The 72,089-nt window shown below is 29.6% G+C and overlaps 4 protein-coding genes across 5 annotated transcripts; all 4 read left to right on the plus strand.

The window, feature by feature from the left end:
• The first annotated feature begins 10,308 nt into the window (after window positions 1-10,308).
• On the plus strand, window positions 10,309-14,186 carry LOC114400702 (protein STRICTOSIDINE SYNTHASE-LIKE 10-like). The gene is made up of 3 exons (XM_028363293.1): window positions 10,309-10,760; window positions 12,760-13,023; window positions 13,463-14,186. Exons 1-3 carry the CDS (start codon window positions 10,477-10,479, stop codon window positions 14,028-14,030), a joined length of 1,116 nt encoding a protein of 371 aa, XP_028219094.1. The 5' UTR covers window positions 10,309-10,476; the 3' UTR covers window positions 14,031-14,186.
• Window positions 14,187-26,939: 12,753 nt separating this feature from the next.
• On the plus strand, window positions 26,940-32,749 carry LOC114397961 (haloacid dehalogenase-like hydrolase domain-containing protein 3). Its single transcript, XM_028360050.1, has 6 exons — window positions 26,940-27,374; window positions 27,495-27,601; window positions 29,277-29,385; window positions 29,500-29,661; window positions 30,512-30,685; window positions 32,547-32,749. Exons 1-6 carry the CDS (start codon window positions 27,141-27,143, stop codon window positions 32,574-32,576), a joined length of 816 nt encoding a protein of 271 aa, XP_028215851.1. The 5' UTR covers window positions 26,940-27,140; the 3' UTR covers window positions 32,577-32,749.
• Window positions 32,750-39,085: 6,336 nt separating this feature from the next.
• Window positions 39,086-41,935, plus strand: LOC114399740 (transcription factor ORG3-like). Of its 2 annotated transcripts, XR_003663810.1 has the most exons (4): window positions 39,086-39,409; window positions 40,104-40,463; window positions 40,988-41,539; window positions 41,725-41,935. XR_003663810.1 is itself a non-coding variant. In XM_028361957.1 (3 exons), the coding sequence occupies exons 1-3, from the start codon at window positions 39,128-39,130 to the stop codon at window positions 41,066-41,068; spliced, it is 723 nt and encodes a 240-aa protein (XP_028217758.1). In that variant the 5' UTR covers window positions 39,086-39,127; the 3' UTR covers window positions 41,069-41,935. The 2 variants fall into 2 exon arrangements, 1 of the variants encoding a protein (XP_028217758.1); XM_028361957.1 differs by having other exon boundaries at window positions 40,988-41,935.
• Window positions 41,936-45,506: 3,571 nt separating this feature from the next.
• On the plus strand, window positions 45,507-47,879 carry LOC114398055 (transcription factor ORG2-like). The gene is made up of 4 exons (XM_028360176.1): window positions 45,507-45,872; window positions 46,461-46,660; window positions 46,857-47,019; window positions 47,411-47,879. The coding sequence occupies exons 1-4, from the start codon at window positions 45,591-45,593 to the stop codon at window positions 47,489-47,491; spliced, it is 726 nt and encodes a 241-aa protein (XP_028215977.1). The 5' UTR covers window positions 45,507-45,590; the 3' UTR covers window positions 47,492-47,879.
• Window positions 47,880-72,089: the final 24,210 nt, after the last annotated feature.

Raw genomic sequence — 72,089 nt, forward strand, 5'->3', positions numbered from 1 at the left:
GCATTTACATAATGAGCTCAATACTTGGAGGGTTATGAAGCATTCGACCATCATAATTCCTCAATATCACACTTAAGCATTTACATCAATAAACTCAATGCTTGACGAGCTATGGATTGTCGGATTGAGAATAGTCTCAAATAACTTACTTGTACTTTCAATGGCTAGTGATCCACAAGTTTTGATGATTGTATTATCAAATACACATCAAATATCATTAAGAAGTGACAATAATGTCATATGACGCGTACTGCGTCTCTAAAAGGACACATAACAATACAATCATATCTCGTATCGATCCAACAAGACTTCAGAACTCCATAAGAAAATAATTATCATTATTATTAAAATTTGCTCATCACATCATATAGTTTAAGTTTTTTGCAGTTATTTCAGACAAATCCTTAAGAGTGTGTTTGGATGAGAAAATTTAAAATTCTAAAGAATTTTAAATTTTGAGAATTTCAAATACTTCAATTTAAATTCCTTCATTTCTAAAATTTTGTGTTTGGATAAAAAATTAAATTTCTTCATTTTAAAAATTTTCTGTTTGGATTACTTCAAAATTTCAAATCATTACTTAGATTAATTAATTGTTTCCTTCATAGTTTCACTGGTCAACGACCTCGCTAAGATGAAAAATACAAATAATACGTGGATTATATAGTTATACTATTATACAGCAGATCCATTTCTCTTCACTTTCCCGAAAAAGAAGGGAAAAAAAAAAGCAAAGAAAATCCTGTTTCTAGCTAAACCCCGTCCGTACATGGTCTGGTCACGCGGATCAGGTTGATTGAGATGCACACCGCAAGCAGTAGCAACAGCAGCGGCGGCGGCGTGCTAGCATCGCGAACGAGTTCGCGGTCGGTGACAGACGGTGAACAGGTCACACAAGTTCGTGATAAAGGGATACTCGCTGGCGAAGGGGATCGGAGTCGGAAAACACATCGCGAGCGAGACGTTCACGGTAGGAGGATACTAGTGGGCGATATACTTCTACCCCGACGGCAAGAACCCAGAGGACAACTCCGCCTACGTCTATGTCTGCATGAGTGGCTGAGACAGCGTGCCCGTGGATGGGGAATTTTAATTCCTCTATTTTTTGTGAGAATTTGAAATTCTCCCTATTTAGTCTATTCAAAATTCTTTAAAAAATAATGACATTTTAATTACTTCTAAAATATCTTGCACAAACAGATTATTTTATAAAAAGGCATTTTAATATTTCAGTTAAAATACTTTACCCACTTTAATTACTCCATTCAAACACACACTAAAGTAATGGATCCGTGAAATTAAAGCCGTTTTGCTAACTCTGAAGTCAAGGAGAAAGGCCAATTAGACTATAGAAGGAAGCAATTTGCAGTGATGAGTTGAGTGACTTGTGGTCGTAGACATTAGACATGGATTAATTGGTCCCTTCCCTTGCAATATCTCTCTCTCATTCCTAAAAGGAAAGGAGAGGAAAGCATTTTTCTTTCTTTCTTTGTTTCAGAAAATGGGGTTGTCAAAGTCGTGATTGTTGTCGGGCATTTTGGGTCAGTTCAGTCAGATCATGCTTTTCTTTTAGAAAAGAAGCACAGTAAGTAGAAGCCATGATAACCAGGACCATTGGGACTGCCCTTTATCTCTCAACTAACCAAACATTCCAGACCCCTATGTCCACTATTGTTGTTTCGCCAAGCATGATACCAATATAGTAGTATAGTAGTAGTGCAAATTTAATTTCTCATCAAATATGGTTTCTATATATTTGGTAAAACAAATATAGATTTAAACAAATTTAAAGCAAATTTGTGTTTTATTGATGATCAAATATAAGGTATTTAAAACTTTTCATTTTAAAAATACTACAAATTAGTTTAATAACAATATATTATTTTAAACTTTTGAACATTAATAAAAAAATTCAAAATTCATTTTATATGATAAATTTTATACCATTTTTCATGTGCAAAAAATATAAAAAAATAATTAAAAGAAATAATATTTCTAAAGTTCTATAAAAGTAACATTGATAAAATATTATATAACCTTAATGAATTTTATAAATTCATGCAAAGTTATTATGAATTTTGCATAATAGTTTGAGTCAAGAAATTTGTTAGTGATCAACTTTTAACCTGAGCAAAGACAATAGTCATTAAAAATAATGAGATACTAGAAATACTTGTTAACTTAATTCTGGAATTTGGTCGATTATAATAAAATTGACTTGGTGGTAAAGAAAAAAGGGGAAAATTCAAATATTTCTTATAAATAAAAAACTAATAATTAACAAATGGTATTTATTGAAAAAAAAACGATTATAAATAAACTAGACAATATTTTTGTGTTATCATGGTCACCTAATTGAGGTAAAAAGTTAGTCTATGATCTTCTTTTCATTTTCTTTGACCACAACTATGTTGTGGCGATATCAGGAAGAGACAAGTTGAAGTGCTCCAAATTAAACACCAACTGTATAGGACCTTTGCTTAATTAGAAACCTTTCCAAAGAGACGCTTAAATTGAAAAATATAAATGGTTGATTATTAACTCCAATACATTTCCTTCCCAATTGGCATGACTGAGATTAGAGAAACCTTACTAGTTTTCTCTCAACTCACTCTTCAAAAGGGTTGGTTATTTACTCTAATACTTTACTTCTACAGTTGGCTTTGAGAATAGAGAAATCTTACTAGTTTTCTCTCTGCTCACACTACATTTGTGTTTCACTATAAGCATTTGTTTAATTATAACTCCCCCCACCCCCCAAAAAATTTGAAGACTTAAATTGGGAAGGGAAAAATGTTGACTACTCACTCCAATACTTCACATTTCCCAATTGACACAGTTCAAGGTTTTTTTAAAAAAAATCAGAACAATATTCAAGCAGTAACATAGAACAAAATTCAAGCATAAAATTTCAACATCAATTTTTTTTTCAAAATTATTTGAAAAATAATAATAATATTATTATGTTAAAAAAGAGAGTGCATATAAGAAAGTATATAAAAATTGTATAACAAAAGTATAAAAGGAAATGCTTTAAACTATATTTAATAGTAAAACTTTTCCAAATTTGACAGTCACAAGTAACTATAGAAAAAAATCTCTTTTAAAAGCTTGATACTTTCCTCTAAAAAAAACCTTGACACTTGTCAATAGTCTCCTTTGAATGATGTATATATATATATATATATATATATATATATATATATATATATATATATATATATAATACAAATATAGATTTTTTCGATGTTATTGTATTCTCCTGATCGAGTTTTTAAGTTGCTCGATCACCAATCAAGCATAATCGAATCAATCACTTGTAGTTTCATGGTCATGTCATAGGGTCACAAGCCCTAAACCTAACATAATTATTGAAGATGTTGATCTAGTGATCTTGAAATAACCATCGAATCAAATTATAGAGAATGATCTTAAAAATATTAGCTCACAATCTAGCCTAAGTTAATGGTGGATATAACCTAATTTGTGGTTTCGAAAAGAGACAGATTACACATAAACTTGAATGTTTCTAACTAGTTCTCCTAAACCTAGAAACAGCTTATACTAGAACAATTATAAATATAGATATGATTTACAATTTAACACGCATACAAGGCTTACAAATTGAAGTTACTTAATTTGGCAGGTTGCATCCTTCGGGCCTAGATAAATTATAAAATTCAATACCGGACACAATTAAGCTAGCCATTTCTTTTTTTTGCTTGCCATGCGGAAGTTAGCAACAAATTCTCATGAACTTGCGGTTCATGTACCGTATCTACTTTAACTTTACAATTATGGATTTTCGGAGTACTTTAAGGATGCATGTGTGTGATTCATTTGTTTAAATATACATATAGATGTAAAACAAATACTCATAACAATAATTAGCCTAAAGAAACCCTGTCCTTAAGGAGACTTGTTGGGGCAACGTGGCTGTTTGGGTTGTCCCTCTGGAATGTCATAGGGGCATAGTTTTAGTCCTCAAACATTTTTTATTTCATTGGTTTTGGTTTTGGAATCGCATGCATTCAACAATGGGACTCAAAGCATGTCAATTTTTGCCATAAACGATTTTAATTTTGTGAAGAAAAAAAAATTCCTAACAAAGTAAATAAGTAATGAACAGGTATGTAAAAAAAATGCAGATTGGCGATTCTTCTGTCTCCCTTGAAAATGAAGAGAACTGAAATTAAACCGAGTACCTATCCAACTCCTGAATTGGGTAGAATAACGTGACCATAGATTGAAAACTGGAAAGTGGTCCTCAAAAGAAAAGATCATTAAATATCATTGAGATATGTATTTAAATAAATTAACATTAAGTAAAGATTTTAGTTGAAATGTGTATTGGAATTTTTTTTTGGTACACTAAATGTGTATAGGAATGAATTAATTTAATAATTTTAGTGTATTAAAGAGGGAATAAACTTACAAGATATATAATGCATGAGGTTCTTTACAATCTCCGCACACTCTAAAAAAAGAAAAGTGAAAAAGTGTCAATCGTCAAAAATATCTCGAAATATGTTAGGACAAAGGAAAATGAGTTGATATTTTTGTTTGGAATAAATATTTTTCTTCATTAAGAATTATATTTTTAAATAAAAAAATTATAAGATAATCTTTCAATGATAGTTATTTACAATTAATTTTATAAGATTTACTATTTTATATATTAATTTCTTTTGTTTCAAATCATAATGCAACGAATTTTGGGCCTCTTTGTTTATCTTTTTTTTTTATTTATCAAATAAGCAGTTTTTACTTTTTTAAATGTTTTTGTCTAAACTCTTTTTTAAAAACAAAATTATATGCTTCTTAAAAAATTACTTTTTTAATAATTAATTTTTATAATAACTTTTTTAAGTTTAAAAAACGGGTCCTTAATGTGTATTTGGTTTTTACCTGCAGCCAAATAATGGTTGGTCCACAACTTCACCAAGCACACAACTTATTTAAAAGAATGTTTGCTTATTTTTACCTGCTTTATGAGAGAATTTTTTTAAAAAATAGGTAACTATTGTTCTAAAAAATATATTATAGACATGCGCTAATTTTTTTTTTAATTAAAATTATCTTTTCATACTTTTACAACAACAACGACAACACGTTTTCCTTGGGGTTAAATCTCAAAAAATGATACCATTGACTCACATACATCATTTTAAACACAACAAAATATAAAATAAAGAAGATCATGCGAAGAAAGTAGCAATCTTTTTAAATTTTAAGTTTATATTATATAGTCTATATAATTTTCAATTATCTATACTACCAAACAATAGAAAACATTCTATATAAAAAAAAACAATAGAAAACAAGTTCTCTTCTAATTCCCCCCCTTCTTTCTCTAATTTCAAATAAGATAAGACATAATTTTTTTTCTTTTTTCGTCTTTAATTTTTTTTCCTTACTGATTTCATTCCTCAATTTTGAATAAACTGGTCCGGCTTTGTAATAATATAAACAATAAATTTCAAAGAAAATAATAATTTTTGGAAGAAAAATTTAAAAATTAATAAAAATAAATAATTATTTGTCCAAAAACACTTGATGGGTTGTAGCCTGAAGAATGATGGGCTTTAAATGGATCATAGTAATGGCCCCTTGTTACTAAATTTCACATTCAGCATTAGTTTGAGGGGCTACACTATTCGCACCTCACACGACTACGCAAAGTAATCCATTTATCCTCACTCCTTCTCCTCCACCTTTTAACACACACCCCCTCCCCCCAATCTTTTTGAACTCATCGCATTCAACCTCATTTCTCCCCCTACCTCTTTTTCCCCTTCCGTAAAAAACAATGCACAAGACTTATTTCATTGGATGCTACTCCATTCTAAAAATGGAACATTTAATACTAATAAGGTTATCAAATTCAAAAGTTTACGTAGACTCGTAAGAGCTCAATAGACTCGACTTATGGACTCAACTCGTAGACTTGTAAGAGTCTACTTCATATAAAAATAATAATAAAATATCTATAAATAACATACCAATTAAACATTTCAACAATATAATAAAATAAAATAGTAAGTCATAAATTTTACAATACTTAAATAACCAAGTCTAGGAATGCATCACTACTAGATAATAACTTGTAGATGTTATAGTAGTAGTAGATTATTCCCATCGAGGGTTTGATATTATTAGAGAATAAGAGTTTGATATTATTAAAGGTGAAATTTTTTTAATTCAGAAATAACACATTAAATGAAGATATGTTGAACACTAAAGAGACAGAAAATAATCCAAAATAACTTATATTTTGGTCTAATTTGTTTGACTTGATGACTCCTTAACTCGGTGTTAAACTCGAGAGTCTACCAAGTTTACTTAGAGTTTATCTAGTTTACGCAAAGTCTACTAAAAAAATAGTTTACACGTGAGTCAACTCACATAGGATAAATGGACCTGTAGACTCATAAAAGTTAACAAGTTAACTCAAGAGTTTTATGGTATAAACACATGCACAAACTTCATTTAGTATGTTTTGGAGAATTGTCGATCTTCATTAAATTGGACATTATTTCGTCATAAAAATGAAATCATCTCTGGCACATCGAAAGCCTCCTAACAATTTCTACTTGAACACCATCACTCTTCATTTCATCTCATTTTACTGTTAACTTTATTCGTATAATAACTCAACATTTTATACCATAATAACACTTTTTGTGTTTATTTTCTCTATAATATCATTTGTTTCATTTCTCATTTCTTTATATACTTTCTCTTAATTTGTATAAATTGTTTTTCGTGAATTCTTAATTGCATAATTTATTATATGAATTACTAACCCAAAGCCATGATGTCACATAAATCCCTGTCATCATTATACAACCAAACACACACCTTTATATAATTTTTCAGCTAGATATTTATCAAAAAAAGAAAAAACTTCAACTAAAAAAGGGCTCGATTGAAAAAAAAAAGTGTTACTATTGGTCCTTTCTAGCCAACCAAGAACAATTATCAAAATAGCCTTTAAGCATTTCACTCCATCTTTTCCCACCTTATTACTCTTTCTCTTTCCGTTTCTTCATTCCTTTTATCCTTTTCTCTCTCCCTTTCTTCATTCCTTTCCTCATCTCCTCTCTCCCCTTTCTTCACTCACGTTGTTGAAGGTAATTTTTTTTTCCATTTTTGTAAACACAACAAAATTATGATTGTTTTATTTTTCTTGTTTTGTGGTAATACAATAGAATTATGATTTTGTTGTACAACAAAATTTTGATTTTGTTGTACTACTAATTTGCACCCTGTGCAACACAATAGAATCACAATTTCGTTAAGTAACAAAACTTATTACATAACGAAATCGTGATTCTGTTGCATGGAAAATTATTCAACAACCATTTTTTTTTGGAAATAACCAGTTCTTTTGTGTTGATTATGTAGGTTAATGGATTGAAATACATATATACATATATACATGCATGCATACATACATACATATATATATATACACACACACACACTACAAGGTTACAATGCCACCTAGATGAAAAAATATGGATGATGAAAGTCAATGTTACTTTTACTAACCCTTCCTTTTATATGGAGTTGAACCTAATGATACTAGTATGAGGAAAGATAATGATGAAAATGTGGGTGCTGATGACACTGATATGCATTCGTAACCTAACTATCATGACTTTTCTAGTTATTTCATGACTGTTGATGTATGAAAGCCTTATGTTTTTGTTATTGAATAATTGTTTTGATTGTTTTAGGTTTTTAAAGAGTGTCATGATTTGTTAAATTGGGTTGATGTCTAGGAAATGAGCACATGTTTGTGACTGTGATTCAAAAGTTAGAAGTAAGTAAAAAAGACATGTTATATTGGGTTGTAAAAATGGGGAAAAGAAGTGCAAACAATATAAAGACAAGTTAGTGCGCAAGTGTACTAAAACTAAAAAATGTGGGTGTCATTTTAAATTATTTGGCTTAGAAGAAAGACGATTGAAATTAATAACCTCTTTGTATCTTAAACGTGGTCCAGTACATTAAGCGAAATGGATGATCATTCCTAAGATGGGTTATGTTATTGACAGTCAATATAATGTTGTATTGGTCCACTTATCTAGGCTACATAGTTGGATTTTCTTCCACTTAGGATTCGTACGCCAATTGCGTCCTATCTTATTGCAATTGGATTTGTTAATGAAAATCACTTTGTGTATGAATACATTATCCACTAAAGATATAATTTACTTTCATAAGCTATTATTGATTTATTCACTAACTTTGAATTTTGTATGACAATGTAACTTTTTTAAAGGGATAATTGTCACTTGCCTCCTATTGTACCATAATGGAGAAGATGCCACACACCCAAAGCCCATTCATGGTAAAAGCCTTACATAAAACACATTCAAGCTTTCAATACAATTTCAATCAACTAGAGGATCTTAATATGTAATAGACCTTTTTAAGGATTGGAATAATTTTAAACATTCAATGTGTATCCAATTAATTTTATGGATGTATATCTCAATATGTAGTATGTAGTAGACATTTCTAAGAAATTTCATATAATACATAAGTTTTTTCTCTCGGTGAAAACTATTTATGTAACCGTTAGAAAAACAAAAAAAAATGTACAATGAAAGTATGATTCCATTGCACAGTGTACAATGGAATCACACTTTTGTTTTACATTTTTGTCTGTTGAAAAAAATAAACAATAAAATCACAATTCTGTTATGTAATTTTTTTTGTTAAAGAAAACAACAGAAATATGATTATGTTGTACATTGTGCAATGGAATGATACTTCTATTATACATGTCATATTTAGTTCTCCCAACACAATAAAATTGTGATTTTACTGTGCATTTTTCCTTCACCGATAATGCACAAAGGAATCACGATTCCATTGCATTAGGGGGACGCAAAAAAAAAATACAACAAAATCAAAATTCTATTATATATTATACAAAAAAATTACAATTCTGTTGTACAACAATTTTATACCTCCCTAATACAATAAATCATGATTCTATTGTACTTTGCGGGAAAGAATGTTTAGAATTTAAGAATGTTAGCAGACAATTTAGTTGGGGCCAATAATAATCCCCTAAGAAAACAAAGGGTGTTGCTAAGTGCACCCAGCATTATTGTTGGTGCACCCAATATTTTTAAAAAATACCAAAACTGTCCTTGCATTTTTTTTTTTGCATTTGTGATAGGTGTGCGTGAGGGTGATCCGTAAATCGTACGAATCAAGTTGATTCATAAAGTTGATACAGATCAAGTTGATCCATATGTTGATATTAAGCATACAGATCAACTTGATCCGTAAGCCTTTTACGGATCAAATCAACTTGATCCGTAAGCCTTTTACGGAACAACACGGATCAACTTGATCCGTAGAAGCCTTACGGATCAACTTGATCCGTAAAAGGCTTACGGATCAAGTTGATCCATAAAAGGCTTATGGATCAAGTTGATCCGTAAGCCTTTTACAGATCAACTTAAAAGACTTACGGATCAATGATATTTTTGTCATTTCATCTTAAGTGCTGGGTGCACCAGCAATAATTCTGGGTGCACCTAGCAACACCCGAAAACAAGTCAGCCACGTATTACTATTATATGGGCCTGTCCAAGAAGGTGGATATGGGCTTTAAAGTGGGGCGTGCGTTTTCTACCAAACCAACCTAATCAATTTAACGTTGAACTGGGACTTCGATCGCATGACCCGGTCAGCAGGTAACAGGTGTCAGGTACATTACATAGCAATAATAGTAGTCAACACAAGCTAGAGACCAAAGGTCATTTGATTGGTAGGGACAAAAACACGTGCAAACGTTAGTAACGTTATTTATTAGTAATATTATTGGTCCACCTAAACAATCTTTTATCATTTAAAAAACATAAACAACTATTTTAGTCATGAAATCATAATGTATAAATCAGTAACAACTTAATCTCAGGAAAAAAAAAGAAGGAAATTTTGATTTAATTCTAAATGCATAAAAGTGTAATAATTATATTTTACTGTTAATTTCTTAAGATTATTTTATTATTAAATTAAAATATTTAAGAAACAATTTAAAATTAAATTATATATTTTAAAGATTAATTTAACATTAAATTATAAAATTTAAGAATAAATTATTGTTAAATTTAACACAAATATAATTATCGTATTTTTTTACGCATTATTAAATCCAAATGTATGTTCTTTCAAAGATTAAAATGATCACCAATTTATATACGGTAAATACCAAAAATGGTTATTTATACATCTAAAAAATTTATTATTTATGAGAAAGAATCATTTGCCACACGTTAGCCTGCTGACACATGTTGAGAAAAGAGTTCGGTGTTTCAAAGTTCTTGATGTTAAAAGTGCGAAGGGACAAGGAAATCGAAACAGAGAACAACACAACACAATACAGTGACACATTCTCGTTGGTTCAATACATTACACTTGCACAGTTCCACTGTTGTCGCTTTTGCAATGAACACAGGGCTCGTTGCAGGTGCAGCCTTGCTTGCACTCTTGGCTATCACCTTCTCCTTGTTGAACCCTCAAACCCTGTTTTCTCCGCCTCATGTTCCGGGCTCGAAGGATCACCTTCACGCTGCTCGGTTGCTCCATGTCACCGGAGCCGTCGGGCCGGAGAGTCTTGTCTTCGACGCCGACGGCGGAGGGCCCTACACCGGCGTCGCCGATGGCCGGATTCTCAAGTGGGAAGGGGAAGAGCGAGGTTGGACTGAATTTGCTGTCACAAGTTCCAATAGGTACTGTTTTATAATTATTCATACTTTATAGTTTCTATTATTATTATTACTACTACTACTGCTACCCCTTTTGGTGCTTATACTTTTTTTTTATCATGTTATTGTGTTGGTGAGGGTTTAATTGGTTTTTTTAGAATGAAGGTTTTATTTTTACGCAAGATGGTGAAGTTTGGATACCTAATTTTTGGTGGGGTGGAGTGGTTGTAGTTCGTTTGAATTGGACAAGGAATTGAGCAGGGATGATTCGATTGATTCGTTGGGAATGGGTTATCTTTACTATTTTTTAACTATGAAGATTGCATTTTTAAGCTACTATAGAGATTATGATAGTTACTGCATTAGGTCTTGTTTGGATAAATTTTTTCCATAAGCATTTACAGGTGAAAAACAAAAAGAAGGTGAAATGAATTGAGCCTCTCCCATAAGCTGAAATTAACTTATACACCTCAACTTTTGGAGAAGAATGCATTAGTTGATTGTAGCTTATAAGAGAAACTTAACTTTATCTTCTTATTTCCTTTTCCTATAAGTGCTTACAGTCTTACAGATAAGTTTGTCTAAATAGGGTCTTAATGCCATGCTAAATCGAAGAGTTAGGATAGGACCAATGCTCTGAGCTGATTATTGTTACCCTGAAGAAAGGTCCATTCACCGCGTCAACTATTATTTAGTATTTAAATAAGAAATGGGGGCAGGTTGTAAAGTGTGACACACCTGTGTTGTAGCAACATGATTTTTCTGAAATACTTCAAATTGAAGAAGTCATGGAGATCAAATAGCTTTCTCCTTTAGACTTGAGCTGTGTTATTTGTTTTGCAAACCTTTTGATACTGGAGACTGGCTCTAACACACTGATCATTATGCCTATCTTCTAAGTTATATGCTTTGAGGGAAATTCTGCCTGGTAGGTTTTGCATCATAGTAAGTGTAAGGGCTTATTCCAAGAGGCTGGAGGGAAGGTAAAAAACAAAAAAGTAAATGCATGCGTTCTGTGTCTTTGGTTCCATATGGTGGCCATTGCATTGTTTGAGCATACAACTAGGGATGGCCAAAAAATCCACACCCGTGGATATCCACGGATAAAATCTGCAATGAATAGAAGATGGGTAGTGTAAACAGATATCTGCTACCCGCAGATACAGATTTTTTAACTATCCATTAGTTAACAAGGCGGGGGCAGATATCATAGTACCCACTACCTGTACAATTATGAAAATACCCTCATATATATAAAATGAGTTAGGCTTTGGAAAAAAACCCTACTCTTCTCACTCATATATATATATATATATATCATATGTTTTTTGTTTCAGGGAACAAGTCACCAAAGTGAGGTTCTTGAAGAGTAAAGTAGAAGTTGTTTAGATTTAAGGAATTGAAGTTGAACTTGTTCTTTTATTGGACTTATGTTTTAGATAGACTAATTTTATTTGAACTAATGTTTTAATGCTATTTGAATGTATGTTTTGGAGTTATGCAATGGAGTTGTTGGCATTATATATTTTTCTTTCTTTTGCTAAAAAAAAAGATTTTTTCATTTTTTAATATTCATAGATACCCATGGGTATCCGGGGGTATACAAAAATCCGCGAGTAGTTAGATTCGCGGATATCTACGAATTCGTGGGGCAGGTACGGGCGGGTTTTCTAACTTGCGGGGTGGGTAGTAGTTAAGCACCACCCGTTCCCGTTCCCATTGCCATTCCTACATGCAACCATGGATACCTAACTTCTTGTCTGTTTTATCAATACTCTTTCATATTGTGCATGAATGATTGTGCCAATTAGTCTTCTGATGAGACGATAATAAAAAAAAAAATGTCATTTGCCCCCATTAAGTTACTGTTGAAATTGACAAACGTTTTTCTATAAGAGGCGTGTAGCATTGGATTATGCTGAAAATTTTGTTTAAATGCCAGGATATTAGGTCTAACTCATACTATTTGGATACCTGAAATTTTTCTTATGAATTTAACGAGTTTAGTTGCTTGATTTTCAAGGTCGGACTGTGTACGCCCATTTGCACCAGAGTTGGAGCACATTTGTGGGAGGCCATTAGGACTAAGATTTGACAAGAAAAATGGAGATCTGTACATTGCTGATGCCTACCTAGGCCTAAAAGTAGTGGGGTCTGCAGGGGGTTTGGCCACCGAAGTGGTAACAGAAGTTGAAGGTCAGCCCTTGCAGTTCACCAATGACATGGACATCAGTGAAGATGAAGAAGTGATATACTTCACTGATTCAACCACAATCTTCCAGAGAAGGTAAGTTTATCACAAACGCATATCTTCCTTTCTATAGTGGAAGTGTGTCTGTGTGTTCCTAATTAATGTGTAATAGTCCTTATGATTGTTCCCTAGCACTCCAGTGTATGAAAAATGAAATTGATTGAAAAACAAAATATTCCCTTATTGATATCCTGGTGTGGAATGTTCAACCCTGTGATATGTAGGGAAATATCTAACAAAGTATGTCAATTTTTTCTAACAAAGTAATCACTTGTTCTGTTGTTCAAGTCAAATAAAAAACTCAAAGTTTAAAGATCAAAGAAAATAATATTTGTGAAATTTGCATTTTTCCCATAAATCTATGTACATATGTTTTCTGTTCTAATTTCCAGCATGAAAAATAAAATAAAAAAGATAGAAAAACTTCAATTTGAGGAGAATTTTTAGTCTAAATCATGGCCACTTTTTTTTGCAGGCAATTTATGCTTGTACTCCTAAGTGGAGACAAGACTGGCCGGTTAATGAAATACAACAAGTCAACAAAAGAAGTGACGGTCTTATTACGCGGCCTTGCTTTTCCCAATGGTGTTGCTTTAAGCAAAGACGGATCATTCGTTCTGGTAGCAGAAACCACTACTTGCAGGATCTTGCAGCTTTGGCTTCGTGGACCTAAGGCTGGCCATGTGGATACATTTGCAGTTCTGCCTGGCTTTCCAGACAATGTGAGAAGAAATTCACAAGGGCATTTCTGGGTGGCTCTGCATGCAAAGGGAAGTCGTTTCGCGAAGTGGGTTTCTTCCAATCCATGGGCGGGAAAGGCGTTGCTTAAGATTGGATTTAACTTCAAGCAGTTGCACTCATCATTTGCAGGGTGGAAGCCTCATGCTGCTGCTGTAAAGCTGAGTGATAAAGGAGAGATATTAGAAGTCTTGGAAGATTGTGATGGGAAGACCTTGAAGTTCATCAGTGAAGTGGAAGAGAAAGATGGGAAGCTTTGGATTGCATCAGTGTTGATGCCTTTCATTGGCATTTATGGTTTATAAGAGTGTATCATGGATAAGATGTATTTTGGAACACCTTTTTCGAATAAGATGTAGTTGTGTATGCAGATTATGTAGAATTGTGAATTACTTTGAGTGGTTGACGAGGCTAGTTTTTACTTTGTGTTCATTATTAATAAAACACCACGTTAAACTTAATGGACAGGTACACAAAACAGTTTTGCAAAATTCTTTCTAATCTTTTTTTGCAAAGTGGTGGATCTACGTTACGCGGTGTTCGGGTATGGTAGCATTCGGCACCTGTATCTTGGAAAAGAGTTCAATGAATGTGTATCATTTTCTTCCTTGTATATGAAATGACACTTGCTAGATGGATGCACTTCCTTAAAACAGAAGAGAAACAGAAGAGAGGACAGAGGACCAAGCAATTCGAATACAGTACCTTAAGAACGTGACTGCTTTTCAGTATTTTTTAATAAATAAAAAATGAGGGTTTCTTTTAATCTGTAGATAATGTCGAAAAATTTATAATAACCCATGCTTATGTTCCATCGATTGAATTAGACCCCCTTGATAAATAGTTTTTTTTTTAATAATAATTGTTTGTATTGAGGGATAGTTTATAGAATCAATTGAAGGATAAAATAGTCTTAAAAAATGTGTAAATCAAAAGGATATCTCTTTATTATTGTTAGAGATTTTTTCTTTTCTCATAGTAAGGTATTTTTATAGTCAATAGTTATAAACTAATCTCTTGAAGAAGTAAAGTGTGAGGTAAGAGAAAATTTTCTCCTCACATTTATTATTTTATTCGCATAATCAAGGATCAAATCCGTAACATATACTTAAAGTGTCTAAGTTACTTGTCACTTGTATCACATCTTGTGAGTCATAGATTATACATATACTAAGCGAGTCTGACTCATTTGGTTGAACCGAGTGCATTCGTTATTGTAATTCTTTCAATACTTGTCTTCAATTTTTACAAATAAAAAAAGAATATAAATATAGATATAAATTTTATTTTTGTAAGAATAAGATAAATCAACATAGGATAATATTCTTAAAATAATTTCAAATTGAGGGCATGGCTTTGCACATCCAGCATATTGCTGACGTATTTTTTGGTCTTATTACAATTAATTTTGATCTGATAATGTATTTTTTTACATATATAAATTTTAAATAAAAATCATAGGTTTCATAAAAAATTATATATGTAAGCAAATTAATTATTAGATCAAAATTAATTATCACAAAATTTATTATCTAAATTTACATGTACATTAAATATGCATTAGAAATTTTAGTGTTATATATAGCCAACATTAATTATTTTATAATACAATTGGTCTATTAGCTCAGTTGGTTATAGCATCGTATTAATAACACGAAATTCATAGGTTTGATTCTTGCATGAGTCATTAATTTTAAATTAATTTGTAAAACATATTTTTTTTAAAAAAAGCTACAATCCTTAAGCCCATTTTGGATTACCAATCCCGTATTGGCTTACGAATTCACAATTCATATCAGCTTTATGAAAGGATAATATTGAAATTGCCCATCTTATGCTAGGTGTACCAGCAATTTTCTGAGTGCACAAAGCAATTTCCATTAAAATCTTACAATTAGCCCATTTTACACCACATGGGCTTCTGTAGAGGAAGGTCTAGGCTTGAGATCACCAAAACTTGGGAGAAGTCAGAAACGGGAGTGGTTGTCATAAATTGGACAAAGTTTTAGATTCACTATCCCTCTCTAAGGATAAATTAGAATAGTATTTTTTTTTAAAAAAAAAATCTTTAACAAGAGTGTTTTAGGAAATTATTATTATTTTTATATAAAATACCCTCAATTATAAATTAATTTTTTAAGTTCAAAAATAGTAGGTGAGATACATTAATATCTTAACTTTGTCTTGTATGAAGATAACTTTTGGAATCTTAATTTGTCTCTTCACACTCATAAATCATAACCAATAAAAATTAAAGCCATAAGAGAGATTAAAAATAGTAGTAGTTGACCGTTTGCTTACAGCTTATAGGTGAGGATGGTTGGTCGAGAACATTTTTGGTTGAGAGGGCAATGCAAGAAGGAAAGGAAATACAAATACCATCGTTTTACTACTTTTGGAAGACACCGTGGGGCCAAATTATCGTTCTTAGGTCTCAGCTTTCTCTTCCTTTCATTGATTTGTCATCTTATCAGTTTCTTGCCTGGTTGGATGATTGGGGTCAATGCCAAATTGAAAAGTAATTTCATTCCATGAATAATTCAGTAGTTCATAAACCTATCGTGAACACAAGTAGGCCAAAATTTTAATTTTTGTTAGTTAGAACTATAATCAAACATGACTACTACTAGCTAACAGCACCAACTGCATACTATTAATCAGTTTAAAACATGATTAATATTTTCTTTTTTGTATTCATACTCTTAAATTCAGGAGCAGAGCCAAACGGAAATGATAAAAGGGGCAAATTATAAAAGTTAAAGACTTACTTGTATTTTTTTATAGTGTCATTTCGCAAATTTGCTCTCCTTCTTATCTTAAGCATTTTTTTATATTCTTATTTTAATTGTGTTAACATATTTGGTATACAAGTTTAATTATTTTATTAGCATTTTACTTTTTTTTTTATAATAAGTTACTTCAACTAGCTTATATTTTTACTTGAATTTTCCTTTTTATCTTTTTTTTTTCAATTTTAAAAGTCTTTGTCTATCTTGTCTCTCTTAGTGATGCCATGTCTTTAATTCTCTTTCACGTCTTTCACTCTCACACCCACATAGCATGAATATGCATCCTTTAAGAGTGTTCATAGGATGAAATGGTTAAAGTTTAGGGTAAAATCAAATATGAATTGATCATACTCAATTCAATTGCTTTGATTTAGTTTTTTCTTCTTCTACTAACTTCATCAAACAAATCATATTAAGATCATGTTGATTGGGCTCGAATCATCAAATTATAATGAAAAATAATTTTGTTTTGTCTTAAGTTTTTATCTCCACTCATTATTATCCATAAAAAATCATATCTTAATTTTATATTAATACAAGATAACAAAATATCTGTTCTTTAATGACTATTTATGTATTTTATTTAATATTTAGTTGGTTCATTAAAAATCACTTTAGAAATCTCATAAATTTCTTATCCAAAATATGATTAAATATTACATAATAACCAAATTAACTCATCAATACACTCAATATTAATAAAAATAAAATAATAAAAAGATCCAGTTGAATGGAAACAAAAATACAAAAGTAAAGGGAAATCCTAAGTGATAAAGTTTAAAACATATAATTATAAAAATAAAAATATGAGTTTAATTTCTTTGTAAGGACAATGTAAAATCAATCAATAGAAAATTGAGTTTAATGGTCATACACTAATAGTGTAAAATAATTTTATATTCTCATTTAATCACAAATCATTATTGATATAACTTTTTAAATAATTATCATAAAAATCAACAAACTTATCATATATAGTGAGTTGTAAATTGATGGCGGTCTAAAACTGTTTTATATTGTTAATGCATAATCTATTTTTACTATAAAATTATGGGTCTTGTTAACCATTGTCCTTGAAAGATTGGTTAAAACTGCATTACATCTTTCACTTTGAATATAAATTCTTGATTGGTGATTGAGAGTGGTTCTTAAGAACTAAAGAGGTGTTTGAGAGAAAAAGGACTAAAGAGTGATTCTTAAGAACTAAAGAGGTGTTTGAGAGGAAAAATACATGTGTGTTCATTATAGAAAAAATACTTAGAAGAGAGAAATAAGTGGATTTTGAATGAAACACTAAGGTGAGTAATGATGTTTATATATATTTCTATTATTTGTGCTAACCATTTTCTTGTAGGTATGATTTCAACTAATAATGATGCACTCTTGGTGGAACTGAAGAAACTTAATGATGAAATGAAGAGAATGAAAAGAGAGCATAATGAGGAACTTGATAACGTTAAAAGGAGTTTCCAAAGAAATAGTGAGAGATTGAAAAATGTAGAAAAGAGAGAAACTAAAAGAGAGTGTAATGGAGAAAAGAAGCAAATTAAAGAAAACAAAATGAGGAAGTTAGGAAGCATAAGTATATGGAGAAAAGGAGTTATAAAGAGAAAATTGAGAGAAAGAGGCATGAAGAGAGACATGAGAGAAGTAGAGACAAAGAGAAAAAAGATAGAGACAATGAGAGGCATGACAAGTCAAGTTGGAAGACCATGCAAAAGGGGGAGAGTTCATCTTCAAAGATATGAAACTAGTACTATGAAGTTCTCCATGTGTGAGCAATTGGGGCACATGACCTATCAATGCCCAAATTAGGAGATAAGATAAAAAGAAATGAGAGAAAGAGTTTAAAGAAAAAGAGAGAAAAGAGAAAGAAAAAAGAGAGAAAGGGAGAAAAATAATTGAAAATGATAGTGAAAAAGAGAGAGCAAAACATAAAGAGGAATATGATTCATTCTAATCCTTTGATTGTTTATGATGATTCTTTGCTCAATGAATATGAAGAAACACTTTCAAAGGATGAATGTAAAGCTTTGTTTGAAAGTGATGATTCTCTTGCGAAAGAAATTGAAGAGGAGTCCTCAAAGAGAGAGTGCAAAACTCTAAGTTCTTCTCCTAACTTGGACTGTGTATTTTTCTTCTCGTGAATTTGATTATGCACGTAACTATATAAATTATTTTGTGTTGATGCCTAAGGAAGAGTTGTATATCAAGGATCAATGGGCAAAACAATTTGGAGAAGAAGTGGAGACATATGAAGATCAATGCAATCATAGAGAGAATAAAATTTTGGCCTACACTATCTCTAAACCTTTTGATTTAATTGATGTGTATCATATGTTAATCCAAAATTCTTGTGAATTACATGCGGCTTATGGTTTGCATGATATTGTTTTAGGTGATGGTGCCAACTACCTAGTCCTTGAGATTTGAGATTAATGCACATCATTTGGACTTGTATGATCATGACGAGCCCTCCTCTAGCTGTGTTGTTGTTTATGGAAAAGTTGAAAATGATGAACTCTATATGCATAGAAAAAAATATGTTGAAAGATATTATATTTTGTATGCCTTTGATGTCATTACATGATTCTTTAGATGGAGAAGCTTATGATAAGAATTTATTGGATATTTTAAATTTTCAAATAAGCTTGCATGTATTGAATGGGCATTAAATAGAGCCTTTCATGAAAATACATGATTTGAAATGGAGGCATTAAAGTCAAACATGCTAAGCTTAGGTCATTGTTTCATGGGCCATATTTGTCTTGAAAATAATAGATGATTGCTTCTTTATTTTTTTTTTTTTTTTTTTACCTTAGAGTGATAAGATACTTCAATAATAATATATTTTCCCTCTTAAAAAGTCTCATTAGATGTAGGATTTCCTTGATGCAACTTTCAATAAATTCTAATGCATTTTTGTTTGTTTATGTAGGTAATTAATCAAGTGTTAAATTTGAGGGCGAAATTCTTTGAAAAAAAAGGAAATGATGAATATATATACCTAAGGAGCTTCACTTGGAGAGGATAGATTAGACATATTTTATATTTGAGTTTTTATTGAATCTTATCATTTGTATAGGACTTAAACCTCTTTTATTAATTTGTTTAACTTTTAATATTTTTAGCTTATGTTTGTCTTTAGTAATGACCCTGGTAGTCTATAGGTTCTTAGGAGAATATTGACTTTGTAATTAGTTTTGATTCATTTTGCAATGAAGCTTTGCAAGAGAAAACTTTCTCTAAATTCTTAAAAACACATTGATTCTTATATTTGAATTTTCTAATATAAAATGATAAATATTTATCTCAACTTATTAATTTATCCAAATTATGATATTGTTATATCATTTCTCACCTCAATCTATTTTTGCTTTTGATTTCTTTATTTTTTTCTAGTAAATTTCTTAAGAAATTCACATAGTAAATTATCTTAAGAAATTCACATGAGATTTTAAAAATTTGATGCTATAAAAATGATGAATAGAGGTGAGAACCCCTCATAAGTTTTTAAATAAAATATCATAATATATGAGCACAAAAGAAATTCATACTCTACCATGAGTGTTACATTGTATTAAAAGATTACATTCTTTTTTAAGTGCATACATTACTTCTAAAATATTATTGACAATAGTTATAACTATTGTTAATTCTAAAAAGTAATTTTGTAAAATTAAAATTTACTCAAATCATTACCTATGTTAAAGAATATATTAAGGTTATTTGAGTTTGTCAATATAAGAAACATGATCAAGAAAATAAGGTAACATTTGAATACATAATGATTTTTTAGGGTTGATTGACCATATTTTGCTTTACGTATTTTGTGACGATCTTCCTTTATTACATAATTATTACAAGTAATAAACTATACGGAGTTTACTTGAAATGTAACATTCATATACCGGTAAAAAGAAAAAAAAGGGAGGAAAACCATTAATTCCAATAGAATCAAGAGCCTTTTCCTTCCACAAATAATTTGTGACGAAAAACATAAAAGCGTAGAGATTTTGGAACGGAATCCAAGACTAACCAGATTTGGATCTCTAATTTGAAAGATCAATATTTCAATCCTTACAGAAAGCTCCAAAAGTCTTGTCTTAGTGGGACATGAAATTTTTTAGTCATTCACTAAGTTGTGGCCAGTAGCATGGCTAATGATCTGTGCTGTGCTGCACCTCTCTTTCATTTTATCTTCTGTTTTTTTTTTAATAAAAAAACATTAACTTAATATATTTTTAAATTAACTTCTTTGAGTATTAAGAAATTCTGGTATCAAAATAGTGGCGAGGGATAGAACATAAATTCCCCTTATTCGAGTAAGCAACATAAAACTTCACAATAAAATAAGTTAGACACAAGATATAATATTACATCCTAAATAGATTTTATTGGTGCGACAACAAGTACAAGTTTCAGTGTTTCACCATTCATGTTTGTTCTAAAAGTCAATGACTAACCCAAACCACGCATATGTGGGTGTGTCAAAGGAACAAGAAAACAAAAGCCAAACAAATGGATTATATTTTTGGAATGAATGAAAATTTATTTTCTTTTGAAGGTTGACGAATGAATGATAATTAACGAGTATTTTGTGTATTACTAGGTATAAATTAAAAGAGATAAAGGACTTAAAATTGAAAAAAAATAACCATTTTCTCTTATATTAGATTATTGATATTTTTCTAAAAAATTTAACACGAGTTAATGAAAAATTAAGCTATTATTGAACAAGTATATTTTAATGAGTAAGAAAATCTAACTCGGTTGATGGAGTAAAATGTACATGTTATGATAAATGATTGATATTGTCTTTGATTATTAGGATAAAAAAACACTAATAGATACGAGTGAATTAAATAAGTAATATGATAAATACTAAAGGAAAATGAGTGGACGTAAAGGGTTTAGCTCACGACTTTGAGCCCAAATGAATATACTTAGTGACCCATAAGGATGTGATGTGAAAAAACTAAAAAGTACTGGTTAATTACATCTTTACCTGATTGAAAATTTTATTTATTTATTTATAGTCATACATAATCGGATCTTTAGTTCTATCAATTTCTACTTTTCAAGAGGAGTAAGGATATGGCCAATATAATTGTGAAATTCTTAGCATCTGACATGGATAAATTGCCTTTGATAGGATTAGATAAACGAATTAGTGAACGTTTGTGTAAATTAGCGTGAACACTACTTAAACTCTAATTAACTATTGCTATATATCAACAATTTTCAAAATAAATAATCTATAAAGATAAGCATTTTTTTAGGATACCCTAAAACCTTTCTGAGTGAGAATAATATTTTCAAAGATTTTTGGCTCTCCTTAATTATAAGTAGAAATCAGAACTCAAACTCTTATAGCTTCTCTTAAGAATACAGCTTGTTTACCATTCTGCCTAATTTCATGTTGGTTTGTAACTATACATGCCTTATATTGAAATTTGAAATAACATATAGCCTCTCTTATCCCTGATATTTTTGTGTCGAGAAATATATGAGTTAGACGTGCTTATTCATGCATAGCACTGAACCCATTTTTTCTTCAACAGTGATTTTAAAAAACCATTAGGATAACAAATGATTGGGCTAACACAAGTCAAAACAAAACAGCAGTGCACTAAAATTAGACAAAGGAAAATATGCATTTTCAGACGAAACTAGGAAACCAAGAGATAGAGTAAGCAAATATTGAAGCTTCTCCCAGGCTTTGTTTGTTTTAGGGGGGAAAATAAAATGAAAGAGAGTGAAAAGAAAGAAAGGAAGAGAAATTATGTAAGACGGTGTGTTTAGGTTGTTTGATAGGAGAAAAAAATAATTTCAAATCTTGTAAAATACTAGAGGATACCGGACAGTTTTTATAATTCTATTGATAAATAAATCAAGTTATATAATTATGTTGTTTTATATACGTAATAGGTGTGAGAAAATTTAGTTAATATATTATTGGTTAAGATTGCGTCTGATTAATTTTATATTTAGGTTGTGTGTGAGAAAATTTTGAACTAATTTATAACTTTCATTTTATACACTTATTTTTACTAAAATAAACGTGTTTAGTAAATTATAAACTTATCTTACTAACTCATATCAGTTTTAAATCACTGTTTGAAATAGCATTTGAACATCAATACTTTATTAAAATTTCTCACTTGTAGCTTCATTTAATATTACATTATATATATATTTTTTCTTTCCACTTTTTTTTTTTATGTACAAGCCACATAAAGATTGAACTTAAAACTTTATGCATGATATCCAAATCCTCCACCACTAGGTAATCCTAATAGATATCTTTCTACTTTTTATAAACCCAAAAAACCTATTAAATCATCTTTTCTTTCTTTTCACTTTCTTTTCAAAATTAAACATTCAATTACTTGTAAACCAAAGGAGAACTTTCCCTCTTCTCTTTCTTTCCCCACCTTCTTTTCAATCATTTCAAAGAAAAAGACATTTCTTTTACTCTCTTCCTTTAAATTCTCTTCCTTCTTTTAAACTAAAAACACACTTAAAGTACGAATGGCCAAATGTGGAATGATATGAAAGGGAGCTCAACCCACATGTATTTGAGAATTGAATTTGATTCCGCAAAAAACAGTATAGTGAGCAAATCCAGATTTAGATTACTTGGGTTGGGCCAATCTTTTCTGTGGCAGGTCTAGGGTTTACCTCAATGGGCCCACCATTCAAATCTTGTGGACGAAAACGCTATCAGCAGTCACCACACAACTGCGTCTTGCTTACTCTCTTTATCCCACTAATATGCACCACTTGTCTTTCACTTTTGCATTCAGTACCACAAGAAATTATTTGATACTCTTGGACCACTGCGTTTTCATGGTTCCAAATAGTCAAGTATTTTAATTTTTAAGAACTTTTTTTTATTCACTATATGTTATGTAGGAATTAATGGGGATCATGATAATATCAAGCCATGCAATAATTTCCAGTATATCATTTTTTTTTCTCTCTAAAAGTATTAAGCATTATCAAATGAATTCCTAAAACAATTTGTTTTTTTCTCAAATATGGCGTCAATTTTTTTTCCAAATAAATACCTAAATTTAATCACTTATTATTTTGGTTCCTAAATATATAATAATATTATTACTTGATTCCCAAGTTAAATACACAGTGAAACTAATATAATTGATGAATTTCACTTTCAATTTTTTTCTATTTTTTTTAAAAACTAATGTCGTCGCACCCCTAATTAATTGTCGGGGACAAAAATGTCTTTTACTAATTTTTCTAGTATGACCAACCTGCTAAAGGGATCGGATCCGGATCTAACTTCAGTCATTACTTTATTATAATTAATATGTGAATTCGTTTATACTAATTGATAATACTTTTACATCTGCATATAAATACTAGTTGCACTAATATGCTTTGGGACTTTGGGTGTCCTACCATACGTTAGTCACTTGTGTTCTAGTTCTTTTCTCACTTGACCAAAAAATAGTATTAAAAAACATGGGTCATATTATTTTAATGACATTTTAATCTATCGCACATAACAGTTTTAATAAAAATAATTACCATTAAAAGTGTTTTTTTATAATAAAAGCACCTCAATTATTATAAACTTAATAAAAGGTCTGAAAATTCTTTTAATCCTAATTCATTATAACAGTTTTAGTAAAAATAATTACCATTAAAAATTTAAATTTTTAAAAAATAAAAGCACTTCAATTATTAGACACTTACTAAAAGGTCTGAAAATTCTTTTAACCCTAATTCTTTTTTATATAAAATCCAATGAACTCTGCCAATAATGACATTTTACAAGTTAAGGCTTTGGGTGATATATAAAAATTTAATGAAAGCTTTGATGCAATCAAACATCCCATTCCACATAACACTCTTGTTACATTATTAATGTCTATGTCACACCCCATGCTATATTCCATAAATTCCAGCACTCATTGTAAAAATCTCCCACTCTTGTCCACATGAAGCTTTGCTCTCACTCCACAACCCAATCATTGCTTTAAAATAACGAAACGAAGCAGAGAGTGAGAGTGAATAACCCTAGACCAAAACAACCTTCAACAAGTTTCTAGCAGGCAGAGAACAAAATCAAGGGTTGAATTAAAATAAAATAAAATATATGAAACATGAAACACGTAACGTGTCATGCATTTCGATGAATTTGATGAGGTCTTGCTCTCGCGGGACAGAATTCTGGTGACAAGGATTTGATAACGACGTTGGATTTCATGTGTGCTCTCTGATGTTATATTTCTGTTATTGTTGCTTTTTAGTTCCGTGGTGGCAATGCTTGCTGCCAATATTGTTGTGTTGGAGGTCTCCATCAACATCTTTTTTAAATACATTTTAATTATTAAATAAATCGCACCACATGAACTGACTAATAAAATCTAAATATAATTATTGATTGCATACTCGTACATAAATACATTTTAATTATTAAATAAATCCCACCACAACCAAGTTTTATGGTTTTATATTTTAGATCTGGACATGTTTATTGCAAAGATTGAAGGTTGAAAGTTTGTTGCGAGATAGAGAAAAGGTTGTTGGGGCTGCGGCGGCCACGCTCGCCATCTGAGGAGGCGTATATAGGGATACAATTTTCATAATTTTTAAAATTGAATCACAATTAAATATTAATTTAATTGTTATGCGACATCGTTTTAGATGAATATGACAATTTGAAAAGGGACAACAACAAAATCAAATTCTAGTGGTACAAAATAAAAAAGGAGGAAAGAAAATAAGAATGAAAGATATTTGATGCAGAGAATATATCATAACACTAACCACATTAAATTAATCCAAGGGTGCTAAAAAATGATGCTTGGTGGATCTGATCCACCATGCCTTCGTCCATATTTGAATTTCCTTAAAATTAATTCTATAACTTTGTAGCATACCTAAGTTTGTATCCGAATGAACAAATGAGTTGCTTTTAAAGTAAAAGTACTTTTGACTTTGTTTAGTGTATGTTTCAATTAAAATTTACAAACTTAAGTTTAGATCAAATTTAAGTATTTGAATTGAGTTTGTGAAAATATTTTAAGTCTTATTTCTTTAAAATTGAGTTTGCAAACAATTTTTTTTAACGAATAACCAAACATGATTTTAAATTAATTTTAATCTTAAACATATTTTTACTCTTTCACCTAAAATCAAAACATACTTTTACAATACATACATGTTATAATAAACTCATATTTATCAAAATTAAATATAACATATATTTTTAATTTGGACTTGCATTTTTAAACTTTAATTTATATGTACCAGGTCTGATAAATGAAACTCATTAAAAAATGATACACGCCTTCATGTGGTTTTGCTGCTGTTTATCAAGCATCGGAATAGTACCCGAAATTTTCAGTTGCAGAATAAGTAAAATTGGTTCAACTAAAATAAATGTATAAGTATAATCAGCAAAAGAGTTCACCAGAATACCGTGGTTGCAAACTCAAAATTGTATCATTTGAATGCAAAAAAATAAAAAAAAAATTGTATAATTCGAAAAAATAGAATATTGATAAAAAAAACTCAAAATGCTAATTATAAAATTTCGCTATAATTCAAAAAGATATTCTTTTATAGACTCTATATGTTATTCATTTATAATAATCTTTCAAAATAATTGACCCAATAGTTCATTATTAATTTATTGCCATTAATAGAAGACTTTTAAGGTGTGTTTTGGAAGAATAAATTATAATTAAAATTGATTTTGTAAAATTAATTTTAATTCACATTTAAATATTTTTATTAGAATTGATTTTGAAGTAAAATTTAATATATAATTTTTTTTATCTATTGCAGAACAGAAGTTATTTAAGATTATCTTAACTCAAAATTAATTTTATACTTTTCAATGCCCACATATAAAACTTTTCTAAAATAAATTTTAAACTAATTATCACACCCACACTAACAATGTATGATGCGTACACATTGAATGCTAACGCCCTCCATTGACCAGCTCCACGTAGACGAAAACAAATCGGCAATAAGTGCTAATTCATCCAAAAAACAGAATTACTAATACTTCTTTCGTCACTAAATAAAAACTTTTTTTTCTAAAATTTGTTTTTGTTTTTTATAACATTTTTTAAGTTATATTTTGTATTAATTATTTTTTTTACTTAAATATATTTGATTATTTTACAATAAATATTATAAATTAAAAAAATAAATACATTTTCTCTTTTAAAATATTGAATAATAAGATTAATATATGATAATTAATTAGATGATAGTAATTAAGTGAAAAAAATAATAAAATTTTAATAATTTTAAGGACAATTTTTTAAAAAATTATAAATTATTAATAAATTTAATGTTATTAATTAAATTAATCAACTTTGATATAAATTAATAAAAAAAAAAATCTTATATTTAAGTAGTTGAGGGAGTGCCAAGCCAAGTTCCGGGGGCATTTTCGGCTACAAAGTCAAAATCACATTTTCCTTTGGTTCCTACTTCCCTGTTTTGTATTTTCTCATTTACCACACACTCAGGACCCTTTCTCTATTCTCTTCTGCATCACCATTCACCGCTGAGAGAACATCACAACACAACAAACAAAGGAGCCTCTCGGTTTCCAATGTGAAGAGAGCGAACATGGCTCTAATCGCTGCCAGGATTCTCGGTTCCAATTCGAGGCCCGCGGTCGCGCTCCACCGCTGGCAGTGGCCGGCGTACTCCTCCGCCTCCGCGGCGGTGGCGGAGCCGGAGACCACGGAGGTGAAGGACTACGCCGATTACCGGCGCTCCCTGTACGGACAGATCACGCACAAGGCGCTCCTCGTCGACGCCGTTGGCACGCTCGTCCTCCCTTCGCAGCCCATGGCTCAGGTGCGCGCTACGTGAAACTGAGACTGAAACTAATTCTGTTATTTTAACGGACGTGAAACTGATTCTATTATATAACGGTGTCGTTTACGTTTTTTGTTTTTCGCAATTTTTTTTTGGTAGATATATAGAAAGATTGGGGAGAAGTATGGAGTGGAGTATTCGGAGGATGAGATACTGTTCAGATACAGAAGAGCGTATGGTCAGCCTTGGGGAAAATCTCGTCTCAGGTTTGTTTCTGCTTTTGCTCAATTATAACCATATATGTTAATTTCTTCTTAATAATTATTATTATTTTTAGAACTATTCATATTATTTGAGTGAAATTATACTCAAATATTTTAAATAAGATCTCTAATTCGAGCGTATGGATAAAAAATATGGGTAAAAAAAAAAACCTTATTAAAGATGGTTAATTAGATTAGATTGTGAAAATTAGTTATTAATGAAATCATAAATATTTCAACATGATTAAAAAATTTAGTGAGTAAATCAAGGTTTTAAATATTAGTTGCAGACTCGCCGTTGTGCTTTCATTATTATTTTAAATGTTTAATTATTCATTTAATTTTTATAATTTTTAAATTTATCTTTTTTAGTCAATAAATGGATTTTTTATTTCACTTTAATTCTCAAAAGGATTCTCTTGTTAAAATTCTTTAACTAATCGAGTTAAAATTTTTTAACGGAATGATTTTTTGGAAATTAAAATGTAAATTTCAGGGACTAAAAAATTTACTTATTAACTATAGAGATGACTAAATGAGTAGTTAAATCTATTTTAAATTTGAATTTTTATGTATGATTATGAGTTTCTTGGTTTTTTTTATTTAATGGATGTTGCTTTTGTCAGTAGGTGTTTATTAATTATCATGAATGGCTTTAATGGGATTGAAAATTTCCTAGTTTGGATCTTTTTGTATGTCTATCTTAAAAAATGAAAAAGAAAAAGAAGAGTGGTTAGAGATTTCGTATCAGCTGATTTTGCCTAGTGAACTAGATTTTCTTTATGGGGTCCGTTGTGTGAATAAGTGGCTCATTTCTTCAAACCATCCCTGACTACTCCGTGATATGTCTAATGAGTAATTGTACTATTGCAGACGCTAATAGTAAAAACTAAAGACAGCATTACATTAAAATAACTTCAGCTAGGACTTTGTTATCTTTTTATATTGATATTTTTATGTATCTTGAGTTTTTAAAATGGTTGGACTTGTAATATGCAAGAGTTGCTCATGTCTAATTAGTTAGAAAGTCTTGGAGACAAGAATTGGTGATTCACATATAAATGTTGGCAAGGGATTTTATATTGTTTTTTGAGTGAAATGACAAGAAATATTTTCTTAAAGCTTTTGTGTTCGTGATAGTAAATATGTATAGCTTTTAGTGAATGATCTTTCTCAGTTACCTGCTTCGCTAAAGAACTATGGAGTAAGCATTTTAATTAGTGAGCAAATTTTTAGCACAATTCATATGACCCATATTATCAAACTCCAATGTTCTGGGAGCAGAGTTATGATTTGGTTGAGCAACACAACAAGCATGATGCAGTTTGCATGCAGCTTTAAATATTTATGCTTATGTAACTTTCAACTTTGAAGTTACTGTTTCCATATATACATTCCTTGTTATTTGTCTCTTGAGAATACGTGAATAGTATGCTGCCAGCCTCTAGGCCAAGACACTGTTTTGTGTAAATAAAATTTTGAATGAAATGTTGTGTGCCTTTCTATTAAACAACAAAAGCCTTTTCTATTTTTGGTATATTGACGAGTTTTACGTTGGCTTTCATATTGATTGCGACTAAATAAAAAAAAGTAATCTCTTACGAATAGCTGTAGAGGTACTTCACTGCTTTTATTATTTAGTGTAATTAAGATTCTTTGTTTTTCTTTTATATTGCAGATATGTTAATGATGGTAGGCCTTTTTGGCAATACATAGTTAGTTATTCCACTGGCTGTTCAGATCCTCAATATTTTGAAGAACTTTATAACTATTATACAACGGACAAGGTAAGAACACTTATTATAATTGCCATTTTCTAGAATATAGCATACTCTTTTTTTTTATATTTTTTATAATTTCGTAGTGTTTGATATTTTTGGCCGTCTATAATCCCCATATAGGCATGGCACCTCAATGATACTGGTGCAGAAGAAGTATTCAGAGCTCTTAGAGAATCAGGTGTGAAATTAGCTGTTGTGTCAAACTTTGACACTAGATTAAGACCTCTCTTGCGGGCATTAAATTGTGACAATTGGTTTGATGCAGTAGCAGTGTCAGCTGAGGTAAGCTAATTGTTCTTTTCTTTCTTAGCTTTTTGTTTGATCAATTTGTCTTATTACTGGTTATGCTCTCCTCCTTCCTCTTTGATGCATACAATTGTATTGATGTCATTCGCATGCAATGTGAGAAATCTTTAGAAGGGAAATAGTGAAAATAAACCTGAATCATTCATTATCTCATTGAGTCACAACATGCAGGAACATGTTATGATAAAGAAAACAAATCAATGATATTGAAAGTGAAGAAATCTTTATTTATATGTCATTACTAAAATTTATCATTCTAGCAGAAGTAAAAATATGTCCATTGTCAAGCTAATATTGTAGCATGTCAATTCTAGAAGTAAGCTTCTCCAATTGCATTGGAGGAGGAAGCAACTCATCATGATTCTGGGCTTGAGAATCATGTTACAGAGATTTTTTCACCATTGGACCAAGCATGCTTACATTTGAAACAACAAACTTACACAAGAGATAATATCAAGTAATGTGTCAAAGTTAAGTAAATTTGGTGAAAAATCAAATGGAAATTTGATGGCTGAAATTTACTGGTAAAAAAAAATGCTTTAGCACAAACCATATTTTTTGTGGCATGTATTGTTGTTGCCTATATCAATTTTCAAGAATTAGCAATTATCCTCTTTGATCCTTGAGTGTTGACAATTCTTTAGATGGTCAAGTTCTTGTATCTAAAATACATTTGGGCCATGAATTGGCATAGGGGTTAAGTTTGCCATGCATCAATCTAAAGTTTCGTACTTACATGATTTTCCTTTTCTTACCATAATTGATTTGTAAACTTCTCTCCTGTAAAATGTGTGTGTGGATGGTTGGCTATGCCTTTTTCTATTAGGTTGCAGCAGAGAAACCAAATCCAACTATATTTCTCAAAGCATGTGAATTATTGGATGTAAAACCCGAGGATGCTGTTCATGTTGGGGATGACCGCAGAAATGATATATGGGGTGCCAGGGATGCTGGCTGTGATGCTTGGCTTTGGGGAAGCGATGTTCACTCCTTTAAGGAGGTATCTAAAATCTTCATCTCTTTTTAATACTATACAGAAATTATATTGGAGAGAATATAAGGTGATTATAACTAGGGGAGAATAAAATATCATCCCAAACAAGGTATCTCCTTTGGTATTTAAAAAATTAGGATTCAGGAGCTTGTTTTTAGGTGGGTGTTAACGGTTTGACAAGTACACCAAATGCCCAAATAGTAAAAACTCGAAAGTCCAGGTGTTGATTTTCACAGAAATTTTGTTTTGTAAGAGAAGAAATAGAAAGAGATAGAGACAAACGAAAAGAACAGTGAATAATAACAACTAATTATAGAAAAAGAAAATACTAAAAAGCAAAATAATTAATTAGAGAATTCGATAGAATGCAAATGTTAGGACCTAGCATGCCTCGTTTGCTTAGGATATATGATTTTTGGATTTTTCTTTATCAATTAGGTGAATTTATCATACCCATATCTATTCAATTACTTGTCCTTGATGTCTCACGATGACAAGCCTATTTTATCTACCTATCTCCCAAATGCCTTTGCAAATATTCAATAAATAAAATGCGAAGTCTTGATTTTAGATGTGTGCTTTAATGCATGGGCATAATATTATCATCCTATGTCTAGCAATGATTTCATTATGATGTCTTTTTCTTTTAGTTCTTTTAGAAAAAAGACAGTAGGATAGAAAACACCTGCATCTAACCCCTAACATAATGTAAAGATGAGTAATGCATGAAATATAAATAGAAAAAGACAATAGGATAGAAAACACCAGTTGAGTTGATAAATATGGAGTACATCATACATATCTTTGGCTTTTTAGGCCTGTCAGGCCCTAACTAAGAGTTTTAGCCTCTCATAGTCATGAGGACCTTACATTGAACTGTGGATATAAGAATTGGTGGATTAGAAGGAATGGAAGAAGAGAATAAAGAAAATGATGAGAGAGAAGAGAGGATTCCCTAAGGAAGAGTTCTCAAGCTTTGGGTGTGTATGATAATGCTCTTAGACTCGGCACTCTGCTCGCTCAGCGCAGGTGTCTGTTTTCGCGCTTAGCCCACTCTGCTCACTTAGTACTGGTACCAGTTTTCGCGCTTAGCGCGCACTGTGCGCTAAGCGCGTCTTGGGTTGGGCCTGATGCTCAAACCTTCATCTTTTTTCCTATTTTCTGCATCTTTTTGCTTTTAATCCCTCCAATTTTTAGATCTGCAAGCTCTAAATAGAAAAATATCAATTCCTACCGATTAAGTCTGGATAACTGTTAAATAATTATTTTTAAAGATATTTTAACTCTATTTTCATTATCAAAGACAACTCATATTTAATATTTATCAACGGGGGTTTGATCCCCTACTCGCAGATTGGTCCTTACCCTAGATCTTAAATTCCCAACGGAGATCCTCCTACTTACCCAAAAACATCTAGGGAAAAAGTGACACTATATCTTCATGTTAGCGTGTGTTTGAATTGGTGGTGAGTTGACCTTATTATGATATTTAGAAGCAACAAATAGTTGCCTTTGTGGTGAACTCACCATGATTTTCTATCACCAAACCAAACACTATAAATTCTGTTTTCCCTATTACCTGTTATGCCATGCCTTATTGATACTCTTCTAAATTTAACATCAAATAAGAAATATAAAAGGAAATAGTCAACATTGTGGGAGTTTTTTGTAACTTAATGTAATTAGCGTGATCCGAACAGGATAACCTTGTATGAGTATATCTTCTTTTTTTTAAAAAAAAAACTTTTTACCAGAAGTATTATAACCTATTAACCAGTTCATTTTGTTTTTAAAATCTCCTATCTTGTTTATGCCATCTTAATGAGGTCTCTCTATTCATGCATGAAATGACATTTTACTGATGCAGGTAGCACAGAGGATTGGGGTTCAGGTCTGAAAGATGATCTCTTTACAATAAGTTTGATGTTATGTATAGAGTCCTTTAGGCTTTAGCTGTAAGGCTGTACATGTTCTGCTCCCTTTTACAATGTATGTATATATGTATGAAAAAGATGTGAACCTATAAAAACCATTAATAGGTGTAGGTAGGAGCTTTTGTTTTTCCATTGATCCGTGTTTTCTACGAAGTTTATTTTAAAATTATAAATAAAACAAATGAAAAAAAAAAAGAAATTAATAAAACAGAAGTAAGCGTAGGCTGGAAATTTTAGGAATGAAATTTATGACATCATCCCTAACCCTAACTTTCTACTTTATTCTTAAGGGTATTAACCTAATCAATTTTAATCCAAGATTGAATAATAAAACAGTGATAATAATAATCCGTGGAATACAAATGGCTGTATGTCAATCTCCCAACAATCACATAGTCTTCAATGTTACCCTGAAGGTAAACTCAATCCAAACAGAGTTCTTTGAAGGTCTATGACTTGTTTACATGCTCTACAAAACATAGGACATTGACCCCACCATACAAAAAGGAGAGTGAATCATTTCAGCCATCTTTTACTGAAATTAAACAAATATTGCTAATTATTTTCAATCATAAAATATTTTGTAGCAAACCTTATTCAAAATAAACTAACAAACATGTGCATCCAGAGGAAATGGTCCAATAGTAACTCAAGTCATTCACCCACCAATCACTCGAGTGACTTCTTTAGCCACTTGTAATATTGATCTTTTCTTTTTTAATCCAATATCCCCAATTTGAACGTTAAAATAACTCAAACAATCAATTGCAATTAATCATTGATCCCTGAGACTTTGGAAGTCATCAAGGGTCTACATTTAGGATAGTTGTTCGCTTCTCAGACCTGGGCTGAATCTTCAAAATTTGCAACCCGGGAGAATAGAGAAAAGAAATGGGACTCCACTTTTCAGATTTAGGATGTTGGATTGAAGATGTTCTGTTACTTTTTGAAATATAACCAATGTAACATTGTCAACTCATAAAAAATGTATTTGTTGGGATTATGAGTAGAGATAAAATCTATTTTAATTGAATAATTTTTTTTTGGAGGAATTCAAAAATCATAATGCATACATCAATATTATTTTTTGATTAGTAATTGGCTCAGGTAAATTTGAACTTCCTTGTCATCTTACACAAAAATTTAATTGTATGGTTTGTTGAGAGAAAAAAATTCTTGCAAATTTGTCAATAAGACAGGAATAAGATAGACATGTGATACTTAGACCACCTTATAGTCTGTCTATATTTGTATTTTAAACTCTATTGCAATAATTTTTTTTTTTACAAAATATTATTGTCATTAGATACAATAAACATGGTGTTTGTACCTTTTTGTTGTGAGCATAGGAAATCTAGGTATAAGTTACCTAAAGAGTCTTCTTGTACAGAATGTCACATAAACACTACAAACTCTAGAAATTTAAGTTTGCAATTTGAGCACTTTATACCTGAAAAAAAGGTCTAGAAATATCAGAAAAAAATGAAAATTTGAATGAAATTTAGATAAATGAATGGTGAAATCAATTTGAATTGGGGAAATAAAATACCTATTCATTCATCCATATTTTATTCCACACACATGACACTAGCAACATCCCATACATCATAAGTCCAATAATAAAATAAGTTATGGCTTTGGATACACACATGGGCCATGGATGTGTTTCACAACTTATGCCATCTAAGACTTCAACCAGATATCTAAAATTGACTGTACAAATAACTAAATACAAACAAACCATAGTGAGCACAAGAAACCACCGTTGAAACAGACTTTTATCTCTCTTAATGGATGATCTCTCTACCTCAAAGGTATACAAATGCAAATGCATGAAATATTAAGATTTGTTGTTAACCCTTTGCTCGTCATTATCTTTGGTTGCATTCTTGTGATTCTCAGAGTTTTTTTTTTTGTAATAGTAACTATCATGGTAACATCATCACATTTTCCTCCAATAATCCCATACAACTTTGACCTCAATTGAACAAAAGAAATCCTAAAAGAATAATGAAGATGTCAACACCCAATTTTATCTATCCTTACTTCTTTTTAATTAAAGTGATATTACTCATGTTTTATATTTTCATTATGTTTTCTTTTGCTATTTTATTCATCCTTCCTTCAATTTGCTTTATATCTAACCATTTTTTTTATCTTTTATCTTGCATGATCAAAATTTGTAATGTTATGTGTAGTTGAGCATTTGGTTGTTGCAAGATTGCATGCCCTGAAACATGCAAATTGTATTGCACTCAACATTTTTTTAGATGACTGAGGCATATCTTGTGCTGTCTAGTCTGTTATTTTTTTTATTTGGCCGCTAAAAATATTGATTAATTAAAGTTATCTATTTTGCCGAATCAATCCTATTCAAATTTCAAATCTAATTTTTTTATTCCATTTGTCAAAAAATGAGCATGTTTTATATTCGGATTACTTTCTCTATTCATTTCTCTTTGAAAGTCAATTAGTGAAAAATCAATTGAACTATCTCATTAATATTTTTGCAGGTATATATGTTAATGATGGTAAGCCTTTCTAGCACCATCTAAATTTAATTGTATCATTTTCATTCGATAAGTTCAAGTACCAGTTACAAACTATACATGAAATAGTAGTACTGAAATTGTGAATAATAACAAACAAATAATTTTTTTTTTCAAATCCCCTCTTCTCCATGCTTCTCAAGCTTGGCGAAGACTCAACAATAATATGTTGCATTTATGATTATTTCTTGTCGTATAATCATGTTGTATGCACCATTTGTACAAACACCATGGGGAATGAATTGTCTTCCACATTAGTGTATAGGATCGTCAACATTTACTCAATACGTAATCTTAAATCCACATGCAATGTTACCTCAAGCAAAAATTAAGAAAAGAGAGAAATAACAGAGTCTATATGCAAATCAATTGTAATAAATTTGACTTACTAAATACACATATCACTCACAACCAAAAACAAAAAAATAATAGAGTAAGGGAAGGAAGGAACATAAAATAAAAATTCTAAAATAATAAAAATAATTAAATCACATATAAAGACAACTCAAGAACTACTTAAACTCTCATTCTCCATTATACTTGGAGATAGGTAGGTAGGACTAGGGAATTACCCTTGCCATATGAATAAAACATAATTTATCAAAATTCAAAATAAAATAAAAATAAAAATAATTGGATGAAGAAATTCATAGCCCTTATAATTAATTCCCGGTTGTATTTAAGGTGAAATAAATGTTTTAAAAGTTATATGTTTAATCAATTAAAGGTAATCATTTTTCTTAAAATGGATGTCGTAGGGTGCTAACCCTTTCTTTGGACGTAATGAACTTTCGAATCCAAATTTGGTTTTTGAAGACTATTTTTTGTATACAAAAATTTGTCAATGCTTTTTCCCGTAGAATATCGGTAGAGACTCCTTAACAATCCAAAACATTGTCATTTTGAGTTTTTGTTGTCTTGCTGCGACCTCGGTTGCAACAGAAGGTCAAGAGTGAATGATGATGATCACAAATACGAAGAAACAACATAAGGATTGTTATTAATATAGATAGAGGTGTTTACGGTTCAGATTGATCGGTTGAGATTGGTTTGATTATTCATAAAAAAATCACTCGAACCAAATTTATAAAATATATGTGGTTTGATTTTCATTTAAAATAAAATTCAAATCAAATTAAACTAATATTTTGTAGTTTGATTCGGTTTGATTTTTGCAGATTTTATTAAAATATTATTTCATTAAATTTTTTATATTTCTTTTCATTGTTTAAATTAAATTACTTTAAAAAGTTGCTAATAACAATTTATGAAACTTATTAATATGTTAAACTTTCTATAATAAAAATTTGTAAATTTTCATCAATTTTAAACTAAACATATTTTAAAAACATGCCTAAAAAAGAAAATCTTATATATTGTATAAGTTTCATATACATAATACTACAAAATATTATCAAACTCAAGTGATATATATATAAGAATGTATAATACTAAAGTAATATAAATATTAATATAAGTATTTGGTTCGAGATTTTTGATTTTTTAACATATTTTGTTTTTATTTTGGATTCATTTGAATTTAAACACCCATGAATGTAGGTGTCGGTTAAGGAATAAAATGAAAAAATGTATTTGTATTAGATTAATTATTTTTGGAAAAAAGAGTAACGTTTTCTCAAATATTAAAAGCCACATCAAAATTTCATTAGCCGTACGCGTATGGAACTTTGCTCTCACAGTTTTAACATGGCATAACAAAAGGAACCATTACCAAAACCCTTTTTAGTTAAGGGATCATTTACATTTTTCATTACAGTATCAAATAAGAAAACATCGCAGTATATATCGTTATTTTAAGATACTAAAAGGTATTTAAACTTAACCGACCCATACAGAAAGAAGAGAGACGCCAAAGACATGGAATAACCTGTATTTAATACAGTTATCTTGGTTAAACGACATATAATTTTACTGATTCCTAAACTGCTTTATCTAGAAAATTGTACTAATATATTATCTATTATCGTGTGCTACCTAATATAACTAACGGATATAATACAACTCTACTGGGTCTTGCATCATCATAGTTTGCTAAATTATGAAATTCCCAGCCTTAAATTAATAACCGCGTGCATACCATAGGCAAGGATGCCAAAGGCTTGCGTATACCAAGCATCGGCACGTGCAATTCAATTATTCAAAGAAAACAATTAGGTTTGTAACAAGTGCCTGCGTATGATAATCTGCGTTGATATATTTATATAATTACTCGGTGTGGCCAAAATGTTTGTCACTTAGGTTAATGCATTTTTATCCTATAAACATTTATATCTAACATGATTTTAAATCGCAACACGTTATTTATCATTACAAAAATAATTTGGATATTTAATAGAAAATATAACTAATGCAACTGTAATTGGATTGCAGTTCGTCAAAATTTTAAGACGAATGTTACCACCATTCTCTAACTAATAGATTTTCTTTATTATTGATAAAATATTAGATATCGTTTCTGAAATTTATTGAAAGAAATTACTTAGAAGTGAAAAAGGGTTTTGCACAAAAAGCACGAAAAGGTAAATAATTAGTTACGCATAATGCATGATTTCTGTTAAATAACTCTTTCTAGTTTTATTTTTAAATAATAAAAAGAAAGTACCCTATTTTATTCTTGATTTCGTGGTAACTTCATTTTTCGTAAGAGGGGTTTTAAATATTACGAAAGAAATTTGACCAATCTTTGTATCAACCATACATCCATCATGATTTTTATCAAATGCCAAATTAATTTTATATTTTTAACTTCAAATTAATTATTCAATAAAACAGTTTCACATCTTATCGTGCTTTTTTATACAAAAGAGTTTCTTAGTACTACTATTTAGCAATTTTTTTAATAAATAACATTACTTCCCCAAGAAATTAAAAAAATAGCATTACTCTTTAGTCTTTATTATTTTAAGAAGGAATGTGACTTGTATAGTTTCTTGATAAAATTCAATCAATAATTAAGCGTGTGTGTCACTAACCACACTTGTCAAACTATAACATTTGCATCTAAAATCATGGTGAAGTCTTAATATAGTTAACTAAATGTAAGTTGTGAGCAGTTTCAAAATTGTAGTTTCCTTTATCTACCACCCCTATTTTCTTAAAACCCTAGCTCCATCATCTGCATCGTTGGGCAACTATATATTCACTTAAAATACACAGCAGAGAATAAGGAAATCTTCGTGTGCGTGTTTGGTAATTTTCAAACATGTTCACTATATTTCTAAACACAATCAGATCCAGTTACGTACCATAAAAAACGGGAAAGGTTTTCTCATGAAGTCTATAAAGGAAAAACCATATCTTTTCTCACTACTTATGTAAGGTAAATCATTAGCACCATTCAACCAGTTAATTAAACCTTTTTTTTATTGGTACATTCAGTTAAACCCTTTAAAATATGGTTAATCAGCATTTATTGTAATAAATTCATTTTGCAACACTTATGTTGACAGAATCACGGAGAATATACCACATTCATGACCGAAAGAAAAAAAAAAGGAGGAAATACATGGGATGCAGCATAGACAAATAAGGAACTGAATTAAGTGTAATTAACTTGTTTCGGTTTTCATCCACGCTCTTCCACCTTCTCACCCTCTCTTCTGCATAGACAAACACATAGATGCCACATTTCAGGCACGCGTTTGCATATGCACCTATAAATTATTTTGTGAGAAAATTATTTTATGATGATGCGTAGTGATCCTGCAATTATTTAATACTTTAACTCATACTTGAAAGATAAATTTAAATTTAAATATTCCAACTGACGAGAAGAAAAAAGAATCTTTTATTCATTTTTTAGCAGTCACTTATTATTTATTCAAATATATAAACATGTATGATTACGTAAAGCATAATGACTTGTGCATAAATATTCACAAGTCGAGATCATCATTGCATTATCTAAGTAATTTGTTAACTGCTCCTAACGAATCATCATCATCATGGTTGCTTTGTTTTCTCCTCCAGTGTTCTCAACCAAGGGATGGCTTTTAGAAGAGGAGCCATTAAGCTATGATGTGTCTTCGGAGTACTCATTTCCCTATCAATTTTATTCACCACAGACACAGATTGAGGTTGAAATAGAAAGCTCAACTGCACCATCCCCTGATGACCCTGCCATGGTCAAGAAGCTTAGCCACAACGCTAGTGAACGTGATCGCCGCAAGAAGATCAATAACTTGGTTTCTTCACTTCGTTCACTTCTTCCGGTGGCTGATCAAACGGTACTTTATGTCCCTACTCTTCTTTAAATTGGTAGCCACAATCTTTTGTAAGAACCAATTTCAAGAAATTAAGATTAATGGATTTCCATAGCTTCTATGATCGATGATTTCTATAATATATAACTTTTATTTAATTCATAAAAAAATATCCCATTCAATTCAAAATGACTGGTGTTTTAAGTTTTATTTTACACAAATTAAGAAAAATAAGTATTTCACAACAATAATATTCATTAAGAGAAAATTTTATAAATATATCTTTATTTTCTTTCTTAATTTTAGTAAATGTATTATTAAATTTTTTAAGTCAATAATATTTATTAGAGAGTAAAATAAAAATAAATGTTTTAATATCATTGATAACTAAGAACATTAATTGATATTATTTTTTTATTCAATAAAAAAAGCATTAGTCAGTTTGAGATGGAGGGAGTGTATAATTTTTTTTTGCTCTAGGAAGGGAGTATATAGTTAGAAAACTACAAACTACAAAACAAATATAAACCATGTTTCGTAGCTTCACATAATTTTATATACAAAATATGTACTATATCTGTTTCTATTTCCTATGCGCATTTACATCATATTAAATCTCAATAGTAAGACACAAAATAATAAGAAAAGCAAATGATACTTCACCTATTAAATTTACATCAATAGTTATCTCATTCCATGTTAATTAATGTCGTTGCAGAAAAAAATGAGCATTCCGGCTACAGTTTCGCGAGTCATAAAATACATACCTGAGTTACAACAGCAAGTGCAATCACTGACTAAGAAAAAAGAGGTGCTTCTTTGGAGAATCTCTCGGCAATTGCAAGGAGATGCAGTGAACAAAGAATCTCAAAGGAAAATTTCCCAACACAACTCTGAATTTGTTGTTTCAACAAGTAGGCTCAACGACTGTGAAGTTGTTGTTCACATTTCTTATGAGGCTCAAAAGGCTCCACTATCCGAGATCTTGCACTGTTTAGAAAATAATGGTCTTTATTTGCTAAATGGTTCTTCCTCTGAAACCTTTGGAGGAAGGGCTTTCCACAACTTGCATTTTCAGGTATGTTTAATTATAAGCTTAATTGGTAAAATTTACTTCAATTTTTTAAAAATTAAAGATAAAAAACATCAAATTAATTTATTGGAAGTAAAATTCGCTAAAAATTAAAAAAGTAAAAGTAAAAAATACAATTAAACCTTTATTATATTTCTTCTTTCCTTGTATTTTTTTGGGTTTATTGTTGTCTCCAGTTTTTCATTTTATTCTTATACAACTTTTAAAAGAAAAAAAATCCATTACAATTTATCTATTACTATTTTAAAATTTTAAGGTAACATTAATCATTAAGTTTTTCATTATATCCTTACTTTTATTTTTATAAAGAAAAAAATAAAAAAGAAATGGTGGTGTCTGAAGTGTTAAAGTAATAAGACAGAAAAGGGACATTTAAGTAGAAAAGGACAATGCTAATGCTAATTAATGTCCTATGGCATTGGTTAATGATTAAAAATGCATGAAAAAATTATAAGAACATATAATATTTAAATTTGAGAACTAATGAAGTAGTACTGCTGTTTCTGCAGGTGGAAAAAACTCAGAGATTAGAGTCCGGGATTCTAACTGAGAACCTTTTGTCAATATATCAGAACCAAAGGATTTTATAATCAATCTAAAGTTGGCTCTCTAAGTATGATAAGTGCTCTCTGATATTAAATTTGACACCAAAAAAAGTCTGCACATATTTGGTCTGTATGAATGGCAAGTTCATCAGAAATCAGAATGGAGTAATCACATGCCGCCTGCCTCTATATATATAGTTTGGTAAAAAAAAGCAACTGAGTAGGAAGGTGTGCATGGATTTTAGGAGTTAAAGAAAGAATGCTGTATAAACTTAAATTTCTTCACGACTCATGTGATACTCGTGACAAAAGACACCAATAATATTACTAGATAAGTGTATCAACATCATTCTCGGCAACAACTTGAGGAACATAGACAACTGGCTCCTTTGGTGCATCAGCAAGCACTGCGACAACCTCTCTGCTCTTTGCCATGCTCTGTAAGCAAAGGCAGTGGTTGTGCTCACCCATGCCTATATGCACAAGGGACATCAGTGACATCAATCGCTCTTTCATGTGAGCTCTTCTTTCACTATTACGACCACCAATTATCATACACGTGAAGTCATTTTGTACATGAAAGTTCAACAATATGAAGTTAGGCTATTTTTTTAATGTAATTGTGTGTAATAAAATACACATACAACAAAAACATTTTTCCATTGCATCTAAACAAAAAAATGAACTCACTTGGTTTCCAGAGATGGTGGCAACTGGTGGCAGAGTTTGGCGGTGGCATCTTCAGGGTTTCAAGGAAGAAGGGTGAATGCAATGCAAGGAGAGGGAAAAGGGTTAGAAGAGGAGTGTGAGAATGGGTGGGAGAGAGATCCGTGAGGGGTGTGGGTGAGGGGAAAGGATTAGAGCCGGTAGTTAAAGAAATTTTATAAATTTTAAGCTTAAATATAATTTCAATCTTTTCTAGTTTGCTTAATTTATAATTTTTATCATTTTATTTTAAAATAAAAATATTTAATCTCTGATAGAAATCTATAACTTTGAATCTTAGATTTGCCTAAATTTTATTTATTTATTAGTTCAATTGAATTTAGACCTCTCTGGTTTCTTGAAAGCCGAGAAGTCCTTGAACTAACTACATTCATATTACTAAGAGTATGCACTTTCAAGTAGGTCACATTTAGAAAGAAGATAATACTTTTGTAGATTCTCTTGTCTCTCACGCAACTGCATATATTTCTTTCTGCTGGTGGTAGGATTGCACTCTCTCTTTTGTGGCAGTAAAATACAACAAAAATATGATAGGTCTCCTTAACTATAGATTCTCTTGATATATAGTTAGGTTGAGCTTTCACAGGTTTTAGTTGTTGTTCCCCCATGACTTTTTCGTACATCTCATCCTTCCTTTTTTTTATTAATGATATTTCTTTGGCTTATATTTCTTCTTAGTCCCAGATAGTGGTGTCAACCTGGTTGGGATTCCTTATGTGACTGAGTATACAAGCTAATCTTAAAAAAAAATTTAGACCCAACATATTCATCTAAGATACCATTAATTAATAATTTAATTAAATTAAATGTAATAAATAAAAATAAATAAATGTAGATAAAATTAAAAATATTGTAAAATTGAGGAATCAAATGTTTGGGATTGGGCATCCTTTATGTCGTTCATATTAATACATACTTTTTTTGGCTGATAAAAAAGAAGAGAAATCAAATATTTTTATTTTAAAATAAAGGGACAAAATAGGAGAGATCAAAGTTGTATTTAGGTCAAATTTTTAATTAAAAGATAGGGTTGAACTTAGCAAATAAGGGCGATAGAATAGCAAACCCTTTAACTACAATACAAATGAGCCCATTACCTTGTTGGTAAATGTCTCCACCATTTCGCAATACCATTTACCCTGGAGGGTCTAATCCTGCTAGTGACTAACTCAAGGTGTTAGCTAGAGACCCACGAGTCTAATTGACCGGCAGTTTGCATCACACTTATCTCTTAAGTCCAAGATAGTTTTACTTGATATGTTGATTCATAATAGGCTACAAAAAGCGACTTACTGACACTGGACAAGGTTATTGTAGCTTGAAGTGAATATGGCAATTATTATGAATAGATTTAAGACTTGGGTAAAAGGTGTTTATTGCCTTTTTGGTGTCAAAGCCATTATTTTTTAGGAGACTAGAACCTTATTTTTAGTTTTATTCCTATATTTTGCAGGTCGAAACATAACCAAATTTGCTTAGAATTTTAATGTACAATTGTCATTTTAGATTGTTTATTTTTTAATATGCAAAGGATAAAACATAGAGATATCTCCAGTATTATCCAGCAGGGTGTCAATGACATATTGGTAATGCAAATAGAAGCTCATTAAGAAGATTACTACACAAGGCTAAATTGTAAGCAATTTTATTCAATCATAGCTACTCAATTAGACATCGGACAAAAGAGAATCTTCCTGCAGATCGAGGCTTGTCCACCAAAGACATTTTAGTAATATTAAAGAGAATCAAACTTGCATCCATGAGGAAAAAAATTAATTTTGAATGCTTGATCACTTGTATTATCCCACATTGACTAGATTGTTTTTTCCCTCATCATGTTTTAGTGTGTATATTAACTAATTTAAAAAGTTTTTCTTCTCAGAAACTAAAATGAAAATATGTGTCATGTACAGAGATTAAATTAAGAGAAAAAAGAGTAACATTTTCTCAAATATATAAAAAAACACACCAAAATTTCATTAGTCATCCTCAATAATATCAAAATTAATAATGAATAATTAATATTTATCAATAAAAAAATCAAAATCAATATAAAAATAAGAGAGACGACAAAGACATGAACATACCGACGTGGGAATAGCCTGTATTTAATACATGCAGTCATCTTGGTTAAACGACGTATATTGTTACCGACTTAAAAAGTTCTTTATCTAGAAAGTTAGTACTATTTTTATTTATTATCGTGTACCTAATATAACTGACAGATATAATACAACTCTATTGGGTCTTGTATCATCATATTTTTCTATGTGTACGCTAAATTTTAAAATACCCAGCCTTAAATAATAAACCCGCGCAAACCATAGGCAAGGAAGCCAAAGGCTTGTGTATACCATGCATCGGCACGTGCAATTCAAAGAAAACAATTAGGTTTGTTACAAGCGCCTCCTTATGACAATCTGCGTTGACATATTCATATAGTTACTTGGTGTGGCCAAAATGTTTGTCATTTAGGTAAATGCATTTTTGTCCTATAAACTTTTATGTATAGCATGATTTTAAATCGCAACACGTTATTATTATAAAAAGAATATGGATATTTCATAGAAAAATATGTACGTACTTACATGTCTTCTTCGCATTTCTTTCTCATTTGAATGCTACCATCAAACAGAGCATAAATGTAAGTTGTTACTAGTTTCAAATAAAAATTGTTGTTTCTTTCAGCTTTTATATATACCAATACCGTCCCTTTTTTCTTAAAATCCTAGCTCAATCATTTGCATCGTTGACTAACTTTTCACTTGAAATACGTATAGCCAGCTAGCAGAACCGAATTATAAGAAGATCTTCCTGTTCACTAGCTATATTTGTAAACAGAATCAGATCGGTTTTCATAAGAGATACAACATGTGGAAAGGAAGAAAATTAAGAGTCGCAACCAAAACACATGCTATGTAATCAGCGATATAATCTACATCTCAAATAATTTGGAAAATGCTTCTGAAAGGTTAGAATAATATTGGGGTGGATGACTTGAAATACTAATTAAAGGCTATATAATCTGTGTCTTTTTCTTCTATCAATTAAGCGTTCTTTGTTTGCAAGGGCGAGCCGGTAAATGTACTTTTGTGGCTTCTCTGCAATAAGAATCTAATAACCAACCATGGAGTCTATTCAGACGATACCTTATATGTCTTTTCTCACTACTACATAAATAAGGTTATTGGCACCATTTTTTTTTACCGAAACGAGTTCATGGCATTTCATTCATAATCAAGTAATTTAATTGGCACCATTTAATCCTCTACATTTGTTAAAAATATTGTTAATACTTTTAGCAATAAACTTCATTTTGTAACACTTATGTTGGCAACATCACAGAGAATATACCATACTCCACACATTCATGAAGAAAAACAAGGAGGAAATACATGGATGCCACATAGACAAATAAGGAACTAAAATAAGTGTAACGTTAACGTGTTTTGGTTTTCATCCACACGCTCTCCCACCTTCTCACCCTCTCTGTTGCATAGACAAACACATTTAAGACACGCATTTGCATGTGCACCTATATAGTTCTCTAGACCGAAAATTATTTTATGATGATGGATAGTGATCCAAGTGTAATTCGTTCAATTATTTTAATACCTAAACTCTTACTTAAAAGATGAATTTATATTTAAATATTCCAACTGAGGAGGAGATTTTATTCATTTTTTTGCAGCCACTTACTATTTGTTCAAATATATAAACATGATGATTACGTAAAAGGATAATATGAGTATTAGCGTGTATATATTCACAAGTCGAGATCATCATTGCATTATCTAAGTAATTTGTTTACTGCTCCAAGTCCTAACAAATCTTCATCATCATGGTTGCTTTGTTTACTCCTACTGTGTTCTCAACCAAGGGATGGCTCTTAGAGGAGGAGCCATTAAGCTATGATGTGTCCTCAAAGAACTCATTTCCCTATCAATTTTATTCACTACAGACACAGATTGAGGTTGAAATAGAAAGGTCAACTGCACCATCCCCTGATGACCCTGCCATGGTCAAGAAGCTTAGCCACAACGATAGTGAACGTGATCGCCGCAAGAAGGTCAATAATCTGGTTTCTTCACTTCGTTTACTTCTTCCAGTGGAAGATCAAACGGTACTTTAAGTCCCTTCTCTCTCTCAATTAGTCCTTTCTTTAAATTGGTAGCCATAATATTTTGTAGGAACCAATTTCAAGAAATTAAGATCACTGGGTACTCATAGCTTCCACGTGACCACTGGGATGTTTATTTATTCTTAAAATATACTACATAAGTTAGAAAAATACTAATTACAAGATAAATCTAAACCATATATATAAGCTTTTTAGCGTCTCATAATTTTGTAGTACAAACATGCCGCTGTTTATAGAAATCAATATGCATACTATTTTGCTGACAAAATAAAAATCGAACTAATTTATCCCACAAAAACTGGCAAGAGGCCAATTTCTATAAAGATGTTAAAAGCAGTATATTTTATGTTTTTAAGAATATTAACAAAAGAAATTGTAAAACAAAAACAATCACCGTTTTCTTCACAATATTTAATTAAAAAACAAAAACTTGAAAATAGAGAACCCTAGGCCATTCATTATTATAAACAAATTTACACATAATAACCACAAAATTATATCAAAAAGTGAATGAAACTTTAGCTAAATTATCATCAATAGAGATCTCAGTGCATGTTAACGTTGTTGCAGAAAAAAATGAGTATTCCGGCGACAGTTTCGCGAGTCTTAAAATACATACCTGAGTTGCAACACCAAGTGCAAGCACTAAATAAGAAAAAAGAGGAGCTTCTGTGCAGAATTTCAAAAAATCTCAAAGGAGATTCAGTGAACAAAGAATCTCAAAGGAGAATTGCCCACCACAATTCTGATTTTGTTGTTTCGACTAGTAGGCTCAACATCCAAGAGAGGGCGAGTCCTGGTGCAGCGGTAAAGTTATGCCTTGGTGACTTGTTGGTCATGGGTTCGAATCCGGAAACAGCCTCTTTACATATGCAAGGATAAGGCTGCGTACAACATCCCTCCCCCATACCTTCGCATAGCGAAGAGCCTCTGGACAATGGGGTACAAAGTTTTTTTTACTAGTAGGCTCAACGATTGTGAAGCTGTTGTTCACATTTCTTTTTATGAGGTTCACAAGGTTCCACTATCCGAGATCTTGCACTGTTTAGAAAATAATGGCCTTCTTCTGCTAAATGCTTCTTCCTCTGAAACCTTTGGTGGAAGGTTCTTCTACAACTTGCATTTCCAGGTATGTTTTATGATATTTCTTTTTTCCTTTTTTTTGGTTTATTGTTGTCAGTTTTTTAATTACTATCTTCTTTTTATATATCCTTATAAAATAAAAACTTTCATTTTAATTTAAATATTATTTTAAAAGCTTAAGATAATATTAGTTATTAGGTTTTTAACCATATCCTTTCTTTTATTCTTAATTATCAAGAAATAATGGTGTATGAAATGCTAATTAAAGTAATAAGCCAGAAAAAGAACATTTAACAAAAGGGCAATGCTAATTCTAATTGATGTCCTATGGCATTGGTTAATGATAAAAATGCATGAGAAAATTATAAGAAAATATAATATTTAATGTTATACTTTATAATTTAAGAACTAATGAAGTAGTACTGCGGTTTCTGCAGGTGGAAAAAGCTCATAGATTAGAGTCCGAGATTCTAACTGAGAAGCTTTTGTCAATATATGAGAAGCAAAGGATTTTCTAATCAAACTAAATTTGGTTCTAATTTTGATGATCAAACGATCTTAAGTGCTCTGATGTTAAATTTGACACCAAAAAAGTCTGCACATATTTGGCCTGTATGAGTGGCAAGTTCCGAAATCATCATAATAGAATAATCACATGCTGCAGATCTATATAGAATTCTATATATATATATGGTTTGGTAAAAAAGCAACTGGGAGGAAGGTGCATGGATTTTAGGAGTTAAAGAATGTTACACTCGGCCTAACCTAGCAAAGTGCTATTAATTTGTCTCTTTCCTTTTATTACAAAGAGAAGGCATATAATTTTAGAGTTCAGTTCTCAGTTTTCTAAATTTGACTTATATCATGGTAGATATATAATTTTTAGCTATTATCTCATTTTCTTAATCTGTGCCATGATTTAACCTTATAAAATAGTAAGATCTTCTAATCTATTAAGATAAAATCTGTGATTGTTTATTTATACCACAATGCTTTATTTTTTTTATATGTGGGAATTGCAAAAAATGTTAGGAAATTTACACATCAACTCATTTATTTTTCTCAACCAACTAAGTTATATTTCCTTCACCACAATGTTTTATATGACAAATTTTATAATAAAAGTTGAATTAAAAATTTGCCCCAATTTTTTTTTCATTTAATTCTTATACAATATATATAGAGAGAGAGCAAATTACACCAGCATAGCTTTGATAACTATTATATCATTTTATAACTTTTAACTTGATAATATTTTATTAAAACTTATTGTTGTATTAAAATTTTCTTTCACATAGATCATATATACAAAATTTCATATTAATTTAAAATTATTTGTTACCTCATTCATATAAATTAAAATCGATATAATATTAACATTTCAAAATATATTAAAATATGAATAATTTGATTGCCTTCTTATTGTTGTTCAATTTTAAGAAAATTTGATACATATGATTTTGGTAATATGTAGATATAATTTAATGGTTGAATCAATAAAAATCATTTTTTATATCAAGTTATAAAAATAATATAATAATAGTATATATATATATATATATATATATATATATATATATATATATATATATGATAAATTGATAATATTTTTCATTTTAGTTATTCCATGAGAAAAAGTTATTTTATTTGGTCTATGAATTTGTATTATTTTGGAAGTAATTTTATCATAATAATGATATGTAATAAATGCATACCTAACATTAATATTAATGTTAGTTGTATTTATAGAGAATTAGAGATATGAGAAGAATTACATTTTCTTATACAAACCCAAAAACTCTATAAGATAATAGTATTAGTTCTCTTGTATATATATTTAGGCTTTTCACAAAAGGGTAGAGGGGGGGGGGGGGGGGGGGGACTTGGCTATTCTCTCTTGTAATTATTGCTACGTTGTAATGGCCGGGACTCCGTCGTAGCAGAAAAAATATAACATTATTTCAAATTGATCATATACTTCTCTTCAAAAAAAATAAAATAAAATTGAACATATAGTGGATTGAAACCTGGCAAAAAAAATTGTTATTTTTTTTCTTTAAAAGCCTCGCACTTTTGTATCAATTAAATAAATATCCATGCAAGATCCATTAAGAAAAAGGAAAGAGGGGAAAAAAGTAAAGAAAGAAAGTTATGAATGTAATAAATAGTGTGATGAGAAAATAAGTGAAAAGTAAAAAAAGAAACAAGATAGAAACGAAATAGGAAAGAAAATGGATGCATGTTTATAATAAGTTTTGATTTATATAAAAAACTGAAATAATATTTATAATTAAAAAGATTACTTTTATCTTTTACTTTTTATTTTTCACATCAATTCTTTTATTATTTCAAACTAGTCATTTAATTTATTAAATTAACAACTTTCTTCCATTTACCATATTCTGTTAATATCATGAACGTATTGATCTTGATTGACTTCTAAATAGTAAAAATGACGTTAAATATATACTAAATGGGATGAAATTGAAAATATATATTGACATATCATTGTTTAGGCATTAAGAAAACAATATTTTGATTTTTTTATCATATTAGTATGAAATATTCATTAGTTATTCATCAATTTTGTGAATGATTAATTTTTATTGAAAAACTTACCTAATTTATTTTTAATAAAATCTCCTTCCAATCACACTTTTTAATCACAAAGGTCAAACTCAAAATCTTAATTAAGCAAGAAAACTGAGCACACTATCACTTGTTAGTAAACATTATCTTAATTTAATAATCGAGTAAACTATGGTAGAGCACTAACATTAATTGGGTAGGGTTATTTTATTTTAATAAGTAATTTCGAGTTAAAATTTTAAGTTTATAATTACATTAAATATTTGTAAGAAAAATTTTGTGATTTGGTTTAACTTGTCACGAGGAGACATATTTTTTGTAAATGATACTTTTAGCATTTAAAAAAGTAATTGAGTAAACTACATAATGGGAAACAGAAATATTAATAGTATATTCTCTAATATACTATTTTAACATACTCTTTATCATTAAAAAAAAATTAAATCACAAGGTTCAGTTAGTCTCACCACCTATTTAAGATAATAAAATTGAAGATAGTATTTTTGAATTTATACTATAGACATAAATTAAAAAAATGTGTCAAATAAATTATTGAAAAGACCAAAACAAATAAACTTTATTTTTTTATCATTTATTTCATTTTAAAAATAAAATTAGGTATGAAATATTTATAAAGTATTATTAAATGAACAAATTTCCTTTAAACGTTTCGTTATAATAATTATTAAAAAAAAATGTTAAAACAGCGAACATGCTCTAACAAAAACAACTATACATTATTTTATGTGCATATACTCAGAACACCTCTTTAGGGAGTCTTTTTTATCCTTTATGCAAATAAAAAATATTTAATTAAAATATAATGTAAAAAATGTGAATTTTACATATAAAAAATTCTCCAATTTTTCTCGTTCCTCACTTAACCAAACACAGCCTAATTAACATTTGAAAGGAAATACGTAATATAGAAATTGAACCTCTATAAATTAAGTTTACAATGACAAAACCCTTATAAATCACGACACAATCGAGCGAGAGACACGAAGGCCATTTCAATAGACAAAACAAGAGAGACACTAATGTGATGATGTGATAAGTTGTTTTTGACATTTGAGTACAAGTTGTACAATAATAATACGTACTAGCTTGTGTTTCTGACCCGAGGAAGTGCTTATAGTCAGACGTTCAGAAAGATGCATTGCATGTTGCAGAGAAAATGTCTACGTAAGAGATAGCACTGACGTTGATTGATTGCTCTTCTTTTTCTTTTATTATTATTATTATTAAGTTTAATTAATTTTATATACATATATACAACAAAATTTTAATTTTATTTTATTATTTATTATTAGTCATCTTTCGTGAGACAGATAGAGTGTAACATCATCATGTCTTGTTATAGGTATTTTATATTTTCAATGACATAACCCTGATGTATAAATAATTAGACGTGATGATGTAATATTATGTCACGTTATCATTTAACGGAATGTGACTAACAATAGATATTAAAATAAAATAAGTTTTTTTTTTTCAAATAGGTGTTTGACAAAAAATGAATATTTAAGTAATCTAAAAATAACTTATTTTTTTAGGCATGAAAAATTTATTTAAGTTAATCTGATATGAAAAACTTATTATATCATATATAATTGGTGTTTTACGATCTATGATCATTGTAGTCTTCCCTCACTCTTCACTATTCTCTGAATCCAAAAAATATATATCATCATTTGATCTTGTTGGATTCTCTATTAACTTTATCCAAATATTAAACTACGCATCTTACCTTTTTAATTCACTTTTAATACTAATTTATTAATCTAGTTCAATTGATTAAACATTGATAAATTGATAGATGAGTTATTATAAATTTCAAATAGTATTTTTTTATTTCTACCAAAAAAAATATTTTATTAATTTAATGTATTCCTTATTTTAAATGAGAAATTATCTTAAAAAAATAAATAAGATAAAGTTTATTAAGTCTATATAAAAATAAATTATATATATGTTCATCAAGTTATTTTAATTAATTTTTAATTTTTTTGACAAGTTAACAAATATTTGATTAAATAAAAGTGTTTGAGAAATGATTTTTACTTATTGACTATAAGATTTGCTTTTAAACATAACTTAAATTTATGATTATCATTTTTATTTTTATTTTCAATAAAATAATAAAATTTATCATTTAACATTTTTTTTGAAATTAAATTATTTATTTTGATAAAACTCTTCTTTATCATTTGTTAACTAAAAAATTATTTTTAAGATTGACTTAAATAAGTTTTTCATGCCTGAAAAAATATGTTGTTTTCAGATTACTACTTAAAAATATAAATGCATAATTATAAAAGGTAAATGAAAAGAAAAATGAAACTAACCCATATATTATAACACAAATTATTAAAGATAAAACAGAGAGAATGGGTGAGGATGAGAGATAAGGAAGGAGTCTTGGGAAGTAAATAAGGGTAAATTTTTTTTATTGACCATTACTATGTATCATACATGCATGTGAGATACATGACAAACAGACAATTGGAAACTCAACATTAATTAGTAATGACATATTATAAGGGAGTCGCTTTGTGTTCATCATGTGGAATTGTTTAAGTCCGATTAGGTCACTCACTTGACATGTCAGAAACTCGTAGGATTATTCATGTGTAGGTTTATTCGTGTGTATGTAGGTATAATTTATGTTTCATTAACCCATCACTCAAATCAATTAAAATAGTTTGAGTTGGGTCATGTTGAATTTATATAATTTTTCTATCAAATCGAAATCGAAGCAACTTAATCAATAAGAAGTTGACTTAGTTAGGTATATAGGCATAATTTTTTTAAAAAACTATATTTTTCTATATCATTTTTAAATGATATTTTAATATCTTTCAAAGAATCGTATTACATTATATATGCATTTATGTTTTTTTTTCCTTTTAAATAGTTATGTTGTATATGACTCTTTGTTACAAGTAATTTTTTCTCAGAATATGACAATATGCATTTTGATGTTGGTTCACACTTCATAAATTTATTTGATATATACAAATATGAAGACACACTATAGACACCAATTATTACGTCCTTATAGAAATCAATAACCTATGTAATGAGTATTAGCCAATGTAATGAGCAATCAAACTAGGATAAATATCATTATCCAATCCAACAAATAGAAAAATTGTGTATATATATATATATATATATATATATATATATATATATATATATATATATATATATATATATATATATATATGATATTAGTATGATTGAAAAAGAAGATCTCATAAAAAATAATCAATTATATTTCTAAACAAAGATTAATTATAAATAAAACTAATGAATATTCTACATCAATATTATGATGATAAAAAAAATCTATGTCAAATATTATTTGTAGTCAATCAGCATAACCCAGTCACCAAAAAGACAAAAACCATTTACATTGCAATAAAACCCGATCACCAAACATGAAAATTGTTGTTACAATAATCAGCCTATGGCATTACATTCCACCTACACTTTTGCACCATCTTCATGTAAAGCAACCACATGTTGATGACAATACCACAAATGCTCATTTTTTTATATAATATAAAATTATTAAAATTAAAAAAATGTCAGATTAATAGGTTGCGTTTGTAGGTTCAACATTTAAAACTTGATATCCAACTCAGAATAATAAGATTTATTAGATTAGATTGAGATCTACTTGAACAATCCAAAACACCAAAACAAAGTTTTATGGTTGGATTCAACCATTTTGGGTTCTTGAGTACTTGTTCTCATGAACATCTCTAGAGACTTGTCCCAACTGCTGCCACGCATATTAGTTTGATAAATTTTTCTTGTCATTAATATTTGCCCGTTAAACATGTCCTTATTTAATTGGGGAGTGTTAACAAATCTGTTAGTACATATTTATTTTCTTTTATTTTTTCTTATTCAACCTTGGCATTATTAGTCTTTGTGTGTTGTACATGTGGCAGATTTTAACGGGGTCTGAGAGCCTATGTGAGCTGTCCAATTTTCAAAAAAACGAAGAAAAAATTGGTGGCATGGATTGAAACGCATTAGTCAATTTAGTGCAATGGTGGATCCACCTTCAGTAGTACGGGAGCAATTGTCGTCAAAGGGTATTTTATTTTACTTAAATATATTTCATAAATTTTATTTTGCCCCTTTAAAATTTGGTATGGCCTCCATGAGATAGCTTTTTTGTTTTTTAAATGAATTTTTAATGTTATAAGATCATAAAATAAAAAATAAATTGATATTAATGTTATCACTTTATCCTTTTTAATTTTTTATACACGGAAAAATTATAAGCATAAGCATTTGGAATTTTTTCCATCATTTTATAAAAGCTTGAAATATTTTTTTATGATAATATTATAAATTATTTTTGCCCCCACTAAAGATATAATTCATGAATTTTCCATTGACTTTAATTCATGAATCAGCCAAATCAATTGTGTATTCAGATTAAAATGCCAACAAATTTATTTTGGTCTTTGTTTATGTAGATAGATCATGCCTAGGAAATAGAAGACCTAAATCAAAAGGATTTAAGAATAAAAGTGTAATATGTCCAATGCCTAGATTAAATGTTAAGCCATATATCCTTGATCGTATTAGCCTGAATTCTGATATTTCGAGGACGAATTTTTATATCTAGTCTAATTGTTATCTTGAGATCTCCATATGTGCATTATGAGTGATTGTTGTGCAACGTGCCTAGAATAGGATGCTAGAGCTCGATCGGTAATCAAGCCAGTAGCCAAAAGGATAATCAAACAATCCAGTGGATCTAGAACAATGAGGTATTATATATATATATATATATATATATATATATATATATATATATAACGTATTAAATGAGAATGATTAATCTTAACCGTTAGATTAACATGAAAGACTAAAATTAAAATATTTAAATTCAAATTAAAACTTCAATTAATCATAAAATCTTTATAAAATTTATCAAATAAAAAATCAAATATCTTAAATATTAATTTATGATGTTCTAAAATATCTCAAGTTTATTATTACAATGATCATCATTAATGTCAATAATTGTTTCGGTCATAATTGCTATGATCACCACCGCAATCACAATCATGATCGTCAATCATCGCCACCACCAAAGTAACTATTGTTGTCATTACAACTACCACCACCATCACCTTGATTATCGTCATGACCACCATCGTCGTCACCAACATAACTATTGTTACATGGTTACGACGATTATGTTGGTGACAACGGTGATGATTAAGTTAAGGGAGGTTGCGGTGATGATGATGGTTATGATTACGATCTTAACGTAAATTAAATCTTTAAGATATTTAATTTTTTGTTTGATAGATCTTATAAGAATTTTATGGTTAAATGAGTTTTTAATTTGAATTAAAAATATTTTAATCTAACGATTGAAATTAATTATTCTTATTCTCATATAAAATGGTCATCACATTTTATATCAAGTTATAAAAATAATATAATAATTATCAAAATTATAATTTGATCACGGCGTGTATATATATATATATATACACACACACAGGCCGTCAATCCCTCTCTAATAAATTTCCCTATCCTTCCTATATTCCTAATAGTATTTCATGTCAAGACCTTCAAATTGGATTCCAAACCTAACTATCATGTGGTGTCCGGTATATAAAGATATTTCCTACTTTAAGAGTTCCTAATTATGAAGAAATTGTTTAACGTAACTTTGCTTTACCGCCAATTATATTCTCCTAAACGTTGAATTAATGCAGAGAAATAGTGCAAATATGACTTCACTACAAATACCTTTTCCTGCACATTCACTGCATAGATACTACATCTAGTGAAGGAAGCAAAAGCAGTTTCCAAATGACCAATATTTTGTATTATTCCATATTCAAGAATTCAATGAACAAGTAAAGTCGACAGTGCCCTATAGCTTTTCACCATCGTGGAACTAATTAATATAATTAAAATTAACCAAAGATTCAATCATATCTGTTTCCTTTCTCAATGGATAAATTCAATGTCAGCAATTGTAATAATAATAATAATAGTAAAATGCATGCATGGGTCTCAATGGATAAATTCAATGTCAGCAACTCTCAATGAATAAATAGTCCATTTAATTCTTGAATTTATATCTTGTTATCATTTTAGTTTTTGAAACTAAGAAAAATTCAAACAAATGCTTCAAATATTTTAAAGTTTCATTTAAGTTCTGCAAATAATCCTTTTTTTTTCATTTTGGACCCTAAACTTATGTTATTATTATCATTTAAATCTCCAGACTAAAATGATAAAAAAAAAATGATTTGGGTAGTAGGGACGTGTCTGGAGCGAGTTAATAAGTAAAGGATGCCGTCTAACAAGTTAATTGATCAATTGTGGCCTACCTCAAAATTTCAAAGAACTAAATACTACTAACATATATATATATATATATATATATATATATATATATATATATATATATATATATATATCAGTCTTTCTCAGTTCTGAGTCTCCAACAGACAAAGAGATAGATGTTCTGGATGGGGTACGGAGGCGGCGAACTGAATAAGAGCAAAAGTACGATGTTAACGTTGGATCTTGTGATTAATAATATGATTTGAAGTATGCATGAATCTTGCCAATCATTTTCTTTTCTGGAAATATAAGAGAAACATGCTATTGCTTGCGTTGCACCATGTCCAACGATGAAGTTTTATCGTATCATTAGAAAATTGAAACCTAGAGCTACCCAACTTTCATATATCTACACTTAGGATTATGGTCAAGCAAAAGAACTGGTTTGTATGAATAGATTCCCTATTTCGTTTGAGAAAACTTCTTTCCCCTTTGTTTGTAATTATAAGAAATTACAAAAATGTAATATTATTTTTCACTTTAATTATTTAATAATTGTAAATATTTAAATAGAAAATAACAAAAATAATAAAAGGGGAAAGTTATGTATACAATGTATCTTCTTTTAAATTTCAATCTCATTGTTTGTCTGATGAAAAAAAATGAAGTACTGTCTTCAATTAAATTTAGTACTATGCAGCTGGAAAAAAAAAATCAATTTCTCTGTATGTAGCTAGCCCTGCTACCAATTGGTCGATCTTAAAACAAAATGTAGGTTTGGTAGTGAATTAAATTGGTTGATGCACATGGACTACACACAATGCTATTAATTTTAATTTGGTCCCTCTCGATCTCTTGCGGAAACGCGGGGAGCCATATCTAAATTAAAACTTGACTTTTTTTTAGAAGAAAATTAAAACTTGACTTATTGTATCCTAAAGTTGGAATTGAAAACATATGTTGGGAGCTCATTTCATTTACGGCTTATTATATTAAACTAATTCTAGTTGCATGTTGACGTAAAGTTTATCCAGTTCTCTGATACATTGAACAAGGCGAAAAAACCTTGATGTTTTTGGGATCTTTATTTTTTGCCGTTTAACATCATTACTGTTTTTGTTAGTTGTCAAGTAGCTATGATTCCACAACTCTTCGTCATATATGATGTTGTTATAGAGGAGAAAATTCCATCCAAGTTGTTGGTACTTAGTACTAAAAGATATTGTTAATTTATTCACCAAAACAAGAATAAATTTCCTTATATAGCTCCGCCGGCGTAGATGCAACCCTAAAGTTTATGAAAATTTGGAGGTTAATATTTTCGTACTAGTGCTTGTTAATATATAATTCGGATCCAAGAATATGAACTAAACACTAAAGAAATAAGTGTCTACTGAAAAAAAATTGTTAAAAAAGATAAAATTTATTTTGATAATTTTCACAAGGGTTAATATGATGACTTTTGACTATATATAGATATATCTTACTTTCACAGAGATGAAAAAACACTAAAGAAACATGCCACTTATTTCAATTTACTTTCTTATTTTCTAGACAGAAAATGTCCTTTTTATATAATTTATTTATCATTTTAAAGTAGAAATGAAAATGTAAATACGATTTAATTTATGTCTCAATCTACCTATCAGTCCCTGATAACAATAATATAAATACCAAAATTAATTTTTTTTACAGAACCAAAATTAAAATTAATAGGCATGAAGCAATAAAATACAAAATGAAAATCTATATCAGTTTATATTTAAATTGTAATAATTTAGTAATGTATACATTCCAACGTCTTCAATGATGTTTTCTAAAAAGAAAAAGGCATATATATGATAAATGGTAATTGAAATCATTGACAAATAAAATAATGAAAAGCAACATTCAATCAAATTTAAAGGAAATGACGATATTCTTTTGTTGCAGAAATATAATTAATAACATAAAAATATAAAATATTAATATTTCTCTTTATTAATTAAGAAGTTGATATAAGGTTTAATTATTTCAAATATCCTTAACAATGAAAGACAAAAACAGAAGCTAAAACAAGCAAAAAGAAGGTTTTTCAAAGCTTAATAATACAGGTGCAAGCTAAAGAAGATTAAGGTTATGTTAGTAAAAATAGTTGAAAAGTTAATTAGTAGTTAAGATTGAAAATCATTTTATTGAATCACAAGTGTTTTGTTAATTAGTATTATCGGTTGAAATAACTGACAAATATAAAATTATAAAAATGATAAAAGTTAAAAAAGTTATCGAAAAAATTAAAAATAAAATCTAATAAATATTTAAGGATAAAAAAATAAATATAAAAAAATATAAGTTAATATTTTAAAAAATACTACTATAAGTAACGTCTTAACAAAACGTTAGAGGGTATTAAAAAAGTTTGTTTACTAATTAAACAAGTTTTTCAATTATAGATGAAGAGCTATAAATGAGCCCAAAACTTAATACTAAAGAATATACATGTGTGAGCTGGAGTTTATTTGGATGAATTATTTTAACTTTTGGATTGAATAATATCTACTTAATCAAGTTTATTTTCTTATTTTCACGTTATTTCCGTACTTATTTTTAAAAACAAGTTCAGATGTTTTTTTCATCTTTTCTAAGTAAAATTTTAGTGTTTTTAGTCTTTTTAAACTATTATGATGGATTAGTGAGACTTAATGAACCATTGTGATGATTAGTGGGATGTAAGTTTTGATGGAAAATAAATATTTAATTAGTGGGAGTAATTTTTAGTGGACTTAATGTTTAGTGGAATTGTTTGGGAATTTTACTCCTTTTTTAAGATTTGTCTAGTATATAAATAGAAATTTCTTGTAAACTTTCAAAAGACAAAAATTTACGGATTAATCAGATTCAATATTTCTCTGAGATATTTTTCTTTATTTTTTGTTTAAAAACTTTATGATCTTGTTTTTATCACTTTTTGTTTCTTTTACCTATCTTCAACATGATTCAATCAAAAGTCTTAAGAAAATTTAAATGTTTTTCTTTTAATATATCATTTATTTATAACCCAGTGACTAGTAATCATCGTTTACTGAGGTATACTGTCTAAAAACATATTTTATATGAAAATTAATTTCAATAATTACTCTTTATTTCCTTACTTTTGATTATTATCTGACGTGAGAATTCTTACTCGCACTTAAAAAATTTAGCAGAAATAAAAATTTAAAAAGTAAAAAAATTAATAACTACATAAAATAAAATACGAATTATTTAATCACTTCATTTTGGTTTTCAATTTGATATTGTCACTTTGAGACTAAATTGATTGGTTCCCACCAAAGTCAAACATTAAGTTAACAAATTTAATAATAAGAATTAAAATGATTGATAGTTATAACCGAGTGTGTGGATCAATTGCGATTTGCGAGTTTGTTTCAGTCTAATTAATTAGGGACTGAGTTTTGGGGATTTTGATGCATTAAATACTCAAAGAATTTTTTTACTACCTATAGTAGTCTTTTTTTTTACTGGACGCATAATGGTCTTATCCTCCTTGGATATAAAAAATGATAGACAGTTATAAAAAAGGTTTAAATACTTTTCTGGTCCCTTACATTTTTGCATTTTTTCCAATTTGATCCTTTATTATTCATTATAAATAAAACACATGTGTTTATGAAATTTGAATGTTGATTTAATTTTTCTAAAAAGCATTCTACAATGGCTAATTTACTTTTTCCGCTTATTGAAACCTAAGCATTTACATCTACAATTTTATGTTTTTTGTTTTAAGAAATCTAATGCGTCATATGGTAGTTCCTAGCTAGCTATTTCTGGAGTCTTAATTAGTCATACAATTTCATTGCACAATTTAAAGCCGAGATACATTTTGTTTGTATTTGGATTGTGTGTAGGTTGCATAATATCATGTACTCTCCTTAAAAAATGTGAAAAGCATTTGAATACTTTCTTCAAAATGAACTTTTAAGTATAAAAAATATCTTTAAGAGACATTACAAAGTTTGGCCTGGAAGCATTACAATTTTAAAGTCTTAGATCAAATTCTACTTGGGGTACAAAGGATAGTGCAATTGATGATAGCAAGTGGCTTCTTTTTTTTTTTTATCCATCAAAGTCAATAAACCGAGCAAAAGTCATAACACAAGGCTTAAGAGAAATAAACACACTTAACCACTATAAAGTAAAAATAAAAAGATTTAACTACCTAAAAAGACAAAAACAAAAAAATGATTTAATTATCAAAAAAGTCAAAAGCAAAAAAAGAGTTTAACCACCTAAAAAGTAAAAAACAAAAGCAAAAAAAATAACCTAATCACCTAAAAGATAAAAATAAAATGACTAAATCACCTAAAAAGATAGAAACAAAAAGACTTAATTAAATTATGAATGATTTTGGATAAAGAATATGATGTGATTCTCATTATATAACTAGTAAAAAGTTTTCACTTTAAGAAAATGAATCTTATGAGAATTGAGAGAGACTAATTTAATGGATAAATTAAAAACAAAGGTAGATGACCATGAGAAAATAAAAAATAAAAACGATTAATTTGACTGTTAAAGCTCCTTACTCTAGTCCTTTTGCCCTTCCAACCCATAAACTGAACAAAAACCCAAAAAACCTATAATACTATAAAAAATTTCAGTTTCTCCGCTGCAGTACAACCACCACCTCCGTTGAGATCTACGACGGACCTACTATCCCTACTACTATATTTACACGGAAGAACAAAAAAACTATCCCATAAAAAAAATCTGAAAGCGGTTTCGTTAGAGTTTAGTCTTTTTATATAATTTTGTGTATCTAATTTTTCATCAGTAATCTTATTTTTGAGGCGGCGAGATGGTGCAGCATCAGAGTCCGGTGTCGTTCACTCGGTTATGGCTATGCCGCGTGGGCATTGGATGTGCTGAATTTCACTCCACTTAACAACAGACCTATTGGGATCATGTATTCTCATTGGGATCCTAGTCTTAGGAAGAGTGGTACTACGAATACTTTTATCAAGAATTTGGATAAGGCTATTTACCACATGGCCTTACATGATACTTTTTCTACTTTTGGACTCATTCTTTCTTGCAAAGTAGCAACTCATGCTTCTGGCCTGTCTAAGGGCTATGGTTTTGTTCTATTAAGATTAATAACACTGTGGATTCAATATTAAACATATATATTTATTCCTAACATAATATAGTTGTTATTACCACTTTATCAATATCATCCTTATCATTATTATTATTATTATCATTATTATAATTATCACAACCTATTATGTTATATCTTAACCAACAAATTAACCTGTATTTTCAGTTAGATGCGTGAGTCCATTAATATAATTATTCAATTCCTCTCATTAATTTTGATATATATCCTCTAACTATAGAATCTGATCTAAAACCTCCGAATTGAAACGCCTTCAACCTAATTATTGTGGTGTCTCTTAAAAACAATATTTTTAAATCGGATCAGAGTCATTAAACAGTTAGAGCTAGGCAGTATTGTGGCGTCTAATCGGACCAGTCATTAAATAATTTGAGGCATTAATTCACATGTTATTAGTTAATTTATGGTCAAAACGGAATTGAATAGGTATTACATATGTTAGATAATTTTTTTGACTGATGTTACATAAATTTTTAAATTAGCATAAAAGGATTATACTATATGTCTAACAAGATAAAAACTTTATAATAAATAGTGTTTTTTTTACGGCAACTTCATAATAAGTAGTTAAATAATATGAATTCGTACATGATTATCATATATATATAAGCCTTTATTTATTTAAATTATTTTAGGATTAATACTTTTTTTCAAAAATTAAATAAAAAAACAGTTCAGAACCGAATATTTAGTACCAGATCTTTATTTTGGCTGATTATATTCTTAATTAAAAATTTTACCCAATCGGTTTCTTGTGCTATTCAGACTAATAACTTGACTGATTTCTATTCCAACTGATTAAATTGATCGTTATGGTCTAATTTTTAAAGTTATACTTAAAGATATTTGATATTGCATAGTTCCTTCGTGAAGAAATTGTTCAAATGTAACCTATGTTCACTGCATTCATCGAGCAAGTTCACTGATTCAAAGAAATACTGCAATGGGATTTCACTTTACCTTTCCCGGTAAATTCACTGCATTCATTCTACATCAAGTGAAGAAAGCAAGACTTTCCCAATATATAACCTATATTTTGTTTATTTGATTCAAGAATATTTCATTGAACAAGACAGCCCTCTAGCTTTTCACTATCGTGAAATTAATTAATATAATATATAAAACCAAAGGTTCAATCACATTCTATCACTTTTGTCAATTGATAAACCCAAAGCCAACAACTTGAGAAATGGATTATAGATGTAGGGACATGTCTGGAGCCAGTCAATAAGCGAACCAAGAAAGTAATTAAGAGTGTTATCTCTGATTAGTTAATTTATTTGTGGCATATATACCTCCAAATTAAACTTCAAAGAACTAAATTATACTATGTGTATATATATGCATAGATCATATTTAAGAACAGTTTTTGAATATAAGGGATAGATAATTACTCTTCAGTTGCGGATAAGAAAAAAAAAGTATAAGTCATTTTCCCATAGTGTGTTACAAGAATCAATTTTGTCTCACAAAATAATGATAACACCATAAAAAAGTAGAAATAACTATGTGTTATTTTGTTTTCACCATGAAAAATTAATTGATTATTTTCTATCATAAATCTAATCCAAACACACTATCACTTGTGTTTTGAGCTGACATGTCAAGAAAATAGTCTTGGATAGCAGCTGGGGAATTGAATAGGGATAAAAGGGGGAGCCGGCGGCAAACTGAATAAACAGAAGCACGATACGGTACTGAATCTTGCGGTTGGTACAATAATTTGAAGAATGCATGAATCTTGACAGACATAGATTTTCTTTTCAGGGAACATAAGAAACATGCATCTATTGCCCATTATGAAGTTGGAGTAAATCATTAGAAAATCCAAACCTAGAGCGATTGAACTTTCTTATCTACCCTTGGGATTTCCGTCAAGCAAAACCTTTGGTTTGAATGAAAAAGTAAAATAAAAACAACATGAATTATTTATAAAATTATAAAATAAATGTAATATTGTTTTCTAATTAAACTAATAAACAAAACCTTAATATTTTTCTTCAAAAAAAATATTTCCTTTTTTATTGCGAGTTTTTATCATGTAGCAGTCAAGCATTTTTTTTATAAGCAACTTTATAAAAGAAAAATATAGCATTCAAGCAATTAATCCATTAGGCCAGTCTAATATAGTGTACGGCTTGATTAGTTGGCATCAGGTCATATATTAATCTGCGTCATTTAATTCAATAAATGGTCTTCTTTTAAAATAAAAAAGGAAAAAATTGTGTTTACCAGGCTTATCTAGCTAGCTTCATTTAAACTTCAATCTCATTAATCTTTGTTCAACGAAAGGAAAAATGAATTCAATTTTAACTAAATAATAGAATATGGATAACCTTGTGTGATATTTTGATCAAGAAACATACCTCTCCAATGCGCTGTCCTTACATAACCTATTCTTTTTTCTTTTTTTTTTAGAATCTTTTATGGTTTCCCCGAATAAATATTTATAGGTATATAAATAATTAAGTATATATATGCCCAAAACTTTGATGATTTTCCTGGGCCTAAGGCATTTTTTTTGTGAATGCCTTGATTATACAGCTTATACCGTTTGAACCCATTTAATTAATTAGCTGGTCAATCTCATATGCTTAAGAAATTAGTGGAGGGGCAGTTGATATATCTTATATAACTGTACAATATTCAATTTGTGTATGCAGGCTGCAAGCGCGCATAAAACAAAAACTAGGGTTTTGCTGTCAAATAAACGCATGCATTGAGGCGCATGGCCATACACTGATATTAAATTTTGGTCTCTGATCACTTGTAGAAATGCGAGGAGCAATATCTAAAACCAACTGAGTAGTTGTATCTATAGTTGGAATTGAAAAGATTGGGAGCCAATTTTATACGACTCATTAAACTAATGCTAGTTGTTGACATAAAGTTTATCCAGGTCACTGGTACATTGAACAAGGCGAAAAATCTTGATGTTTTTGAAATCCTTTGCCATTTAACACCATTAAAGTTTTTATTAATTGTCAGGTACATATGATTCCACAACTCATCGTCATATATGATGTTATATATAGAGGAGAAAAAATCACTGAAGTTGCTGGTTTGGTCCTAAAAAATACTGTTAATTTATTCACTATAGAATAGCATAAATTTCACTAACTAACTAGCTTAATTAGTTGACACAGACAGGCACTATCTTTTATTTGGAGGATGGGAAAGAAAACGATCGAGGGGATGTAAGAAATTTCGAAATTTGAATTGGATAAAAAATGAGCGACGAAAAAATTTGAATTTATATTTCTTAAAGTGTTTTTTTTCCCTCTTTTCCTTCACTTTCTCTTCAATAAAATAAGAGAAAATTATTTTAAATTTTAAAAATCTTCTTTCGGTTCTATTTTTCTCTCTATCTAAACGTAGGGTAAAGGTTGTGAAACTTTGGTGGTCAAGATTCTCATATAAATGCTGTCATTATATTGATTCAATTAAAGGATAAGAATTAAATTAAACACTAAGAACCAATCCAATGAAATTGCTTAAGTTAGTGCTTAAATTATGATACATATATTCTTTTTTACTGTTACAGATAAAATAGGCAAATAAGTGATAAAATTGCTTAGGTGAGTTGCTTAAATTAAGGATCCACCTCTCTTTGCTAGTTATCATGTCCACATTATATATTGGGTGCCAAGTGCAAAGCAAATAATTATATTAAATGCATCCAAGTAGTAAACTTATCCTAAGATGAATGTTCTCCTATTTTGACTTCCTTAGAGCCTTTGGTAGCATAGTCAGGATAATGATGGATTCTAGATCTGCCTTAGTGGGGATGGAATCAAAGACATTTTAAGAATTCATGAGAAGGTTAATTACGAAGAGATGAATGATTTCTAATTAACAATAGGTGCTAAGAAAAAAATATAGTTAGAACATCTTAACAAATTTATAATAGACTTGGATATTGTTCATACATAATCTGATCAATTTGATTGCACACTCGTCAATTATTTTTATTATTTTTTTTTTTTACAACATGAAAAAACCAAAGGCATTTTTCTATTCCTTGAATAGATAAAGAGGAAGGACATAAGCATAACTTTTGGTTATCTACATATGGCAAAAAGTTGAACAACAAGAATAAATGGTGAGTGCTTTGATCAAATTGATTGAATCATGTAAAAATAATATTCGAGTCGACTAATCTGTTGAATTTATATTAAAAAATATCTTTTGAAATAAGCTTTACTGACCATTATTCGGTCATATTGAGATAATAGTCAAAACTAGCCTACGGTAACAAAATCATTCTTTTAACACGTACTATTTGCTGTCGCAAAAATTCTGTTTCTTATAAAACTTTTGATGCGTGCACACAATGAATAAACTTTGTAGATATTAAAAAAAAATAAACTAATTAAGAAATTTGCAAACCAATAATTAATATTATTGAAAAAAATGAATTTACACCGCGGATATATGTATATGATGATTTAGTATATAATCTTTGTCGTTGTATTAATAGAATCTAATTATCTTCATGTTTGACATTTAAAACTTTCACCCTGTTAATGATGAACTTCAATTATTTTTGCTGGTCTTAAGAAAATTGAGAGAAGCCACGCGTATGTATATAACGAATTAATGCGTCGAAAAAATGTACGGAGGGGGAAGAAATAGACACATAGCAAAGTTAATTGTAGTTGTAACCACTGAATAGGCCATTTGGCGTTGCTTATAAGAGAATAGCAAAAACGTAAAATTTCCGGGTTTTCCAATGTTCCACTCTAGTTTGCCCACGTCATGACAATGATTCATGGTGTTGACATCACTATCACACTAGGAAAAATAACCCAAGGCCCAACAAAAGCACTTTATTACAAGCAACAAACATGATAGGTATTAGACATCCAGTTGTAATCAGTTGTTAATAAATATTAAGTTTATAAAAAAAAACCTAAATTTGATTCTAATATTATACACCGTAAAAAAATTTGGTAAACTTTAAATATGATTAAATTTTAAATTAAAAATTAATCCCATAATTAATTCAGAGGATAAACATATAAGAATACTTTAGGTTCAGAGTTTCATCAACAAACCAAATATCTTAATTATTATAATGGTTAAAAAAATTATAAGTTCATCATCCCTTAGCCAGCAAAAAAAATGATCCTTCTAGCCCTTTCCTTTCGAAAAATCCAAAAAGGGAAAAGTGTCCAATGCACATATTCTCAAGAAAGAAAAAAGGTGGGCAAGGAAAGTTAATGACCATGCACACTGAATCATAAGGAATCAGTAATTTTTTTGATACAAGCTACATTTTAGTTGGTTGAACCGAGACATTGCTTGATCAAGGACAGTGACCCCTTTGGCAACAATGACTAGGACTTGACCCCAATCCTTGTCCCTTTCTATAGCAATAAAACCCCTCTTCTTCTCCATCACCCTTCTTCATTCCCTCTTCCTTTCTACTTTCTTTCCCTCCCTCTCTATGATATCATTATAATTAACTTCATTTCATAGCCTCAAATATTCACTCACCTCACTAGCTACTCACTCATCACTTATCATATTCTTCACTCTCTTTACCTCTCAATGTGGTTTTTTCAACAAGGGTTACTATTATGTGAAGATGATGATGGTGCATCCTCGTGATCAAGTAGGTGGAGACACACACAAGAATTTGGTGGCGCCAAACGTGGCAGCTTCTAAGAAAGCTAGAAATTGTGCATGCATGGTAAGTTATTCGGTGTTGATTTTGGCTGTTCTGACTTTGTTCATTTTGTTGCTGCCTTTGGTGTTGCCTCCTCTGCCGCCACCACCCTTGTTGCTTCTCTTTGTTCCCGTTTTCCTCTTGGTGGTTCTCTTTTTCTTGGCCTTTTCACCTTCCACACTACCCAACATGGCTGTTCTTACATCATGATGTGTAGGAGCATGTTGTAGCCTTTCAATCAAATCTATATATGCATTGTAAGTTCAAGAAGAATAAGCACTAGTGGAATGAATATATCTTGAGTTATGAATTATGGCTGTATCTATTTTGTTCAATTCTTCCCTTGTTGATTTGTTTTGTATCTATGATCTGATTGTACCTAGAAAATGTTAATTTTTTGAAGCAGAGTAATGATTAATTAAACGGGAAGTACTATGCAATTTGAGTCTTGGAAATGGTTTCATGATCTGGATTTTTCAAGTATATACGGAGTAGTAGTATATATGTATGCATGCCTTGTTACCTACATAGCACGCTGCACATTAATGAATTCACGTGAAAAGATAGATGAAGATGAAAACTGTTGGCTGGAATTTTATATTTTTTTCTCTAAATTTTTTAATATCTAGGGAGAAAAGTACTGTTGGGTGCTATAAATGTTGTTTTGGGGGGGGATGTATTTGACTATTTTGTTTCTTTTGATTCAGTCTTCTGAAAATGGTAGTTTGGTTGAGATCATGTAAAGAAGTTTATCAAACGAGATTGTGATGGAATTTGCTGGCAATTAGTCAATACCAACCATAATTAAGCCCAAATAGCAATCCTTTCCGCCAACGGCATAGAAGGCTTTTAAATTAATTAGTACTACTATTAGAGAGAGAGAAAGAGTCATTAATTAAAGATGGCATGTATTTCAAAATTTGCCATTGAAAAAAAAATGGAAGAGATAAAATTTTACATTTATTTGGGAGGGGATTAGTCAGATCCTCAAGGGATCACAAAAATCCATTTTTGGGACGGGATTAGTCAAATCCAATTTTTCTTACGTGTAGACTTGGTGCTGGCTGAATACTTTGTACGAGAATTAAGTTTAACCCACTTGTAAAAGAAGCTGAATTCTGGAAGTTAACTACGGACATTCAAATTTACAATGGACTTTTTATTGGGGGGGGATCTTTATTCGTTTTGGTGTACTTTCCCTTTACCACTTTGGCAATATAGATTCATTTCTAAATATGACAATGCTAATAGTAAAATAATGGATTAAATGCTTTTTTTGGCCTGCAAATATAATAATATTTGCTTTTGGTTTCTGTAACTTTTTTGTGATCTCTGTAATTTCAGAATCTGTTTTTTTGTTTTGTTTTGTCTTTACAACCAGGTTTCAATACAAAAATACTTGTCTCACTTTATTTGATGTTGTCATGTAAACATTTTTGTAATGTGACGTTGCAGTCTAAAGGAGTCATGTAGACATATTTGTAACAGAAAAAATAAGAAAGATTTAAAAAATTTAGCAGGATAATAAAAAGATATTCAAAGGAACTAAAAACAAGAAGTTGCATCAACATATACAGTAAAATTGGGCTCAAATTCTTCCAGTAAAGTTTTCATACACTCAAAAGTCAACATCCCTTAATAACACGCCAAAACTCCTTTCAATAATAATAAAATTGTGATGAGCCATCAAACACAAAAAAGATAATAATGATTATAATAATATTTAAATATACGAGGTTGAAATATTGACACGGAGAGTTTGGTCAATTCTTATTTCTTATCCTCAATTGGAATTGGAGGCTTGTCTAAAATATTCAAAAATTTCACAACTAAATAATGTGGTGATATAAAAAAAGTAAAAAATCGAATATTTATAGAGATAATCCATGATCGCAGACCTTTCATTCAATGGATGAAATTAAAAAAAAAATCTAAATTTCACATTGACTAGAGATAGTATCAAGATATAATATATAAGGTGAGGACAACTCTCACTCTATAATCTAACTTTTAAGGTTTAAGGTTGAGTTAAGTCCAAATTTCTTTTTGATATCAGAGTTTATTTTAGATCTATTCAAAAATATATATCACCCAAAAATGACAAATTAAAGGATCCCTTACAGGGTGCAATTTATGAAGAATGTAAAGGAAATCAATGATTGCAGGTTCAGCGCAGTTCTGATCACCATCTTTGTCCTATATATCAAGTTAATTGAATTTTTGGCTAAAGACGATGAAAAAACATTCCATTATTCCAGTGGTCATGCGACATATAAACCACCTTTATCGTTGTTCACATCCAACCATACTAAGGAGTCATGTATAAAAATTCTAATAAACTTTTTTCACGTGATTTAGAATGATATATCAAGTGAGGTCATTTTTTTTATCAATAAATAGTATTGTTAGAATTAGAATGAGACGAATTTAAATTCACGGTTTTTTTCCTCCTTCTCTCTTTACTCAGCAAATGAATCATATAACTTAAAATTATGAGGGAGGCCATTCTTATTTGTTGAATATGATTATTAGATCTAAGATTAAAGTTCCAATAATCGTGTTGTGTTAGGTCAGTCTATTTAGTCGAAGATGCATGAAATGCATAGACACTTCTAGCAATCAATCTCTACTTAGTCGAATGGTCTAATTATACAAACTTAGAAATTGTACACCAATGAGAATCATTACATTGGAATGACAAACATTATGATTGATAGGGGCAGGGTGTGCCCCATAGGATGGATGTCTTGGTAAAACACAAATCCAAGCACGCGCCCACCACACCCCTAACCACTAAACCTTTTCCCAAAACCATGCAGCATGAGGGACTCCAACCTACATATTCATGGGTGCCATCCCTACGCCACACCAGTCACTTTGCCTTAGAATCAATAATTAAAAAGTAAGACACAAAGGATGCCCCTTATCCCACCTTTTTGTTCTATAAAACCAACTTGACACACTCCCCTTAATTCTTCTCACTTACACCTTCCATCGGTGGATTCATTATTTGTTCAAATATCCTATGATGACTTTTGGACGTCAATGATTCAAAGGAATATGTTGATTTTTTTTATCAATATATTATTTATAAAGAATTTGCATCCCCTCTGAAATAACTAATAAATTTTCTGGTGGTCCTTCTCTTTCCTGAATATAGTAATCCTTCCTGCTCTAGACTCATGTATAAATAAAAAATGAAATTATTTCTAAAATATTTTTATTAAAACTTGATATCATAGATAAAATAAAATTCTTAAAATTAAAGTTACAATTAAATGAAAGATATCTTAGAAATATTATCATTAAATAGAAATAAAAATAGTTAAATTTATTTATATTTCAGTTCAATATACAAAATAATTTTTTTATTTATATATGAGTACACAGAAATATTGTAATACTACATGTACAGAAAGAGGATCCAAATCGTATATGCCAAAGACTGTAAAAAACAATGTTAAATGAGAGAGGATGAGTTTCATATTATATATTTAAATTAAGATTATATTATGTAATTGACTTTTTTTCAAAGTATTGTCTGTATATCATCAACATATATTGGTGTGAGCGGAAGGAATTCAAATCACCTCTTTTTTTGTTTATGAAACTTTCAGATCACTTTAAGCATGTGATTTTGAATTGATTCTGAAATTTGTCTATATGAAGAAGAAAAAAATCTATTGAAAAAAGAAATCCTGGTTCAACAACAATATCTCTCACTACTTTGGAAAAATTGAAATTTTTGTTTACAAAGTTTCAAAAAACTTCTAAAAAACATTATGAGTGTTGCAGATTGGATCACTTTCAGGGGCATAAATCAAACCGATCCATTTGAACACAAAATTATCTGAACATTCCGTAAAATATCAATGTGATTCGCTTTTTTTTATTTTCTGAAACAGTTTATTTTATTTTTTTGTGGATCGGTATGGATTTAGACATACTTAATTTGTAGAGCAACGTATGATCAACCGTGCAAATGAACCTTTAATCAAATTATTATTTTAGTCATTTTGAATTGATCTCTATGTGCTTTGAATCCTACATGAACAACTAAAAATTAAATTAAGAAAAAGATTATTAATAGATTATGGTTAATATTTTTTAATGAAATTAAGAGAGATTGTCAGTAGTTGAAAATTAATTCAACAAACCTCAATTCGAATAAGAATTTGGGGATAATTGCTACTATTGTTGAAATCACAACCCCTAGTTCTTTCCTGCTTTTTAATTTCATGAATTATTATTGCTTGGTTGTTGTTTGAAATTTGTTTTCTCTCGTAGTAATTGAACATAATTTCTTCAAAACAACCTTCAAAATTGATTTACTTAGACTCCTTGTAAAGTTTAATTGTTTTAGAACCAACACTAGTCTCTAAACTCTCATATCTAAACTTAGGTCTCATTTTTATTTTTATTGTAGCATACATTTTCCTCTAAGCACAATATTTTTACACATTACTTAAAATAACCTTGCATCTCAATATAAATTGTATATAATAAATTTATAATATAGTTTGTATGCTCAAAAATAAATATCTGTTAGAAATTTTAATTGTAACATAATTTATATATTCAAATGTATTTATTGATCATAAATTTTCAGTATAAAAAAAATATTTATCTTGTGCATTACTGTACTAAAATACTTATTTCTAATATAAAAATAGATTACCATGAATTTTAATAAATATATTTTAAATTAGAAATCTTTTTCCTTAAAAAAAAACTCAATCATCTATAAAAATTCTTTTTTTTATAAAAATTCGTGAGACTAAGCTAGCTAACAAAAGCATCCCAATGAGGTTGGCACCCAGAAGCTAGCTAGCAGAAGCCACACCAAATAACATTAAGAAAAATAGCCAAAAACAAAATGACAAATGGGGGACTAAACCAAAACTCATCAACAAAATCAGGTGAATTAGTAAGAAGGGAGACTAACTCTGTTGGGCAGGGATTCACTAACAAAACTTGGAGCATGATCCCACAAAAAAAAAAAAAAACCATGTCCTTGAAGCAGCCCCATAATTAGCAAGCAGATCAACACAGGTATTCCCTTCCCTAAAAATGTGCAAAAAAAAAATGCAAAACTATATCCTTACAAGCATATATATATATAGACAAAAGAGTCCACAACCAGCTTGGAATCACATTCAATCCAAACCTGTCTCCAATTTTTTCTCCAAAGCAAGAATAATCGCAACACATTTTGCATACAAGGCGCTATGGATACCAAGATAAGCGGAAAAGAAACCCAAAACAAAACCATGATGATCCCGAAAAATACCTCCACTACAGCATGAAGGACGCCAAACAGGAAGGTCATGGTTAATTGTCATCAAGCGTCCGGTGA

Source organism: Glycine soja, chromosome 19, assembly GCF_004193775.1.
Source record: "Glycine soja cultivar W05 chromosome 19, ASM419377v2, whole genome shotgun sequence".
In the NCBI taxonomy this organism is placed as follows: domain Eukaryota; kingdom Viridiplantae; phylum Streptophyta; class Magnoliopsida; order Fabales; family Fabaceae; genus Glycine; species Glycine soja.

What these genes read in the sequence shown, in the direction of transcription:
- LOC114400702 (XM_028363293.1), top strand. Translation starts at nt 10,477, where the DNA reads ATGAACACAGGGCTCGTTGCAGGTGCAGCCTTGCTTGCACTCTTGGCT. An exon ending in GCTGTCACAAGTTCCAATAG is followed by an intron (nt 10,761 to 12,759) that starts GTACTGTTTTAT and finishes TTGATTTTCAAG; the next exon opens with GTCGGACTGTGTACGCCCAT. An exon ending in ACCACAATCTTCCAGAGAAG is followed by an intron (nt 13,024 to 13,462) that starts GTAAGTTTATCA and finishes TTTTTTTTGCAG; the next exon opens with GCAATTTATGCTTGTACTCC.
- LOC114397961 (XM_028360050.1), top strand. Translation starts at nt 27,141, where the DNA reads ATGGCTCTAATCGCTGCCAGGATTCTCGGTTCCAATTCGAGGCCCGCG. An exon ending in TGGGGAAAATCTCGTCTCAG is followed by an intron (nt 27,602 to 29,276) that starts GTTTGTTTCTGC and finishes TTTATATTGCAG; the next exon opens with ATATGTTAATGATGGTAGGC. An exon ending in ATGTTCACTCCTTTAAGGAG is followed by an intron (nt 30,686 to 32,546) that starts GTATCTAAAATC and finishes TTACTGATGCAG; the next exon opens with GTAGCACAGAGGATTGGGGT.
- LOC114399740 (XM_028361957.1), top strand. Translation starts at nt 39,128, where the DNA reads ATGGTTGCTTTGTTTTCTCCTCCAGTGTTCTCAACCAAGGGATGGCTT. An exon ending in TTCCGGTGGCTGATCAAACG is followed by an intron (nt 39,410 to 40,103) that starts GTACTTTATGTC and finishes ATGTCGTTGCAG; the next exon opens with AAAAAAATGAGCATTCCGGC. An exon ending in TCCACAACTTGCATTTTCAG is followed by an intron (nt 40,464 to 40,987) that starts GTATGTTTAATT and finishes CTGTTTCTGCAG; the next exon opens with GTGGAAAAAACTCAGAGATT.
- LOC114398055 (XM_028360176.1), top strand. Translation starts at nt 45,591, where the DNA reads ATGGTTGCTTTGTTTACTCCTACTGTGTTCTCAACCAAGGGATGGCTC. An exon ending in TTCCAGTGGAAGATCAAACG is followed by an intron (nt 45,873 to 46,460) that starts GTACTTTAAGTC and finishes ACGTTGTTGCAG; the next exon opens with AAAAAAATGAGTATTCCGGC. An exon ending in TTTGTTGTTTCGACTAGTAG is followed by an intron (nt 46,661 to 46,856) that starts GCTCAACATCCA and finishes TTTTACTAGTAG; the next exon opens with GCTCAACGATTGTGAAGCTG.